Raw genomic sequence first — 72,089 nt, 5'->3', positions numbered from 1 at the left:
GGAAATGGATCTTCTCATTACCAAGCTTATCTTTTCCTAACAAAAGAAACAAGGGTTAGCCAAACGGTATAAATATATATTTTTTGGCTTTTGACTAGAATGCTTCCAGTGCAACAAATGTTATGCAGGTAAAACAAAGCACTGAGACTTAAAACATTAAATCAGATATTAAAATAAAATTCTAATCTCAGTCAGGTTACAACAAAAACAACAGGATTTCTTCCACTTCCACTTGCAAAATCAGGATATATGGTTTCAATGCAGTATCCACTTTATCTACAGTAAAGTACTGGCTACCTCCAAAACAAAATCCTTTGAAGTAGTTCACATTAGCCTTATTTATGAACTTAACAACATTGTGCAAAACAAACACAAACCGCTGTTTAAATTGTACTTGCAGAAGCCCATTATGGGTCAGATTTACTAAAGAGCGAAGTGGCTGGCGCTAGGGAAAATTCGCCAGAAAGCAGCTAGTAAGTTGCAGGTAAAACTTAGTCCCTTTGTAAAATGTATAATGAAGCAATTGAATTCTTAATGAATCAGATGAAAATTGAGCATAGGACTGGCCAGATATGGGATGACTTTGACGTAGTTGGCCAGCTTAAATATATTGCAATATATGGACAAACAATCCCTGTTTTGTTTAAAGGGTAAGGCATTTTTCAGTAGCAGTATGCACAAAATGTCTCTGTCTTAAATATATTGATAATGGGTTGAGTGCAGAGGATCTCTTGAATTTGTCTATATATATATTTATATATATATATATATATATATTTATATATATATATATATATATATATATATATATATATATATATACCCACCCTATTCAAATTAACCTAAGTGTAATCATACTAGCAACGTTTTGCTAGGCAGAAATGAACATTAGAGAAAGCTCGCTATGAAATGCTCGCGCTGACGAATTTACGCTAGCGGAACTTCGCTAGTGTTTGGCTGAAAAAACGCAACTTCTCATTTTAGTGAATTAGTGGTATATGATGCAACTTGCCTACAACCAAGTCTACATAATAAGTAATTGTGGCCTTTCATTAGTTGATGAGCCCAACTGTTTAACTTTGATTTTACTCTGGTATTTCTTTTACTGTTGATTTAGAAGTCATATTCATTCTGTTTCCTATAGGCTGTTGTGCTAATAGATGCAGCAGATTGCAGTAAAAAAATCACATGCAAATATTTTAATGCTGAGTAGAGAAAAGACCTAACTACTGTATAGAAGCATTTCAGTTTCCTTTCGGGTTGTCTTGTTTAGATACTTATATTAGGAAAATAAAAATCCTCACAATAAGAAAATGTACACCTATTTGTAAGAACTGTACCATAAAATGTAGGCTTATAGTAAGTAGAATCATATATATAACTATTCACTAGTGCATTAAATCTCAAAATTGTTGGTAAATTGTCTAAACACAAAGACAGAGTAATGACAATTAAATTTTGTGTGCTTTAGCAACATTATGCAAACACTAATTCTGGGTGGGTAGGAAATCCTGGAGTTTTATCTGCTACTTATTTTCTAACCATAAGCTCTATTCAAATCACATGATTTCCATTGTCCTCCTGAGTCTCTACTTCCTGACATTGGCAAGCTGTCTGCTGGGGATGTGCAAGATGATATCTTTGAAAAAACAATATAACAATAGAAAATGTGCTCTGGCTCTTCATTTACTTTGGAACTATTTTTTGTTTCTTTAAATCTATGTGCTAAAAAAAATTATTAAAATAGCTGCAGTGGTGCCATGTAACCAAGTTTAAAGGTACAAAGTGCATTTTTATGCAATAAGTGGGTAGCTAAAATGTATGCAAATGTTGCATTTATTGACACCATTCATTAAAATGACTTGTGTCCAAATGATCCTCACCTCTTCATGGTTGTGCAAAGCCCTGCTACTGATGCCAAACTGTGTGGCATGCCCAGTTGATACTGAAGCAATTGCCACCCTGAATTATGGCAGTAATTCCAGTTTTCCAACAGCCTGTTGTGCTAATAGATACAGCAGATTGCAGCAAAAAAAGTCACATGCAAACAACAGTGACACAAGTCCAACTTCTGAAAATGTTGCTTCTTCTTGCATCTGTTTAACTACTACTTGTGCACTTTTTTGTTAATTTTGATGCATACAGGCAACTTCCCCTATGGCAGCAAATAAGCTGGAATTATGATTTGAATATGCTGATATTGATATACACCCTTCTGTAAATGTCCTTATTTATATACTGAAAAATTATGCTATATATTTGTAGTGACGGGCCAAATGCAAAATCTTTTAATTTAGGTAATTGCAAAACAAACCCTAATTTGCATGTTGTAATATGGACACATTGTGCATCATCTGCAAACAAATATGCTTCATACTAAATTGTGCACCTCCCTACAGTCCCATGAAATTAAGGGCTTTAATGCTAATGATTCAAGTAGACTCCAGACTTTGCACAACATGCTGGGTTTCAATTTAATTCTAAATCAAAGGCTACATCAGGTGTAATCCTCCTTAACTGTAACTGCACATGATCTGGCAGAGGGCATTATGTCAGCTGGTATCCTAACTCAGCTGAATGGTTACATATACAAAGGATTGTTAACCCTTTCACTACAATACTAACATTTCTATGGTAAAATATAGTCTGCAAACAAATTTAGAAACACAGCTGTAAGTGCATTCCTAAACAACACATAAATATATATATATTGAAAAAGTATGAATTAGTGTTGCTATAATAAAAGCTTGTTGAAATTTGTTCAACAAGCTGAGTTTTTTATTTGGGAAAGAATAAAGTATAATAAAGCTATTTTTTATTTCATTTTTCCATAGAATAACATTGTAAATTATAGCAGGCACAGAGGACATGTCTAATCCTCAAATGACCAGACATATTGCATATTTTAGTTAATCTAGCTCTTGGGGTAAATTTGTCTTAATGTCACTGGAATCTTCTGTCTTTGTATAACAGTTTACCAGATGTTTGCAATCACCTGCAGGTTAAGAGTCATCTCTGATGGATTTTACAGGCTTGGGCCTTTCTCCTGGCATAAAAGCACATGCTCTTTGTTTTCTGTAATGCTTTCCCTGTTTTCTTAGGAGAAACAGAGGCCCATTTAGCTGAAGAAGCTGAAATCCTATCTGAAATGGGAAAAGGGTTGGCTTTTCCACAGACACACACCTTGCACGCTAGCTTTAATCACTGCTGAGTGTAATGTTTCTGATTGTGAGGTTTAAACTGTTCATAAAGACACAGGAGATATAAGGGATCTGTATTTCTATCAGTCCAGCAAAACTTAAGATGGCTGCAGAAACTCCCACATCAACAAGTTACACACTGCTATGTATAAAGCATTATCATGTTATAGCGACACCTAGGGGCCGATTCACTAAGCTCGAGTGAAGGATTCGAATGAAAAAAATTCGAATTTCGAAGTATTTTTTGGGTACTTCGACCATCGAATTGGTTAAATTCATTCGAATTCGAACGAAATCGAACGAATCGAACGAAAAATCGTTCGACTATTCGACCATTCGATAGTCGAAGTACTTTCCCTTTAAAAAAACTTCGACCCCCTACTTCGGCAGATAAAACCTACCGAAGTCAATGTTAGCCTATGGGGAAGGTCCCCATAGGCTTGCTAAACTTTTTTTGATCGAAGGATTTTCCTTCGATCGTTGGATTAAAATCCTTCGAATCGTTCGATTCGAAGGATTTAATCCTTCGATCGATCGAACGAACGTTTAGCGCTAAATCCTTCGACTTCGATATTCGAAGTCGAAGGATTTCAATTCGAGGGTCGAATTTCGAAGTATTTTTAACTTCGAAATTCGACCCTTAGTGAATCTGCCCCCTAGTGTGCGCCACATTATATTACACTGAGGTTGTTAAATGTTTTGTGAAACCCAGTTTAACTGTGATATATTGTTAAAACCATAAGCTTTGATGCATCGCCTGCGTTCTGCACTTACTCACTTACAGTTATTTAAATTGAAAGTGGTTCACCCACCCTGAAACATCTAAGAACTTACCCTTTGACAACCAGTTGGTAATGTTGCAATTAGATTCTCACAGGACCTCTGTAGAGTCTAGCCAAGTTATTACAGTAAGTTTTGCTTGGAAGAAAGTCTCCTTAAATTCATTTTAACTCTGGCAGCATGAAAGTTGTTCTTTTTGTATTCACCACCTGTATAAATACTGTGGGACGGGAAAGGTCAGGATATCTGTGTAATCTTTTCTTCCATTCTACTGCGTAGTTAAATTGAATCAAAATGAAATGAGTCTACCGTTCAGAGCCTTGGGGAATTTACAAAAGTGGAGTAAACTGAAATTGGAGAAAGAAACATTATTGAAGTTATATTAGAGTTAAAAGAATGTACAGCCTTAATCCATTGCATTAAAGTGGTTGTCCACCTTCCAAACACTGTTTTTAGTTCAGTTTTTTTAGAATGTTCACCATTAACAAAGACTTTTTTCAATTGCTTTCCATCTTTTATTTTTTTACCGTTTTCACAAAATTTAAGGTTAAAGTTTTTTGTTCCTGCCTCTGGTGTTTCAGTCTGGCAGCTTCATTCTGAACTGTTATAATTTGCTACATTTAGGGGGCCGATTCACTAAGGGTCGAATATCGAGAGTTAATTAACCCTCGATATTCGACTAGGAATTAAAATCCTTCGACTTCGAATATCGAAGTCGAATGATTTAGCGCAGATGGTTCGATCAAATGATCGAAGGATAATTCCTTCGATCGAACGATAAAATCCTTCGAATCGAATGATTTGAAGGATTTTAATCCAACGATCGAAGGAATATCCTTCGATCAAAAAAAGTTAGCCAAGCCTATGGGGACCTTCCCCATAGGCTAACATTGACTTCGGTAGCTTTTAGATGGCGAACTAGGGGGTCGAAGTTTTTTTTAAAGAGACAGTACTTCGACTATCGAATGGTCGAATAGTCGAACGATTTTAAGTTCGAATCCTTCTATTCAAAGTCGTAGTCGTAGTCGAAGGTCGAAGTAGCCCAATCGATGGTCGAAGTAGCCCAAAAAAACCTTCGAAATTCAAAGTTTTTTACCTTCGAATCCTTCACTCGAAGTTAGTGAATCGGCCCCTTAGTTGATACATTTCTCAGCACATCTGTGGAACATTAGCAACTATTGTATCAATTCTAACAGCTGCCTTTTATGAAACTCAGGGAATTCTGCTCAGCAGGGACAAAGATAACAAATGTATCAACTAAATGTATCAATTTAAAACAGCTAAAGAGTCGGCGACCCCCCTCCCAGAGCTGCTTCAGAAGGTGAAAAATTAAACTTGGAAAAAGTTTATTTCTAGTTAACTATCTGAAACTAACTGAAAACCATGTTTGAAGATGAATCTGGAGTTTGCTGTACTCCAAGTTTTACTCCATTTTAATTAATCTTAACACTTTTGTGTACCGTCCCCACAGGATATGCTGAATATTCTCATGTGGTTATTAACTAATACTTGTTTGACATCCCATAGCAGTCAGCCTATGTGCATGATGCAATATTATGTACATGATAAAATAACATGCAGACAGCTGAAGAAGCTTATTACATTAAACACTTATGAGGTTTTAATAAAAGGCACTAAGTTTGCTCAGGAGCAGTAGCCCATAGCAACCAATCAACAGGTATAATTAACTGGTTATCTTATTGGTTGCTATGGATTACTGCTATTACATATGGGAGATAATAGAGCCCTATGTATAAAGCATTTAAAATGCCTTATTATACTGTGCATGACATGCCTTGAGTAAAATAAGGTACAGCAGTTGATTTACATTGATTTATATCAGTGCAGTAAGTTGCATCTAAAACCACATTCACTAAAGGTACTTATTCTACAGTTGCACTTGGTACTTCTCAGTCCTTCATGCTTTCTGTATCAGGCACTGTTGGAATTATTGATGCAGGAGAACTCAGGAGCTACCGACACCTCCTGACCAGTTGGCAACTCCAGGGTTCCTTCAGATCCCTATGTCAATTGCTGCAGTGCAGTCATGTCTAAGCAATGGGGCACAGATGTCACTGAACACCGGAAATGACGCCAGGCAGACAGGGCCGGATTTACATAGCGGCCACAAATCCGGGCCTGCAGACAAACTACGGAAGAATTTGCCGCAATTGTCTCTGATTTGCAGTGAAGTACATTCATTTTGATGAATCGTACACAGTTGTGCATGATGCAGCGAATTGCATCAAGTTGCGTTCTACCTGCATTACATGCATCTTAAAGAGGTAATTGACCTTTACATTAATGTTTAATATGATGTAGATATTGATATTCTGAGGCAATTTGCAATTGGTCTTCTTTTTATAATGCATTTTGTTCAGCAGCTGTCCATTTGGTATGTTAGTGTCCATCTATTTGCCAGGGTCTTATTTACCCTAGCAACCAGGGAGACGAGAATATGAATAGTAGAGGGGCTGCATAGAGAGACACAGCAAGAAATATAAGGTAACAATAATATTAGAATTATAGGCTCAAAGAGCAATAGTTTTTGACTGCCAGTGTCAGTGACCCCCATTTGAAAGCTGGAAAGAGAAAGTCAAATAATCAAAACCCAGTAAAAAATAATTAAAATCAATTGCAAAGTTGATAAGAAATAATTAATCCTTATTGGAAGCAGAATCAGCTTATTGGGTTTATTTAATGCTTACCTGATTTTCTACTAGACATAAGGTATGGAGATACAAATTATGGAAAGATCCATTATCCAGAAAACCCCAGGTCCCGAGCATTCTGGATAACAGCTCCCATACCTGTACTAAAAGTTAATCTAAAGGGGAACCTCTTTAATTCAGCCCCATCAAGTGCAGCCCCATCAAGAGAAATGGGCTGTGTTTTTACTTTGGAGGAGAACTCCACTTTACTAATAGGAAAAATACTACAGGCTATGTATGTGGCTTTGCTGTACCTCCACCATTGTTGGGCAGGTGTGGGTTCACCAGAGTGAGGAAGCATGGCACCTACCACTCAAAACACGTAGAACTCTTTTATGCACTGCATAAATTGGGTGTTAGTACGTAGCATGGATACTATAATTCTTATACCTAGTTCTTATTCTTTTAACATTTTATTACACTTCGGGGCCTATTTATTAAACCTCAAATTTTTCTGGTCAAGTTTTTAAAGGGGGAAACATTTTTTTTAGAGGAATAAAAAACACATTTTTTTTCGAGATTTATTGTGTTACAAAGCAATTTTTTTTTATGTATAGTGAGAAAAAGTCAAGTTTCAGTAAATACCCCCCTTAGTGTGTGTGATTACATTTGAACACTATCATATTCTTTTGTGTTTCTTTCCATGTAGCTTGTCTACTTATACAGTCACTATGATTTGCTGTCCTAGATAATGAAAACTGTAGTCACAAATGCAGTATCAAGACATAAATCTTGCAATAATATACAGATGTCCTAGAGACACATTTAAAACATGTTTATCTTTTTTTGTATTGTTGCAAAGCAAAAGTGACAATTCTCATATGGTTTGTGTCATGGGGCATGTCAGCATGCATGCTGTGATACTGTGTTTGTCATGTCTACTTCTTCACAACCTATTTTGTAGCATAACACAGTATGTCAACATTTCTCTGACAAAGCTCTGTGAGTTTCCTTCCTACAGGCAGGAGGTTTAAAGGAATTTAAATAGTTCATTTTATATTGTTATTCCAAAAATGCTGTCAGAACATTTTGTTATGATACAAACTGTATGAGGTTATTCTGCAATACAGTAGTAATCTCTTTCATATTTAATTATACCCTTAAGCATAGTAGTAGTCAAACTGGTTGCCCTGACGAGCACATACTGAGATTTTATTTATTTAAGGATTAGAACACATAGTCCTGTACGCCAAAAAGATGTCACCAATGATATCATGCCATACAATAGGAGCGACAGTATAAAGATACATTAAAGGGATTGTCATGATTTTTATGGTGCAGTTTTTATTTCTAAATTACACTGTTTACACTGCAAATAATTCCCTCTACCATGTAAAATGTAATTCCTAACCCAACAAGTTTATTTTTTCAGTTGTAATATTGGTAGGCAGCCATCTCAGGTCATTTTGACTGGTCATGTGCTTTCAGAAAGAGCCAATGCTGCACTATGGAACTGTTTTCTGGCAGGCTATTGTTGCTATTTAAGTATCAGTGGGACATAGATTTTTACTGTTGCGTGCTGTTCTTATATCTACCAGTGAGCTGTTATCTGGTCTGATGGACTGCTGGGGGGGTTGATATCACTCCAGCTTGCAGTACAGCAGTATAGAGTGACTGAAATTTATCAGAGCACAAGTAACATGACTGGGGGCACCTCGGAAACTGTCAATATGTCTGGCCCCATGTCAGATTTTAAAATTAGATATAAAAGAATGTGTTTGTTCTTTTGAAAAATGGATTTCAGTGCGAAAGTCTGCTGCTGGAGCAGGACTATTAACTCATGCATTTTAAAGAAAACATGTTTTGCCATGACAGTATCCCTTTAAGCGATTAATATCTCCATTAGTCTAAATGGTAGGAAAAATAAAAAGTAAAGCTATAGTGGCTCCATATTAATGCCTAATGTATTTACTCTAGCCAAAATTAACTTTATTACTTAAATGTACAGTAAATGTTATCTTTAAGATAAGCATATCTGTCATGGGGGGTATTTAATAAAACTCGACTCACTATAATTAAATTTAAAAAAAAATTTGACCTAACCCAAATCCCCTTAACTTAGCAATAAATCTGTTCAAAAAAGTCCATGCATGAAAAAGTCGATACAAAATCGTGTGTCAATTCAAATCATGCGACATTTTCGAATTGCGGCTCAGAAATCTCAACTTTATATAATTGTCGCCTCAACAGCTCGAATTTATCGGATTATCAAAAGAAAACCATTGTTAAACAGCCTGAAACTATCGTAAATCATCAAGGTACAAAACACGTTCTAATTGTTAAAGGAACCATCTGTCATTGACTTCTACATGATTTCGACAGGTTTAACCTGGAGAGCACAATAAATCTCGAAAAATTCAAGGCTTCTTAAATAGGCCCCCAAGTGTTGTGGGTATTGCAAAATGGATATTGTATGTTAAAAAGAAGGGTTAAAGATGATTATCCTGCAATAATATAATCTGGTTATTGAAAAAAAAATAGTAATAACTTAATGGCGGTTCTGTAACAGATATGAATATATAAAATATACAAGAATATATAGAATTACAAATGACAAATTCTAAATGTTATCTGTCTTTGTAAATTCTGTTAGGAGATTGTACAGAGAGATCTACTTTCATTTTCTGATTGTGTCGATAATGTACAAGTTTAATTTCTTCTCTGTGATTAGGAACTTTGTGTAATCCAGGAAGGGTTAAACAAGTCTTAATGATTCAGCATGACTAACTGTACCATGCCCTGATTTACATCTATTATTTGCTTGCTCATCACCTTTCATACAGTGATTTTGTAATGCCAAATTGCCAGTTAGAGTCCTTATCTGGCAACCCTTGGAAAAATTTAAACGTTTTTTTAAATTTGTGTGGCCTTCTATGAATTTGATTTGAAAATAGCTCACAGGGAAAAAGGAGTTTTGTCACTAGTTCAGATTATTATTATCACATATCTGTAAAGCACCATTATAATACACAAAAACCATGAATATCCTGCAAATTATATCCTTATAAACGGTGAGTAGTGATGTCATCAGTTATAAACGGTGAGTAGTGATGTCATTTCTGTCACATGACTCACTAAAATTTGTGTATTATAATAAATAAAGTACCCCCAGTTGTAAAATATGAGGATATTAGAAGTTACCTCGGAGTTCCATGACCTGTATAAAAACACTCGGTCTTCGGCCTCGTGTTTTTATATGGTCATGAAACTCCTCGGTAACTAATAATATCCTTATATTTTACAAGAGGGGGTACTTTATTCACTATATATTCCACAGTTCTTTATACTAGTTGTGTGTATGCACCAGACATACATATTACATATAAATGCTCATTGATACAGTACATTAGTTAAAGAAGGTATTGTCCATTAGGACTTACAATCTAAAAAGAGAAAAGGGGCAATGAGACACAAGTTAGAGGGGGACATAATCAGGTGTCAGCAAAGTAAGAGATGCGGCATTGAATATACATTTATTAGGTGGCTAGGATTTAATAACTGTCCCTCTTGACAGCATGCAAGCTGAACCTGAAGCACCGAAGTCCCGAGGTGCCGAAGACCTGAAGTGCTGAAGCACCGAAACCCCAAAGTGACATAGACCTGAAGCCAAATTGAAGCCAAAGCTGAAACTTTGTTTTTAACTTGCAGGAGGGGGCCCTGGTCACCAATTATTTTATTTTTAACTTGTAGGGGGGACACTGGCCACCAATGGGTTTTTAGTTTGTATGGCTTTCTGTGGAGTGGGTGGGGTCTAGGGCAAGGCCTGTGGTTGTTGGCAATGCCTAGGGGGCCCAGACATTTTTGTCATACGGGGCCCCCATGATTTCTGATGATGTCCCTGAATGTTATTACCGATGCACAGATAATCCACCTGCATAAAGAGCTCCTACTAACAAAACAGTCACAACACACGGAGTAGGGAGGGTGTTGTATACTTTTAATCTAATCATTAATAAATTATTATTATGATTAAAACGAGAAAAAAAGTATGTTCAGTATTATTAAACTCATGTTGAACAAGGGGGGATGTTCTATTAATGGTTAGTCCTTTAACAGAAATCATATACCCTCCTTTGCCAAACCACACTTCTTGATTCCTAAAGAAAACCGATTGTATGGAGGGGTTGTATAAGAAATGACTGCACAACAATTGATTTAGTAAGCCTCTCCTTCCCAGAAATCATCTCTGCCACGGATGTTCATGACACAGGAATCAAATAAAGGGTTAGTGAAGTGAGAGGAACAATAACTGGGTCCAGTCCTCCCAGTTCCTGTATTTGGTTGCAGAAAGGTTGTATATATCATACCTCCCAACATTGTGGAAATAAAAAGAGGGACAAAGGATACACAGCAGATAACAGATACGCTCTATAATACACAATGGGATTCTTTAGAAGTTACTTGTTATCTACTGTGTAGCCTGTGCTTGAATGGCTGCCCCCACAGCTACACATCATCTTGTTTAAATAAACTATAGCTGTGTTTCTAAATCAAACACACCAGTTTTACCAGACTCCATTTATCCAAATAATTCAAATTTTAAAAAGTGATTTACTTTTTCTCTCTAATAGTAAAACAGTAACTTGTACTTAATCCAAACTAAGATATAACGAATCCTTATTGAAAGCGAAACCAGACTGTTTGTGTTTATTTAATTTTTACATGATTTTCTTGTAGACTTAAGGTCTTTTTTTAATGTTTTGGTGTTACTGTTCCTTTAATAACCGAGCTACTTTAAAACCCCGACATTCAGAAAGCAAGTATAATCTGGAGACATTTACACCTGTTCTTGGTATTAATCTCTGTTAACCAATAAACAATATAAAAATCCCCAAAGCGGAAGATGGATCTACTCAAATCGACCTCTTCTGTTGGAAAGCCAAAACTTACTTACTGTATTTACAGTAGTTTTGATTGTATAACCTACATTTTTTATCTAGTTAGAACTTGTAATTACAAGTAATGTTTTGAGCTGGGGGAGGGTGCAATAAAAGTCTAGATGAAATCAGAACTGTTTTCAGTTGTTTTATGGGGTGGAGTTGCTGTAATACTTTGCTCCTCACCAGTCTGGCTCATAGTCTGGATTTCCTTTACATTGGACAGTGCTCTTTCCCATTGTGCAGGACTCTTGTAGTAGAACAGATAATGAAGGAACCCAGATGTAAGCAAGGCTGACTTACAAAACAATGCCTGATAAAGAATAGGGGTGCTATCAGGGCCACAGCTGCCATGAGAGAAGGTAAGAACCTTGCCCCAGAAGGCAGTGAGCGGTCAGTTACAAGGGGCGGGAAAATGACACCTCTTGTAACTTTAAGAGCTGCTCATTGCACTAGTGATGCCCACTCAAATGCTGATGTTTTAAGAGCTGCCTCAGGTGACAGAAGCACCAGGATTGTCCCTGGGTGCTATACATGTAAAGGTGCATAGAAATCACATATCTTGGCATTTTCTGCCCTTAAATTCCCTTTAATGACAGTTTTATGAGAAGAAAAAAATGCTAAACCCCTGGTTCTCCTTCAAAGTGTCACATAATATTAGGTGACGTAGGCCCATAAAATGTAGAAGACCACCCAGTCCTAATGTGTAAATCAGGAAAACAAAGAAATAACCAAGCAGAACATGATTTTATTTTTCTAACCCCTCTTTTGCTTTTCTGCCAGTGGCACAATGCCCAGAGCTGACTTAGGGCTATTCCACACGGGGAGATAGCCTTGCGTTTGCGGTCGCGGCGACAAAGCGCCGCGCCAGTCGCCGCGACCGGCGCAGGCGACAGTTTTGTATGGGCGCCTATGTAAAAACGCCTGTGCTAACCACACGAGGCGATGCGCTTTTCAACAGTCGCCTGAAAATGCCTCGCCAGGCTTTTTCAGGCGACTGTTGAAAAGCGCATCGCCTCGTGTGGTTAGCACAGGCGTTTTTACATAGGCGCCCATACAAAACTGTCGCCTGCGCCGGTCGCGGCGACTGGCGCGGCGCTTTGTCGCCGCGACCGCAAACGCAGGGCTATCTCCCCGTGTGGACTAGCCCTTAGAAGTTTTATTGAGGCAGTTCTTTGCATAAGCATGAACAGTTCTGAAACAAAGACTCCAAGCTTTGCCTGTACAAACATGCTTTCTTGGAGCATCAATCAAGCATGCCTGCTTGTTCAAGCCATTGGACACTTGAACAAGCAAAGTTATCAAGAGTAAAATTTTATAGAAATTGTTCTTTTTCAAAATTACCCTGATATCATAATAAAAATAAAAGTGAATACTAAAAGTGGTTTTAAATATGCTCTGCTAAGCAAAGAACTACATGAATGAAAATCATATTTCTAGTAAGATTAAAGGGCAAGGATAGTCTGTATCCAATTTAACAATTTGGTGATACAGGATGTTAAATGGATCAAAATTTATGCAAATTTGAATCATACACTTACAACTTAAAACCCTGCTAAGTGATTAGCAAGAAATAAATTCTCTTTGAAGTAACAATGTTGAGCAATCACCTCAACTTAAAATCACTCAAATGTGATACATTAAAGAGAAATGTTATGTATAAAGAAAAGATGTTTGGTTTATTTTGTTTGCTCATGCTCAATGTTCATTCAAAGATAATTTCTAATGTTTGCAACATTGTAGTGAACATATGTAAAATCTTGTTTTTAAAGAAATGTTCACATAATTCATCTGGTAATATTTGTTTTGTATGGATTGTGGGTGGAATGTTCTGATGTCACTTCTCGGGTTGAGGCTGAATGCTGAATGCTGAGTGATTTTTTAGGTATATATAATTGTTATTTAATGGAAGATGGTATCTTGAAAATGTTATAAAAAAATAAATACTTTTAAAAGTTTCTGGTGTGCATCTGCTCTGTGAAAATCATTATAACATTGGTTATGCACTCCATGAACGTTTTATTGTTAAAAACACATAGCCAAAATGTATATATGTATATATGTATATGTATACATACATTAAAGCTAGGTTCTGCAGAATCATTAAGGACGCCATCCTGAAACACTCACATGTCTCTTGCAAATCACTCACCTGTCTCTTACGTCACATAAATCACTGCTGCAAGATTGTGGCCGAACTGATGCGACCCTGCAGGAAAGGCCAGTAACATGTTTGTACTTGGTGGCTACTTTGAAGTTTGTTTTCTCATAGGTTAACCCTCTAATCACTATCTCTTTGAAGTGTCCACATTTATACTATTCATAGGTCAGAACCAGGAACATATGGCCAAAACATATTCAGTGAGACAGTGTGTGGGCTGGGTGAGCATGTACTGTACTACTGGAAGACTTGGCATGTGCAAGCATTTAAGAATTTGGTTAAGGCTATACGGCTAATGCACATTCTTTCTCTGGTGGTGGAGGAATGTCTGATATGTCCTCATATCTCTTGCCATGGATATGGAATGAAAACTGCATGTCACTGCTTGTGACAGGTGATTTTTGACACAAAAATGTGTGTTTTCATGTCAAAAACCTTTTGTGACCTTGTATGGCTGGGGAAGTAATGGGCATTTCTACACTAGCTGAAATACACTGTTGTAGAAATGCAGTGGTATAACTATAGATGAAGCTGGAGGCCCAGGAGCTATAGGAGCAGTGGTGCATTGACTGACAGGGGCAGCACTGCTAGGGGTGAGATTGCATCAGGGCCCACACCCCCTCAGGGCCTGCTGGACGCTAGCGTGCTGGCACAAATCCACTAAGAAAAATGCATCTGGGGGGCCCTGCATCCGGGCTGGGAACTACTTGTTACGTTACTTCTGACTGATATTGTCTTCTTCCTAAAATGATATTGTTTTGGCTAGCAGACAACTATTCTGTGGGCAGCATTTACTTGATACTGACACGTTCCTATGATTTTTATATGAACGTGTCAGTATCGCTTTAACAGCAAGAAATACATTTTTGTTACTATTAGCAAGTATTTGAAAAACACCACTATACAGTAATCTTCAGTGTATTGAATGATACTAGAGGTGAAGAACCTCCATTTCTATTTCATGTCATCATTAGCTTTTGGCCACTTGGGAACTGAAGAGAGAGACAGATCAAGTGGACTAAGTTAAGTTATCATGAATTATCGTGAATTCAAAAGTTGAAAAGGGACAAAGGTCAAAGCTAGGCTTTATACCTAAGCTATCACTTAGGTATAAATGAAATAATAAATAAAATATAAATTAACATAGAGGTTCTAGAAATGGAAAATTAAGTTTTAAATACTATTCCTGTACATATACAGTATTTATAAAGGCATATTTACAAAGGAAATAATTTTACACCTATGGTGCGAGCAATGCTACTTTGTTAGCACAATCAAGACTGAAGTCAAGCAAAAATCATATTTGGAGGGGCATGATTTACATTTTACAGTATAGGTTTACTGCTTCCCTAAGCATTTTATAAATAACAGGAATTTGACCATTCTTTAAAGAGGCCCTGATTTGTGCTAGACCCACAGTAGAATCTTATTACACTACCTTTTAAGATCGCTGCCTGTAACAGACACTTATTCATAGCCCATGGTCTCTTTTTTGTAAGGAGGTACTCTTTTTCTCTCTCTGGACAGATTTTCTAAAGAGTGTAGTGGCTAATGCTAGCAACTTTTCATCAGCATTGCCACCCGCAGGGACATCGCCAATTTACGACCAGGTGCAGACGTCAATTCGATTGCGCTCATTCGCACTCTATTGACAGGCGACTTTACGCTCTGGCGAAAGGATGTTACTCTGCAAATTCACTAAAATGTGGATTTAACTGAACATTACCTCTTTATCCAGAGTTGCCTTCGCCACCTTAGACCAGGCGAAGTGCTATAAAGTAGCTGCATCTTCCTCAATCTTCTGTCACTTTCATCATATCCTGTGAGCCGAAAATGCATCAAGTTCAAAAAACGCTATTGTCTTTTCCTTTTTTCAGCATGATTGCCTGCAAAAGTCCTAACAAACTATTTTTTGGGGAGCCGTTTTTTTCCAGACAATTTCAAACATATGGAACATTAATTTTACAGTGGGCACATGTGTAGGGCATTATAATAACTCTATTGTCTTTATTAAGGTTCGCTGGACATGTGTTTTTAAAAGTGGAATTCGTAAGTATATGCACCAACATTTAACATAAAGACATCCATACAACTTTAAATTTCCCGCGTATGCAAATTGACCTAAGCCAAGATTACTAACGAATTTTCGCTAGGAACAAATGAACACTAGCGCATCTTCACTACCAAATGCTCGCATTACCAAAGTACCGCTAGTGAAAAGTCGCCAGCGCCCAGGATGAAACTTTGCATATTGGTGAATTGAAATGTTTTCGCTGGGTGCAAACCTGATGCTGGTGAAAATTAGCCAGTTAGTAAATCTGCCCCCAAGTCTTTGCCTGCTTTCTACAGCCTTTAAAACCAGTGCCTGCTTCACTTATTCTAAGCTCATGGACCAGTGCAAACAATGCAATCTAGAGCTCTGTATCTTTTGTTGGGCCTTCAACCTTTTGTTTGTATGTATAACACAGTATATAAATATAATAGTATTAGTATATGCAGTGCTGTAATATTTTAGGACATCAAAAAGTATACACAGGGAGGACTAGAGTGCACGCTTTTGGGGCAAGGACCTGTATCTACCTATCTAGCTATATAAATTAATGTAATTTATTTTCAGCTTTAGAATCCCATTTGTAATTTTAAAAGAGTTGTCTGCCCCATGGCATTCTGCTATGTAAAGCACAACCTGTTTTCTCATGCTCCCCCTGTGGCCTTTATTCTATTTTCAGCCATAGTACATTTTAGTAAGACCCTTTTAAGAAGGAAGGAAGGAATATTTCTAGGGTGACTGACCTTGTCACAAATGTTCATGGATACAAGAAGCATTTGTTACCAATAAAAGGCGGCTCAGAATCATGGGATAAAGACTAATTAATACATTTTGGTAAAAGATTGATATTAGCATATACTCCTTAATTCCACCCTTTAAAATGTTGGAAGAAGAAAAATCCCTGAAATGTTGTTCCCTGCCTCTTCTCACATGAATAACATCTCGCATGTTAACTTGGCTTTATGAGTTTGGTGGTGCCCTATTGCCCTGCCAAGCAGCCTTCTGGCTTGTCATACTTTTATGGGGTAATGTAATAAAAGATTTAAACTGACCAGACCTAGTCACCCACAGCAACCAATCAGATACTTTCTACCAATTGATTGTGTGCTATAGTTTTTTAGACCTGGAGACCTTATATTAGCCCTTTAGAGTGGTGGCAGACGAGGCTACTGGGGGAGATTAGTCGCCCAGCAACAAACCGGCTCTTCTTCAGGCAACTTATCTCCCCTAAACATAGGATTAGAATCATAAACACCAATGGGTAGAGGCAGTAAATATTTCCAGGTCTCAAAAGTGAAAAACACTCAGCAGTTTAGGGAAGAGGTCCAGGTGCACCGCCCTGAACCTTCAGCTGAGGGAGCGGATAACCGTTTGTAGAAAATGAGCAGGCACTTCTAGGAACCAATCTTCCAAGTAGACTTTTTCAGTTAAAAAGTATTTATTTATTGAGGATCACTAGGACACAGCCAACGCATTTCGTAACAACAGGATACTTAATCATAGGCTACATATTCTTCTTCCCACAACATATTTAAAACAAGAGAGGACCAATTTGCTTTGTGAATACTAGAGTTACACATGTGGTGCAATAAAGCACATAATCATTGGAAACCTTCAGTGTGACTCTAGTTACACCAACCCTTAAGGGGGTGGTTAACCACCATCTTGGTACTCTCTTAGAAGTCAAATCAAAACAAGAGAAACTTTATACAAAAAACACACACTGATGATAAAACAATGTAACAGCAAAATATATACATAGATAGCCAGAGAACTAATAGACACACTATTGGCTATATTTAGAACATACAATATACACTTTTTTAGGGACCCAATTTAAGTGTTTATTGTATATAGAGAAGCACAGTGACCAGAGCATATGTATCATATAATAATATTCTTTTTCATTAACCTATAGATATCCACTGTGTATGTCTCTAGAACAATGAACAGATTTATTAAAAATAACACGTCACGTCATGTTCATTATTCATGCCCAAAGGGAATCTAGTACCTAATGTGAAAATCCACTTTGTTTCTAAGTGTAGAAGTTTTTTAGTAATATCTCCCCCTCTCTGATTCAGCAAAACCTTTTCTATACCTCTAATGGAAAAATACTGAAGATTATTTTCACAGAAGAATTGAAAATGTTTAGCCACATTAGTTTCATTCTTATGCTTTATATTGTTTATATGTTCACGGGCTCTTTCCTTTAAAGTTCTGCCTGTTTGCCCCACATATTGCTTCCCACAGAATAGGCACAAAATAAATACTTTTTAACTGAAAAAGTCTGCTTCGAAGATTGTTTCCTAGAAGTGCCTGCTCATTTTCTACAAACGGTAATCTCCCCTAAATGCCTTCCCGCCGGCTAGAATGTAAATCGCCAGCGGGATGGCTCTCGGAACGCTTCATTTTGCGAAGTCGTCTGAAGTGGCTTCACCAGGAAACTTCGGGCTACTTCGGAAAGCCGAAGCAATCCGGATGCCATCATGTCAGCGATTTACATTCTAGTCAGCAGGAAGGCATTTAGGGGAGATTAGTCACATGAAGAAGAGGTGATTTGTAAGTGGGCGACTAATCTCCCCCAGTAGCCTCGTCTGCCACCACCCTAAGTTTTCCACATCTGCTTCCCACACATTCCCATATCAGTTAGTCATAAGTTATAACCTACACCCTACAGTTGTGCTTTTCTATCATGTGATGCTTAATTTATTTCCAATATACTTATATTTATGAAGCTGATAAATATATATATAAATATATATATATATATATATATATATAATACACAAAAGCCGTGAATATCTTGTAAATTATATCCTTATAAACGGTGAGTAGTGATGTCATCAGTTATAAACGGTGAGTTCTGATGTAATTTCTGTCACATGACTCACTAAAATTTGTGTATTATAATTAATAAAGTACCCCCAGTTGTAAAATATGAGGATATTATAAGTTACCTCGGAGTTCCATGACCTGTATAAAAACACTCGGCCTTCGGCCTCGTGTTTTTATATGGTCATGAAACTCCTCGGTAACTTATAATATCCTTATATTTTACAAGAGGGGGTACTTTATTCACTATATGATCTACAGTCTGGTCATTTCCCTAGGGGACCAGACTGTAAATGATATCCTTATAAACGGACGTCAGAACGCGTCGTTTATAACAGGGGCCCCCGGGCCACCGAATTTGACGCAGGGCCACGGAATTTGACACCGCGCGTCTGGAACTGACGCCGGCGTGCCCAAAATGTAACGCAGCGACCAAAATTTTGACTCCGACCCCCCCCACAAACTGTAGATTATAATGCATAATGTACCCCCTACTAGAAATTTATAAAGATATCAAAAGTCACCTCGGAGTTATGTGACCTGTATAAAAGCACTCAGCCTGCGGCCTCTTGCTTTTTTATGGTCACATAACTCCTCGGTGACTTATAATATCTTAATAAATTACAGTAGGGGGTACATTATCCACTATGTATATATCTATATATATACTGCCAGTCTGCTTAGGAAGACTGGATGTGTGTGGAGATAGAGTGATGCTGGCCAAAAACTGTTTGCCAAATAAAAGGATCACACAAGTGGGCATGTATTACATGTAGGGCAAGGAACAAAATACAAGGGCCCATTCCACTATATTTTTTTGTACATAGGATTTGCCACATATCTGGGCTCTCTAAAATGGAGAACAAAGATCTGTGTTGCGTCTGATGAATACAGTGCTGCCTGCATCTGGCAGCACTGTATTCATCAGATGGAACACAGATCTTTGTGGCATCCCCCTCCTGTCCCCTATTTTGTGCCTTCTTCAGTGCCAATGATGCACTCTGTGCCTTGCACCATTATTCTCATCTGGGGCAGGGTGCAGCGTGCAGTGCAGCCAGATAGAAATGCTCTTTGAACAAGCACTACAGGGGGCACTTTTTCACTCCTACCCTGTAGTATTTTACAGGGGCCTTTGGCAGAGGATATTGACATCAACATGCAGCAGGACAGTCTAGTCTGCGCTTTTGCAGTAAAATTTTTACATACATTTAGGGGCAGATTTATTAAGCTTAAAATTGTAAATTGAATTGAAGTCAAATTTTCAAGTTGGATTTTTGGTCAAAACTCACAAATTCAAGTTGGGAATAATCCAAACTCAAATTTGAATTCAAGATTTATTATACTGTACCTTGACCCTGGGAACAACTCAAATTTGACTATTCACCACCTAAAACTGTAGAAGTCAATGGCAGAGGTCAAGTGACCCTTTTGAAGATGTTAATACCCTTTCTGTCATTCTAGTTTTAGATGTTCGAGTTTTTTCTTAAATAAGATACGATTCGAGTTTCGAGGTCATTCAAGTTCATTCTAGGTAAAAAAAAAACACCTCGAGACCTTTGATAAATCAGCCCCTATGAATTCTTGGAATAAAACACTTACAGAAATAAGAATATAGTTCACTGATTGTAAATGTAAAGCTCTTATGTATTATACACATGTGTACTATTAGTTATATAATGAATAAACTACACCCTCTTGTAAAATATAAGGATATTATAAGTTCCAAGGAGTTCCATGACCATATAAAAACACAAACAGAAGGCTGAGTGTTTTTATACAGGTCATGGATCTCTGAGGTGACTTATATCCTCATATTTTGCAACAGGGGGTACTTTATTTATTATAATACATAAGTTTCAGTGAGTCATGTGACAGAAATGGCATCACTAAGCACTAAGGATATAATTTACAGGATATGCATTGCTCTTGTGTATTATGAATGTATTTATTATACTTTCAGTTTCCCACTTAGGATAATAATCTTTATTGGGAGTTTTCCTAACTATAGTTATTTTAGCTCTTGCTCATCAGGTTCTGTTTCCTTTTAATGCAAAATCAGCTATAATAATGAAAGTTAAATAGCTCAATCTACTCCTCTAACTTTTTTTTTTTTACCTTTTTTAGAATATCAATGACTTCATCCTTCAGTGATGCCATAATTGACATGTTTAAACAGATATTTGACTGGTCTTTCTATGCAGTAAGCGAGGGTACTCTCCAATATCTCCCTGACCAAGCACTGTTTTCTCTGTCCATATAGTATTACACACATAGACTGGGGAGAATGTAGAATGATTATGATGTAATGGAGTTATTAATAGTTTCCAATTGTTTGGTGCCTGGTATGGAGAAATTCTGACCCAGCCAACACACTGAGGAGGTTAAGCTTTACATAATGCAGTCAAGTTTATGAGGCAGTTTAAGGAATCTCTGTGACTCAAGCACTTTTGTAACCACAATCTTAAAATTGAACCTTATGTCTGGCCAGAGCTTAGAATAGTTTAAAGGAACAGTAACACCAAAAAATGAAAGTGTTTTAAAGTAATGAAAATATCATGTAGTGTTGCCCTGCACTGGTAAAACTGATGTGTTTGCTTCAGAAACACTACTATAGTTCATATAAACAAGCTGCTGTGTAGCAATGGCGGAAATTGAAAAACGGCTAAATGGCACAGGCTAGAAAATGGCTAACAGATAACACCATTAGACAGACAGAGCTTATCTGCTGTCTGCTGTGTAACTTGAGCCTTTTCTCCTTTGAATGGCTGCCCCCATGGCTACACAGCAGCTTATTTATATAAACAATAGTAATGTTTCTGAAGCAAACACAGCAGTTTTACTAGTGCAGGGCAACACTGCATTATATTTATTACTTTAAAACAATTAAATTTTTTGATGTTACTGGTCCTTTAATATTACCAGCATTGTTTTAAATATCCCCTAATTGCCATGTCCATTTTGCAAAATTTGGCAGGTTTGAAAATAAGAAAACATTTTTGGGAGTATTAGGGCCTTGTTTTATGTGTTATAACAGTTTTGCTAATGAAGCTGAAATTGAAATTGAGCAGCAAGTTTCAGATCTCCCAAGAGACCTGCTTATTTTAAATAATTACAGTGGTATCTTTGCTTATCTCAAATTGTTACAAATGTATCTATGTGCAGGTCCTGGGTGTTCTGGGCTCTTTTTTTAATAAAGTTTCAGAAACGTTGTTTCTTATTCTGGCATCAGTGCAGGAGATCATATATATATATATGTTCTAAATTGCATATCAGTGCACCTATTAATGAAGAGGAACCCTCATGCTAACACCATCAAGATGCTGATTTGTGGCTAAAGACATCATTATGATAAACACAATCCCAATTCTGAAAATTTTCAGCATAATGGCATCTAATTCATCAAAAAGAAAACACAACAGCGTTTGTTTTGCTGCTTCAGACTAAGCTCCCACTCATGGTCTCATTTACACTGGAATTGTGGGGAAAAACACTACATTGTGAGTAAAACATAGCAAATTGTTTTCAAAATGTCACTTTGCAGATTGTACTTGTGGTTGTAAATGACCCCTATTGTCAGGGCCGGATTTGAGTAACCCGCGCCCTGAGGCCCGCATGGTCCCAGTGCTGGACACTACCGCTCACCTCCGCCCCCTGCTGCCGCCGGGTCCTAGTGCCGGCCTTGACACAGAAGCACTGGGGAGCTTTGTGACCCCAGTGCATATAAGGAATGCGGCTGGGCGGCACGCCGCCCCTAAAATTTCACCGCCCTAGGCCTGAGCATATGTGGCCTCACCACAAATCCGGGCCTGACTATTGTGTTTATGGATATATGGATTTTTGTGCTAAAATTAATGTTTTAGCAAACTCAACCATGAACAGTGTGCATGCAATGACATGCCATAAGCAAAGAAGAACTTTACAAAATTGCTTTTAATTATTAGCATTCAGAATGAGACCCTGTAAGAAATAATCCTTACTAATGTCAAGACTGCTTCATTTGTTCTTCATGTTGTATCCTGCTTAGCTTTGTTGCTGTGCAACTTTTTCTGCCTCTATTCACACTGCTTGGATGTTGGCCTGCAGTAATTCATATGCACAATATTCTGTGCTAGTTCAACATTTACCTTACTATTTTACCTGTGGTGGGTAATGTGAATGAAGGGTGACAGATCATAGGCACTTATGAGAAAATCTAAAAGTCTTATTACTTTCAGTGCAAAATAGAATAACAGATATTTTATAGTTTTGTCTTCCATGCTTCTTCTGCTAGTGAAAAGATATCAGTGTTGCTATACCTTATCTTATGTCAACAGTACCCTTGCTTAGTCTGTTACAGGACAATACTCAATGACAAAATCACAGTAGAAAATTCAAGTAATTTAAAAACAGACAGCTTTCCATTTTCAGGAACACTATATGCTACTGTGCGCAGAAATGTGAATGTTATATTGGAAACTAAAAAACAAAGGGTCTTTTTAATTCAACAGTTATGCTCTTTCTATAAAATTATTTAGCAGGCAATCAAGGATGTCCCTCAAGAAGATGCTTCTTTTAGTCTGTCTTTACTCCTTCCTGTTCATGAATGAGTTCATTGAGGTTTAAGCTAAGAGACTTATAAATAAAATTACAGAATGACAGTTTAACTGTTAACTTCTGAATATATCGCCATTAAGAGATGAAGCATTAAAAATATGTCTCAGTTAGGAGCAATATTGTAACTTCATATTAAACACTGACACGGAAACGGATGTTTAAGTTTATTAGTTTAATTTTTGTTAATATGCAATTTCCAATGCTAAAATGTTTCGATTTATGCTATATAACTGTGAGACATGATGGATACAAGAGTTTTTCTTGACCCTCAGGGTAATTGAATATGGTGACAATGTCCTCCTCTGCGTAGGAGAGTATACATTTTCTGAAAGTAAAAACGTATGAAAATTAGCTATGACGAAAGTAAATGCTGTAATGTTTTCTAATAAAAAAAGTTTTGAAGTAAAAATATGTCTCAGAATCTATTTATACTTCTGTGCCTATTGTAGACTTGGCTTGGCTAGTATGTCTCTATGCACCTGCCACTGCTTCCCATAGCAATCACTATAAGGGCTGGGACACACTGGGCGATTTGGGGAGATTTAGTCGCCTGGCGACTAATCGCCGCGACTTTCCACGACCAATCTTCCCTGAATGCCTCCCCTCGCTCTGCGCCTGGCTAAAATGAAAAATCGCCTGCGCTAATCACACGCGGCGATTCGTTTTCTCAAGTCGCCCGAAGTTTCCTCATGAGGAAGAGTTGTACAACAGCAGCAAGTAGAGCTTTAGGTCCATTAGTTGACGAGTAGGTCTTTTGCAACTATATGTTAAATTAAACATAAGAAATTCCAGGAAAGCGAAACCTGTCTCACAAGTAAATGCCAAAAATGGCACAGCAAATTAAAAGAAAGAAAGTGGAACTCTTATAGTCACGCACTTCATGCTGGTAGTAATCTTTACAAGAGGAAATGCATTGCTTACAATACAGTATTTTGACTCACTAGTAACAGTTATATGAATTAGGTACAGTATCTTGGAAAATGTTTAATAATATAGAAAAGCACAATTTGTGGAAACACATTGGACAAAAATAAATAAAAAAATGGCTTCATCATTGGAATGAAAAGTTTTACTTCTCTGATTGGCTCTGTCCCTAAGTGCTGCTTCTAGCAAAGGTATAAGTGACAGTATAAACGGAAATGTTTTTTAAGACTTTATTATAAAATCAGTTTAGGGAGCAGCAGAAAATGTGTTGAAGCAGAAGAATAAAGCTAATATTTTGTACAGTAGTCTCTGGCCTTTCTATGAACTGGCCCTTTTAATATCACTAGAAACTGGCTCAATAGAGTCAACAGAACTGCATCCCAATAGACAAAACACCACTGAAGGCTGATGACCAGGGCAGCGTTAAGGCCGCCGTCTTACCTGTATCCCATTTGACCACTCCCACACCCCCCTTTATCATAAAGATCCCAATAAAGACACTTGAGGCTCAGGATGGAATTCATAGTCCGCAGCTTTTATTAAACTTTAATATATATGTATGTATTAATCACACATAACTGTAACATAACAGTAATTCCCACGGGAATGCTTGCCTAACTGGTTACTCCATAGAGTGACCGGGCCACTGCCATGCCGGCCACCCGGGCGCTGCCCTGGATGGGCAAGTAGTAGCAGATGGCCTCACTCGACTTTACCTCCCGGGGCCCTTACCCGGAGAGGCACCAACACACGCCACAAATAGGGGACTACAGCCCCATTACCCACACTGGCAAGCATTACCCCGCTTGCCATAACTAAATACATGCAAATACAATTCCTTCTAAACATAAGGGATGGGAGGGCGGGATGCTGCTTACACCTCACTGCTAGCTGTAAGATGGATGCCACTGCTTTCCTGCTGGATTCTACTCTGCCTGGTAACCCCACCTTTACTCTCTCCCACCAATCATAACCTTTCTAAGACTAAGGCCTGCCTAACCCGGTCAAAGCTTCCCTCCTTCCACTGTGTTTATCTGGGAAGCCCTATGACCAGGGCAGCGTTAAGGCCGCCGTCTTACCTGTATCCCATTTGACCACTCCCACACCCCCCTTTATCATAAAGATCCCAATAAAGACACTTGAGGCTCAGGATGGAATTCATAGGCCGCAGCTTTTATTAAACTTTAATATATATGTATGTATTAATCACACATAACTGTAACATAACAGTAATTCCCACGGGAATGCTTGCCTAACTGGTTACTCCATAGAGTGACCGGGCCACTGCCATGCCGGCCACCCGGGCGCTGCCCTGGATGGGCAAGTAGTAGCAGATGGCCTCACTCGACTTTACCTCCCGGGGCCCTTACCCGGAGAGGCACCAACACACGCCACAAATAGGGGACTACAGCCCCATTACCCACACTGGCAAGCATTCCCCCGCCACGGCTCGGGCCGCTTGACCCCTTAAGCTGGCCGGGCTCCACCCACACACTCGCCCAGCGCCCTTTCAATTCCATCCTGCAACCCCAGCACAAAAATGTCCAAACCCACCTGGCTTAAGTGCACCCCATCCTTCAAGTAATACCCCGGGTCCCCCGTTACCACGTACTTGTGTCGTACAAGAAAGCCGCCCATCTTCCTAACAATACCGGCCGACTGTTTATTAATCACCTTGCGACTCCTCTCAATAGCTTCCCATGTGTTGACAAACCTCCAGTGGATCCTACTCACCATTTCTGAAAAAACTATCTTTACATTGGGCGCTAACTGCATGATCCTCTCTAAATCACACCGCATGACCCGTATAAGTTCCCTTTGGGATACCCTGCCCAGGTCATTACCCCCACAGTGCACCACCAGTATGTCTGGTGGCATAGCAATTCTCATTTGTGCTGCAAACTTTAGCAATACCTGCTCCCATCGCATGCCCCCAACTCCAAACCATTGAATCACTACTTGAGTTGGAAGGAAGCTTAAAAGTGTTCCTGGTGGATATATTTGCAACCGCTGATGTGCCCGGGCAATGTATGAGTCACCCACAATCCAAATCACCGATCTGGATGAACCTGAAAGAAATAATAACAAGAAAGAACCACACGAAAGGGAGGGAGGGGTGGTAGTTAAAGGTACACACTCACAGCTTATTCAACCGAACATAGGATCGAAAACTAGCTGACTCCCATCTACCTATGCGCTTGATGGAACTACTGGACAAGCCTAATCGCGCCGCTTCCGTGGCTGCCCCTATACGAAAGGAGTGAGTGCCAAATTCTTCAGGGTTGACCCCCAACTCTCTTAGGGCTTTGCGCAACACAAAGGCAAACTAATAGCGTGTAAGCAGGGTGCCGTTCCCATGCTGGAAAAAGGGGCCAGGAGACACCCCCAGTATCCTTATGAATTGTCGTGTGAGCTGCACTGGGCAGAGCTCCCCCCCCCCACTGCCTCCAAGGGCACCAGCACCCCTTTTCCCTCCTGATCCGTTTTTGATCTCCTCAACCAGATCTCAACCCTATTCTCAAACGTATGTACATCACTTAACATGAGGCCCCCCTGGCGTGCCTTGCTGGCACTAACCAGTTCCCCAACCCGAAAGGCCCCAAAAAAAGCCAGCGCAAATGCAACTCTAAATAGGAGTACCTCGTCCCCTGATGAACAAACCTTGTCAAGTCTTTTCGAAACCTGACTTAATAACTCGAAGGACAATGGCCTGCGCCCGTCTTTTTCACCTTTTTTTTTTTCTGCGAATGCCCCTGTTAACCAACTGAACCACAAAGTGTTTAGTCACATCACGAACACCCTGAAATTTAAACAGGAATGATAAAGCAGATAGGTCCCTGCCTATTGTCGCCCCAGAACATCCCTGGTGAGCCCTCCTGCAAAGGAACCACAACAGCACCTCCAATCGCGACTCGTCGTGGACCAATGGGCCTGAGTTCCCGCACAACTGCTCCCAGTCTTTCCACACCTTACGGTAAGCCACCCAAGTTGTCGGGGCAAGGGACCTGGAAATCACCGCCCCCAGTATTTCTGGCCAATGGTCCAGAGCCAACCCGGGCAAGGGCTGCCGACATCCTCTGCTGTGGGGGCCACTGTTCGAAACCGGTCCCACTGAAAACGAGACAAAGAGTCCGCTATCACATTCCTGCAACCCTCTACGTGTGCCGCTCTAAAGCATATGTTAAGTTCTAAGCAGCGCCGTACCAGCCAGCGCAGCAGCGCCAAGACTGGCAACGAGGAGGCAGACAGATTGTTGATAGTGGACACCACTGCCATGTTGTCTGAATTAAAACGAACTTTCCGATTGGCAAATTCTTTACCCCACAACTCCACCGACACCAATATTGGGAACAATTCCAGGAATGCCACATTCCTTACCAGCCCGGATTCCACCCAGCTGTAGGGCCACTCCTCCGCGCACCACTTTCCAGCCCAATATGCGCCGAAGCCTGTACTGCCCGCCGCGTCCGTGAACAATTGTAAGGAGTCCGCCGGTACCTCCTTCTCCTGAATAAATTGGCGCCCATTAAATGAGTCCAGGAACTGGCCCCACACTTTCAAATCCTCCCGCATCCCGCCAGTTACCCGTATGTGGTGATAAGGCTTTGTCACCCCCGACGAGCTCAGGGAAAGGCGCCTGCTGAAGGCCCTTCCCATCGGGAGAATCCTACATGCGAAATTTAATTTCCCCAAAAGTGACTGCAACTCCTTTGGGGATATACGAAGGTTCTGCAAGGGCAACGCCTCAAAGGGCCCCAGTGACACCTCTTTGCCAATTTTTTCCCTGACCACAACGGGGTATTTATTCACCGACCGCAAGTTTTTGCCACAATCCACCCCAGGTGCATCCTGAAAAGGAATCCAGAATCCACGTGTAAAACCTTCCCTTAACAGGATGGCATCCCTTTGACAACTATAACTGCTTAGCCACCGCTCCATCCCTTCTATCCTCACGGGGGGATTTCCCCTTTTCCCCCCGCATCCCCAGGCTTGTTGCCTTGTTTGCCTTTCTTCAAGCATTTTGAGAAAGGGTGCCCCCCACCGCAACCGGAGCATTCATGCCAGAATCTGCAGGTATTACACTGTCCCTCATTGAACTGAAAGAAAACTGGCTTCCCGCTGCTTGCCAGCGAGCCAGACTGTTGCTGCCCGCTGGCGCCCCCCTGAAAGGGCGACCCTTTTTGAGGACTCATCAATTTTAGCCATAAATTGATATCCTTATAATCCCAGCGCATATTGGGGTGCGCTGCTTTGCTCGTCATATTTCCACCACGCTTAAACCCCCAAAGTCTCTGCTTGCCGACCAAATTTCATCAACATAACAAAAGAGGGATGAACATAGCTGTGGTTGTTTTTCCCCCAACACACTAGCATATATGCAAAAGGCCCTCAGCCACGTGCCAAATGTTTTAGGAATTTTCCTATATCGCCTTTTTTCCTCCTCCTCACGCTTTTTTGCTTTTTCCTTATCTTTTTCCACATCTACAAAGTCCTCTCTGGGAAGTAGCGAGAACAGCTCCAAAAATTCCCCCTTCCATATCTTTTCCTTTATTTCAGGTTTCAGATGCACCCCCAAGGGGCCAGCACAACAAAAGTATGACCCCCCTAAGGCCGTGTCTGCCACCTGTACTCCAACACCCGCAGTGCCCCCAGCCACCACCAAAGTGGCCTGCTGAGCTGGAGGCTCCGCCGTCTAAACCCCCGTGCTGGGCTGACTAGTCCCCGCGACAGGAGGAGGAGTGGGGTTCGCTACCGGGCTATGCCTCTCTGCCCCCAATGACCCCAATGCCCCTTGTACCGGTGCCGGCGTGGGGGGGGGCCCCCATCCCCCCCATCCCCTGTTTCCCAGGATGATACCATATCCCTAAGCCCCGTCAGCAAGCCTAACAGTGACCCATGTACCCCCCCAGGTCTCGCCTGCGCCAAAACCACCTGCTGCGACTGCATTATTGGTAAAGCATGCTGCGACTGCATTATTGGTAAAGCATGGTACTCACCACCCATAACGACTTGAGGAGCCTCAAGCCGTTGTCCTGAATTTCCTGGCACCGCCGTGCGTTCGGCCTCCCCTGATACACCACCGCTTCTGACCTCGCCTTGGTCCGCATTAGTGGTAGGTCGTGAGTGACGCCAGCTGCGGCGAGTGGTCCGGTCCTGAGATCCATCTGACTCCGAGCCATGGGGGCTGTAAGACCGGTCCCTGTTCTGATTGCGCAGGGGGGGTATCCCCCCCGGGCTGTCTGGTCCTGCCTCTGGTCTGGAAGCCCTGGTAGGGGCTGTGCCTCTCCTGTGCTGCCCTTCTCCATCTGAAGAACTGCCCTGCTCCCTTTCAGAAGCCCTGTCCTGGGCTGTTACAGTCCCGCGACTCCAAGCTGCAGCTGCTGGACTGTTGTAAGCAGCCTCCCCTGGGCTGTGAGACGAAGTTGCTGTACCCCTACTCTGCCTGTGTAGGCTTGGAGGGGTATTACTGCTGCTGACAGGTACAGTGGGAGTGTCTCTGGTGCCTCTCTGCTTGGCTGCGCCTCCGCGTGCACCCTTTCTACTCCCCTGTGTGTCTGGCGTGTGCAGGGGGGAAGACGCGCCATTCTGCCTGTCTCCCCGCGCTGAGCTGCGGCTCGCGCGTAAGCTCCGCCCACTTCTTTGCCCTGATGTCGGCTGCAGCGCCAAGCATCCTCCGGATCTCCCATGCTCATTATTCCCTCCTCAAGGCACTGCGGGAGTGTTGGTCCTGCTACTCCTGGGACCCCTAGTAACCCCCGGACTCGGGCTGACCGCCCGCCTTCTCTTTCCCCCAAGTTCTGGGCTGAGGCGCGCTGGGGGCCTGCTCCTCCATTGGGGCCTACTGGGGGGGTACTATCGCCACCTGGGGGGGCCATTAATCCTATCCAGCTGGTCCTGTAACCATGAAGGACCGTGGCTCTGAGCCTGCTGTCTCAAAGATTCCAGCATAGCTGTGATATCCCGACTCACCATGACACTGATGCTGCTAATGCTGCTTACACCTCACTGCTAGCTGTAAGATGGATGCCACTGCTTTCCTGCTGGATTCTACTCTGCCTGGTAACCCCACCTTTACTCTCTCCCACCAATCATAACCTTTCTAAGACTAAGGCCTGCCTAACCCGGTCAAAGCTTCCCTCCTTCCACTGTGTTTATCTGGGAAGCCCTATTCTGACCCTTGCACCAGATTATATAATCCAGCACAAAGCACAGGGATCAGTTTGCACCAGCACACATATACTATATCTAAAGTTTTATTATATGTTGTATTATGTGTGGAATAGTGTAATAAGAAAGAACATTTTGATGCCATTATTTAGCAAACAACTGTTTTATATATGTACAAATGTATCTTTACGGGAAGACAACACATGTGCATGTTTTCCTCAGTACAAGCAGTTACTTCTTATTTGGATGACTTTACTGGGAAGGCTCTTGTTACATTTATAGCAGACAGTGGCCACGTAATATCTGGAAGTGATCATAACTTTGGAAGAAACTACAGGCAAATGCTAGACAATAGGGGAAATTCAGTTTGACAAGCATGAAACCAACCCTTATGTGTTCATAACCCAGACATACCATGCAGTTACAGCACCACTCTATTGAATTTACAATTCCGCTCTCATTTCCTGAACAAAAGCTGTGCCAATTAGTTTCCTAGACTTAAAAGTGACAAGTGAAAAAGGACTGTATTTTTTCATTGCTGACTTGAACTTAATAGCAGATTGCCTGTCAGAGCTCTCCTTAATTTACTCACCGTGGTCAGTATAGGGTATTGGATATCATAGTACAGAGCTTTCTGGCTGGTGAGATCTCTTTTGGTAATTTTAACCTGATACACCCCCCTCCCTCCTGATCCCATGCAGGCTGGTTCTTTTGAAAAGTATATTTATTTAGCAGAAAGGAAATTATTGTGGATAGTTAAAAGGCTGTAACCTTCTAAAACCCAAGAACAGGTGTGGTAGTTGTTTAGCTACATCCATCCAAAAAGTAATCCCTTTGTCTGATTTATTAGAGCACAGATTTCAGATATATTAAAATAAAGTACTAAAGTACTTAAAGATGTGCAACACAGATGTTTCTGTTATTATGGGTACATAACGACATTACAAAGGGAGGGCAAACTCTGTCTTCATCTTAATTTCAGTGGTTTGAATAAAAGGTGTTAGGCATCACTTGAACTGGGTCAAATTTAATTGATCATTAGTGATGGGCAAATAAATTCACCTGTCACGAAGTTGCAGCTAATTTCCACATTTTGCGGCCGGCGAACAAATTTGCTTTAAAAAAATCCAACCACATCAACGAACAAATGCAGCCCACGATTCGACAGGATTTTTAACACTGCCGATCAACATCTGACCGACTTTCGGGCAGATATCGTTCAAGGAAACCCGTCGGAGGGCCCCACACATGAGTGAATTACCTGCTGACCAGTGTATGACCAGCTTTTGGCAAACGTCTTCTCACTCACTGAAATATCTAAACCAATTCTAAATGCTGGAGAACAGCCACATGAAGATGCCTTATAAGATAAGTATGCTAAAAGTGTATGCACGCGGGTAAGTAACACTGATTTACAATTGTAACCTCTCAAAGAAAGTGAGACAAGGGTATGTGAACATTCTTCTGACAGGCAAAGGCAGTCTATGCACATTTATAAGGGGAGGAATTGTGCTGGAAACAATGAGTCCAAAAAAAATCTGACAAGAAAATGGAATGGTTTGACAACTGTTGATTTCACAATCCGTGAGGTTGCCCAGCAATGTGCAAGATTGGCACCTAGACCTGTTAAGATAATGGTACAAAGTAGCTTGACTACACCCAGCTGCAGTTAGAAGTGCAAATGACTTTGGTAGATCTAAAGAATAAAGTATTTTCCAGTATGAAGATACATATCACACAATAGAGAATTCACAATTTAGACTAATGGCCAAAGGGACCCGCATTCAGCCAGTTTTTCCAGTCTAACTATGCAGATTTAATTAGTGTTGACAGAACTTTGGATTCCACCAGTGTGTTAGTGAAAAGATTATTGTAGAGATTAGTAATGATGCCACATAGCTTCTGTTACCATAACCAAAGGGAGAAATAACAGATTTCTGTTAACTGGAAGAGTTATTGCAGAATCTGGTCACTTGCGAGGTCATAGAGATTGTCAGAGCTGACACAATATGCATAGAGCAGCTGTTGCAGGGCTGCCAGAATTGTGATTAAATAGATCAGTTGCAAGTATATTAACAACATTGAAAAATAACATTTCAGCACCGTTTTACAGTCTTTCTCAGAGTGCCTAAATAAAACACACAACCCTATTGTTGAATGTGGGTTTTGTTACATTTGTGCTTTTTTAACTGCACCAGACAAGATGTGAATGACATTTGTGAGTTCCTACACATATTTTGTATATATATATGTATTGGGTGGAACTCCATTTCAAATTTCACCCAGCTGAATGGTAAACAATACATCCATGTACAGTAAGTACTTACTCACAATTTTTGATCATAAATGCCCAGTGTATATATAGTGTATGTGTACATCTGCCTTGTGGCAAGGTATCTATTCCTGCACACTCATATTCTGCCCTCTATTTGTATTTCCCACTCAGATTTTTTTATGATGTCTTTGTCAGTGTTTTATAAGCACATTTGTACTGTTAAAATTTATATATTTTGATGTGAGATTTTGGTATCTTAAAGTATGATTTACATTGTATTATTTGCAACAATGTTTAGTTGCTATCTTTTTTTGGTTTCCCTTTGAACTACTACTTTAGTAGTTTATTACTTTATTTTATTTTTCCCCATATCACCTTGTTTTTTTAATTGTTGTTTCACTAGTCTCAATTATGTGATGTCATCCACTACCCTTTTCCTGCTCCCTACACCTGTAAATAAAGTGTTTTACACAAGGCTTTGGTACTAGCCAAAACGTCAGTCTCCTGTTATTAAAATGCACAGCATTTATAAGACCTGCGAGTGTGACTCTTCATCTGTATATATATATATATATATATATATATATATATATATATATATATATATATATCTTCCAGATGAGGATCCGCACTCCGAAATCAATCTTAATGAAGGCAGGGGTGAGCGGTAAATCTTGTATACACCAATGTTTCATAGACCAGCACTCCCTTTGATGTGAAAATAAATAATCTTTTATTGCATCTTTATCCAACGTTTCGGTCCCTGTTCGGTCCCTGTTTCATCCTTGAAAAAGTTCCCAACAGGGACCGAAACATTGGATAAAGATGCAATAAAAGATAATTTCTTTTCACATCAAAGGGAGTGCTGGTCTATGAAACATTGGTGTATATATATATATATATATATATATATATATATATATATATATATATATATATATATACTGTGAAAGGCTTTAGCACACACTTCAAAAGTTACATACCTGGGTGCAGTTCAGAAATCAAATATCCAAAGGCAGAAAAAGCTGAAGCACACCAGGATTTTCTTCAAAAAGATAAAGCTTTTATTACATCAACGTTTCAGCCCTCGCATGAAGCCTTTATCAAGGTGATAAGATGACCATCTTGATAAAGGCTCCATGCGAGGTCCGAAACGTTGATGTAATAAAAGCTTTATCTTTTTGAAGAAAATCCTGGTGTGATTCAGCTTTTTCTGCCTATATATATATATATATATATATATATATATATATATATATATATAGCGTCTGGGTGCCAGTAAAAGCAGCAATGTAACCTAACAAACAGGTCGGACTGGAGCACTGGGGGCCCACCAGGGCTGCAACACAAAAAGCCCTCCTCGTAGTCCCTGGGGGCCCCCTCCCAACACCCTTTTATGCACATGCGTGAACATCGAAATCCAGTCTGCTGCATGCATCATATTTTACTTTAGGGGGGGTGGCTGATCAGGGGAGTGGGTCTGGGCCGGCAGGGGCCCATGAGGGCCGGGGTCCACCAAGTTTTTTCACTGTGTCCAGTTGGCCCGGTCTGACCCTGCTAACAAAGCGACAAATGCAACATGCATTGAAGAGACCCAAAGACTACATGAAGATCTGCAAGATTTCGACAGGAAGCTCTGCTTCTCTGCATTTAAGGGTGAGAATTTGTTAAAGGGGATTTTTACACTTAAAGGACAAGGAAAGTCTAAAATAGAATAAGGCTTGAAATGCTATATTTTGTATACTAAACATAAGCACCACAAAGCCTAATCAAACAAATGATTTATGCTTTCAAAGTTGGCCACAGGGGGCTGTCAACTTATAACTTTGTTAAACATCTTTGCCTGACCCTGACCCTGACCCTGCACATGCTCAGTGTGGTCTGGGCTGCTTAGGGATCGTCATAAACAAAGCTGCTTGAGTTCTGCATGGCTGGTAAGTAAGGCGGGGGCTCTCCCTGCTGTTCATAAGTATGATAGTTTCCATGCAGAGCAGTTAGGGACTGTCTGACAATTCCTATCCACAGCAGTAAAAGAAGGGAGAATTTCACTGCATACAGTCAGGTTTCTTATAAAAACGGTACACATTTTTTAATTAAAGTATATTGGAGATAGGTTTCTTTTTCATTAAAGAAAGTCAAAATGGGTATTTTTGCCCTTGATTACAATATAAGTATATGGTAAGAAGCACTGCAGTGGGGTGGTGAAACTGTTTTGGATTTTTGACCAATTTATATTACCTACTAAGTTATGCTAACACATATTTATGAAATTCCATTGTAAGGCTATATGGAGTTTTCGCAAAGCCAGATCATTATTCTGTTTCTTCTGGGGAAGGTTTAGGTTTAAGGAGCATTATAGCATATATATATATATATATATATATATATATATATATATATATATATATATATATATATATATATATATATATAGTTCTAGTACTCTGCATTGAATATTGCAAAGTAACAAGAAGAGTCCACACACACAGGACTTAGGTGAGAAAAAAAATTGTCGTTTATTCAACGTTTCGGCTCAGTCACATGAGTCCTGTGTGTGCGGACTCTTTTTGTTACTTTATCATTATTGTTTTTGAAGTCCCAGCACCTAGGCATCCATTTTGTGTGCACCGACCAAACGCTGTATATATATATATATATATGCTGCATTTACCAAACAAGCGCTAATTCGATTAAATATATTTAGAATAAATTAAAGGAGTTATTTACCTTTAAGTTAACTTGTGATATGATATAGAGAGTGATATTCTGTGACATTTTGCAATTGGTTTTCATTTTTTATTATTTGTGTTTTTTGAGTTATTTGTCTTTTAGTTCAGCAGCTTACAATTTCTGCAATCTAGTTGCTAGGGTCCAAATTATCCTAGCAACCATGCACACATTTGAATAAGATTCTGGAATATGAATAGGAGAAGGCCAGAATAGAAAGATGATTAATACAAAGTAGCAACATAGTAGTAACATTAAATTTGTATCCAATTGTATACTACAGTGCTTATCTGTTATCTAGCTATCCTGTGCCATTTCTCCTTTTCTCCTGTGCCATTTCTCCCAATTGCTAAACAGCTGCTTGTTTATATAAACTATTGCAGAGTCTCTGAAGCAAACACATCATTTTTACAAATGCAGCTTAAAGGAAAACTATACCCCCCAAACAATGTAGGTCTCTATTAAAAGATACTGAGTAAAACAGCTCATGTGTAAAACCCTGCTTCATGTAAATGAACCATTATCATAATAATATACTTTTCTAGTAGTATGTGCCATTGGGTAATCATAAATAGAAAATTGCCATTTTAAAAAATAAGGGCCACCCCCTGGGATCATAGGATTCACTGTACTCACAAACATACCAACAAACCATATATGTTAGGTCACATGAGCCAATTAACAGACAGAGTTCTGCCTTTTGCTTCCTCACTTCTTCCTGTTACAGTTAGAGTTGTAGTATTTCTGGTCAGGTGATCTCTGAGGCAGCACAGATAGAGTCACGAAATGGTGGTTCAAGGCAAGAGATGTAAAAGGGCAATATTTATGTAAATATATATTCCAGTTTGGTAAGATTCCTTAATATGTCATTCAATTTGATATAAACTATCTGTTGCTTAAGTATTCATTTTGGGGGTATAGTTTTCCTTTAACAGTACATTTTATTTTTTGGTGTTACTGTTCCTTTAAGCAACAGATAGTTAAGATAGATATTAAGCAGCTTATTTAAGAATCTTACCAAACTGGAATATATATTTAAGTAGATGTTGCCCTTTAACATCTTTTCCTTTGAGCCCCAATTTTATAATATTCTCTGTGCTGCTTCAGAGATCACCTGACCAGAAATACTTCAGATCTAACTGTAACAGGAAGAAGTGTGGAAGAAAAAGACAGAACTTTGTTCGTTAATGGGCTCATGTGACCTAACATGTATGACTTGTTTGTGTGCACCGTGAATCATAGGATCCCCGGAGGAGGCCCTTATTTCTTAAAATGGCAATTTTCTATTTATGATTTCACAAAGGCACATACTACCAAAAAGGTATATTATTATGAAAATGATTTATTTACATGAAGCAGAGTTTTACATATGAGCTGTTTTATGCAATATATTAAATAGAGATCTACATTGTTTGAGGCTATAGTTTTCCTTTAATATGTCTCTAGTGCCATCTCTGTTGAAGTGCCAAGTACATTTGTTAGCTTTTATTTTTCAAGTAAAGTTGTTTGGGGTTGTTAAATGTAACCTGCATTGATTTTGCTTGTATGGCCATCCATTGGGAGATTTCTAGTTCCACAAAATAAGTTCACTGCATCACATTCAGAACCACAGTTCATCATGGAAAAGTTTAGGTTTGTCTAACAGCAGAAGATGAATGCCAGTGCCAAAATTACACATAAAAGCATGAGTTTGAATGAAGTTTAGCTATCCCCTCTAAGCAATGTCATTACATTGGTTTTGTGATTTAGAAATGATGAAGAAGCGGTCATGTTTTTATTGCTATGTATACCTGGGTACATAAAAGACATGTGCTAGCAGGCGTGATATAGAATACAAAGAAATAGTGAATACATGTGCCCTGGATATGCCACCTAAAGCTGGCGTCAAAGATCCTAATAAGGCAGATTCCCAGCTTTAGATGCTGTTTCAAGTGAAAATGTGAACATGTCCCTAGGGCACCCAGTATCTTATTCCAAAGAATGTGTTTTCCAAAAGAATATTTCCTTCCAAAGAATATTTATTACTAAAGTTAAGGGACAGCAAAGTGCCAGTTTCTCTAAGCCAGTAAAAACAAACTGTGCCCTGGGGATTTTTTATGTATTCTTGAAGGCATAGGACTAGGACAGAAGCCATCTGTATGTAAAATATGCTGTGCGTTTAGCATACAGTTTTAAAATGTTTTTAAGTTTAAATACCTATCAGATACAGTATGCCCCTTGTTAATCTCTACAGATGTGATGATGGGGAGTGACATTTCCATTTCACTCTACAGGTTATCCAGAAACCAGTTATCCAGAAAGCTCTGAATTATGAAAAGGCTGCCTCCCATAGACTCCATTATAATCAAATAATCTATATTTTTAAAAATGATTTCCTTTTTCTCTGTAATAATAAAACAGTACCTTGTACTTGATCCAAACTAAGATATATTTAATCATTACTGAGGTCAGAAAGTTTACATAATTTTCTAGTAGACTTAAGGTATGAAAATCCACATGATGGAAAGATCCATTATCCAGAATACCCCAGGTCCCGACCCAGCATTCTGGATAACAGGTTCCACACCTGTATAACATTGTTTACTAAAGAGTTATGACATTGCAATTTTAATTGGGCATAGCACATTTTTAAGGCCTGCTTAAAAGCGGTGTATTATTTTGATGCAAAAATAACTTCTTTAGTAAGTTGTTTTATTACATACAGTGAAACCTCAATTTTACATCCCCTGATTATAAGTTTTCCCACAATTTAAATTAGTTTTTGTTTGTGGTCCCACCAATACATAATGCATAATTCATTTCCCTGATTTTACATTTTCCCCAATTTTATATCATTTTTTCTTACATGATTTTCCAGTTTGGAGAATCCAGCCCATGCTGACACAGGGAGAACATACAGTAAAAATCTTTCCAGGATTGGCCTCAGGACCCCAATATTGGAAGAAAGTGCCACACAGCATGACGAATTGTTAGTTTAAAATGAACATAAAGGGAAGAGGATATATTTTTACTGATCACAAACAAACTCATCTTTTTGTGTAGTGCTGTCGCTGTGTATGTGTGTAGTCAGACAGCATTTAATTTGGCCATCCCAGTCCCTCTGATTGTGCTGCTGATAGCATTTCCTGTTCCTCTTCCAATTTAGTTGCTTTAAGACAGGCCTACTTTAAGACACAATCACACTGCAACTGTACTCTACCTACGCATACAGTTATTATGTGTCTTTGCTACTAATCCAGTAGAAAGCATATTCGGCTATTTTTTTTTGTCACCACTAGTTCTTTCCCATGACTTTTAATGGACCTACTAAAAAGATAGTTGTCGGGCAAAAAAAAAAAAAACTTTTCAGTGGTTAGATAACAAATATATAACTTGGAATCTCAAGAATCTTCTCAAAATCTCTTTTAGAATTTCACTATTCTCTCAGGTTTTTGTGCTGGTTATGCCCTAGAAACCACACAAACCACAGTAACAATGAGCCTCGTATTGCTAAACCTTTATGTCTCTGTCTACAGTTTGTGTTCTTGTGCTTTCTGAAGCCTGTGACACCGCAAACGTCAGCTTTTTCTTTCATACACTTTCTTTAGATTAGCTGTAATGACGCCGTTCCCTGCATTATGTTCCGCACCTGAGGAAGGAAGTTTCTCAAATTTTTCTCTTCAATTACAGACCTTTTAGAGCTTCCGATGACTAATCTTGTATCTTGTGTTTTTTGTTTAGGTATCATTACAGAATTATTTCTGTATTTGTTTCCATTTATTTCCCCATAGACTTCTATTGAGTTTTCAGGAGATAAACCATAAGATCTCATCAAATTGAATCTGGCCCAACATAATTTGAACTTAAGCTAAATAGAAAATCATATACTGTATGGATAATAGTTATGCCATTTTTTTTATATGAAAAACCTATATTTTGTTTGTTTAATTTATGCACGTCTCTGAAAATATTTTAATGTACCTGCCCAATTATCAATGTTTCTCCCCACTTCTTCAATTGGGTTTTTAACGAAAATTATTTGCCAGCTTTGAAAAAAAACCTTTTATCCTATGGCATTTCTTTCTAAAATAGGAATCCATAACAACCAATTTGCAGGTAGTATTTACTGGTATTTACTACTATACAGGCATGGGATCCATTATCCAGAAACCCATTATCCAAAAAGCTCCGAATTACATAAAGGCCATCTCCCATAGACTACATTTTATCCAAATCATTTTTTTTAAATGATTTCATTTTTCTCTGTAATAGGCAAACATTACCTTGTACTTGATCCAAACCAAGATATAATTAATCCTTATTGGAAGCAAAAACAACCTATTGTTTATGCCTATGTTTTCATGATTTTCTAGTAGACTTAAAAGAAAACTATAACCCAAAATGAACACTTAAGCAACAGATTATTAAATGGCATATTAAAGACTCTTACCAAACTGGTATATATATATTTTAGTAAATCTTGCCCTTTTACATCTCTTACCTTGAAGCACCATTTCGTGATGGTCTGTGTGCTGCCTCAGAGATCACCTGACCAGAAATGCTACAACTCTAAGGGGCACATTTACTAAGGGTCGAATATCGAGGGTTAATAAACCCTCAAATTCGACCCTCGAAGTAAAATCCTACGAATTCGAATATCGAAGGATTTACCGCAAATCCTACGATTGTTCGATCGAAGTAAAAAGGATTTCAATCGATCGATCGAAGGATTTTTCTTCAATCAAAAAAACCTTAGAAAACTGATGGGGAAGGTCCCCATAGGCTAAAATTGTACCTCGGTAGGTTTAAACTGCCGAAGTATGTAGTCGAAGTTTTTTTTAAAGAGACAGTACTTCTACTATGGAATTTTCGAATAGTCTAAATATTTTTACTTCGAATCGAAGTCGAACTCGTAGTCAAAGGTCGTAGTAGCCTATTCGGGTCGAAGTACCCAAAAAAATACTTCGAAATTCAAAGTTTTTTTACTTCGAATCCTTCACTCGAGCTTAGTAAATGTGCCCCCACCTGTAACAGGAAGAAGTGTGGACGCAAAAGACAGAACTCTGTCTGTTAATTGGCTCATGTGACCTAACGTATGGTTTGTTTGTGTGCACCGTGAATCGTATGATCCCAGGAGGCGGCCCTTATTTTTTAAAATGGAAGTTTTCTATTCTATTTATGATTACCCAATGGCACATACTACTAGAAAAGTATATTATTATGAAAATGGTTTATTTGCATGAAACAGGGTTTTACATCTGAGCTGTATTATGCATTATATTTTTATAGAGGCCTACATTGTTTGGTGGATATCGTTTCCTAAGGTATGAAGATCCAAATTACGGAAAGGTCAATTATCCAGAAAGCTCCAGATCCCTAGCATTCTGGATAACAGATCCCATACCTGTACTGTGAAATTAAACATCTGATTAGGTGTGTGAGTAACAAGACCTGAATCAAAGTTTGCACCTAGTATTACATTGCCCTCCTTGACTTTCCAATGCTGGAAATCACAAAAGAAAATAAAGATAACTAACAAGGTAATAAAGTAAGGAAGCCCTGTTCTTTTCTGTGGTTATGAAATGGTAAGGGCACAGATGACAATATTTTCATGTATAATCAGGATTTGAAATGCTGAAGCCAGGTTTATATTGGGCTATATACATTATTTAGTGAGTCAAACATTTGCATATTTTAGGAAATTTGTAAGTAACATTTATATGTACTGTAAACAACGAAATGGTGGCTGTCTTTTATCCATGAAGTGCTGTTGATGTGCCTCACTCTGAGAATGGAAAATATGGGGATCCAGATTTAGCCTCATCAATCATTTTCTTTATAAACAAAGTACACAGATCCTGCAGGCCTTAGAGTCCACAAATCTTAATCAAACTTTTTCAGTGATTGGACAAATTAGGCTTTGAATGTGAATAGTGCTGCTGCTGCCTAACTCTAATCGGTAAGCATAGCTTGGGTATATGTGAGCATGTTTATTCTTATGGCAGTTCACCTGCCACCTCCACCTTTTTTCAGTATCTGTACAATAACCCTTTAAATTTGCATGTCCATGTCCCTTATCATATTAACAGAAACATGAGACATTTGTTTTTACATAAATCAAAGCGTATTCCATTATTTTCCTGATACATTCTGCATTGTGATGTAAAATGTATAAACAGTAGGAACAGTAAGGCCAAAACAATTTGTATTTTAAAATAATGAAAATATAAAGACGCCCCAGAGAGAAGCCTAACAATAGGAGATGAAGTTCAAAGAACTGGTCAAACTAATCACTGAAAGATCAGTAACACCATAAATGAAACTGTTTTAAAGCAATAAAAATATAATGCAGTGTTGCCCTGCACTGGTAAAACTGATGTGTTTGCTTCAGAAACACTAATTTTGTTTATATAAACAAGCTTATTGCCCTTCATGGATATGAGAGTTGTAGTCCAATAAAAGCTGGATAGGAGCAGTTTGCAAATTATTCTTATCATATAACAACAGCAGTGCCAAATTGCTGCTAATTTGTTTTTGTGTCAAAGTTAAAGGTCTGATACAAATAGTGCCAGAATTATGCTGAAACATAATGTAGGAAGAGAGTGTAATTATTAGACCAACTGTAATATGAATAATTTCTTATAACCCAGTACTGCTGCTTTCAGCCAGTTTGTATCACAAGCCATGGGAAGCAGCAAGGGTATTGTTTTCCCTTTTTCTGATGGCTACAAAGTAGGGAAACCACCCACTTGAGCCTTCAAGCTAAAGCAGAATTTATTGTGTCCCCCTTCTCCTAGAACAGGTGTTGCTAAAACTCCCAACCTTCAAGCTTACGTCCACTGTGTCCCGTGTGACCACAGAAAATAAATTATATAAACAGCTTCAGAGAAAAGTCTGTGTCTACAGGAAGTCCAAATGTTAGAAATAACTGACTTCTTTAACTTCCAATTATGAGGTAAATGACTTGTTATTCAAAGGGAAGGGACGCAATAGAGGCCAGTGTTGCAGGCAATTAAAAGGTCTTCTGCTTAATTTAATCTAATCTAAATCTAAATCTCATCTATGTCATAAAGAGTTATATTCTTCTTTAATTCTCAGGGAAGTACGTCTTGGCATTTTTCTATCTCATCTGTTTCCCATACTGCTATTATGTATTCAGATACCAACGTTAAATTTTCCCCTAGGACTTTATTTTAATCCTCTAATGATACATGGAGAAGTTACAGAAATAAACTTGAATTAAGACACATTTTGCTTTCTTGGATGAGAAATGTTTAGGAAAAGTCCAACGCAGTTAATGCTATGGCAATAAATGCTTAAAAGTAAGGAATTTCTTATTTGGACAACATTTTGATATAAGGAGTACATACATAGTCACAAGGTACAATAACACTTTAACACTTTATATTAGTACTGGGCTAGACTTCTTGTCACTGGAATATAGCCCAATTCAGTCAAGCACAAAACTGCTAACATAGCAGTTATGTATTTTTCCACCTAACTGCTGTTGTGAAGCTGGGAGGCTATGCTCATGTGAACTTGGGTGCGTGTTTTAAAATAGTTTGTATAGGTAACTTCTTTCTGAAGGATGGGTGGGGACATTATGATTTAAGTACACCTTAGATTGTTTTCGTTCCATGCTTAGCTAATTGCCGTTATGCATCACTTCATGCTTCTCAACAATTGTTCACCCACTGTAAACACGCTGAACACAGTGCTTTCATTTGAATTTATCTGCTGTAGGGGAAAGAAAAAAAAGGGGTAAAATGAAATGGTTTCCACACCAATGAATCTTGTGAAGCACATATCAATCTCTCGGGTATTGCAAATGAATAGTATTGTGTAGGACTGGGAATGTATTGAATGTAAACTTATTTTTTTTTTCTCTTCCGCTTTAGAACAAATTCCTTTATTTATCTTGAAATATTCACTTGCCCTCTATATATTAGAAATGTAAATGAAAAACCAAAATATGGACAAAATACTGAGACTGTGATGCTTGCTATTTGAAGGAATATGAATTTCCTTGCTTTGCCATTGGTTAATGAAAATAGATTTTTTAAAATACATTACAAATACCAAGTACTATGCAATAATGTTTCCTATTACCTGCTGCGATCAGTTCCTTTGCTATAACTGCCAGTACTAAGTCTGCCCCCATCTATTGTTAATTCCAAATGCTCTACCACTAAAAACTGATATATATATGCCAAATGTCAAATCCCAATGAAAGGATTGCCTGCTCTGTGCTCCTTTTATGCTTCCTGCTTGGAATCCTCCTGTCTACACTAGACACAATTTCTGGCCAATTCCCAGAACTCCTGTTCCACACGCCTCCCTCATGAAGTACCACACCCAGAAGACATGACCTGACCAGCCAGGATAAAAACTGTGACTATTTCCCATTGTTTATCGTTCTAAAGGCTTAAAGTGATTCTGTCACGGGAAAACATGTTTTTTTCAAAATAAATCAGCTACAGTAACAGTGCTGCTCCAGCAGACTTCTGCACTAAAATCCATTTATTAAAAGAGCAAACAGATGTTTTTATATTTAATTTTAATCTGACATGCTCAGCAACAGAAACCTGCACTGGTCCGGGTTCTTCCATTAAGCGATCTACTTCCTGCTTCTTCTTGCCTGCTATTTCATAGTTACATACTGTAGTTACATAGTTAGATCAGGTAGAAACAAGACCAAAGACCATCAAGTTCAACCCCTCCAAATGAAACCCAGCATCCATACATGCACACAACCCTCCATACACTCATATATATATATATATATATATATATATATATATATATATATATATATATATATATATATATATATATATATATATATAAATATATATTTTAGTATCACAATAGCTTTGATATTATGCTTGTACAGTGCAGAAGATAATCACTCCGTGGTGCTCGCTGACAGAACCTCAGACCGGTGCAAGTTTCTGCTGATAAGAGCAGTGGCCCCAGGGTGTCAGGTAAGTAAATACAATCACTAACTTTTGGCACCCCAAGTGTAAAAAGCATTCCTTCTCCTTTAAAGCCTTTAAAAAAAGATGTATGCACCCCTGTGACTATATATAATGAATCTACTGTATGTACTGATCAATGAATAAATACAAAACATGATCTGGGGTTGTGGATTCAATAACTTTCTGCTTCTAAAGTATTATTCTTAAGTTTCTAATTAGCATATATAAAACAACTAACAAAATACCCATAAAGGAATTTCCAATCCCACTCTGATATAGTTTAATGTCTGCTTTTAGATCCCACCAAATTAAATCCCACTGTAATTATCAGCACCAGACTATACATTTACTCATAATATTCTCCATTTATAGGTTAGCATATTATACAGGGGAGGGGATGGAGGGGAGTAACCAGGGATTTTCTTTCTCCTGGAAATGTGTGTGGGTTGGTGATTGATCAGTTGCAAACTAAGTCAGCAACTTATGAGCTCATAAATGGGGCCAAAACAATTATGTTACATGTGAATCAGTCTCTATGATTTCACCCTAAGCTTTAAAGGAATAAGGAATTTAGCTAGACAAGAAGTCAGAGCATTTCCTGAAAATGAGGAGCATTTTGTGTGTTCTCATGAAATGCTTGATCAACAGAAAACATAACTGTGCTGCCTATAACCAAAAAATTTAAAGATTGCATTTATTCCAGTACTAATGACTAGGCTATAAAAGTTGCTAACGCATTCGGCTACATTAGACATTTCTTTCAAGCAAATTTGCCCATGTTGCAAATGTGTACAGTCACATTTTCAGAAAAATGTAGAACTGAATAATGATTATGAAAAGTCTTTAGGCAAGGACCATCTTTATAACATTTTAATCTATGCTAGTTATGTAAGATGTCAGAAAAGATAAGACAACCGGAAGATGAGTAATGGCACATGGCCATGCAAGATTGCAGCCACTGAAGGAGGGTAATGTAATAATAGGTGCAAAGTTTCTAGTAACCCATAGCAACACATCTGAAGCAAACATTTACTGATTTGCCATTTGATGGCAAATATGACTTTAGATTAGTAGATGTGGAGTAAATATTGTTCCTATTGGTACACTACCCCCAAAGACTCACCTACACAATTTACTGCGACATACCTTCAAATGACAATTATTTTAATTTTGTTCACACTGTTGTTAAAAGAAACTTTACAGAGGAAGAAGGCTTGCTGAATTTGGCATCTACCTGGAACTAAAACGTTCAGTCTATAATAGTTCTAGTCCTATTATCAATCTACTAAAACATATTTGTAGTCTATGATAAACCTAGGAGTGTTTGCCCTAAGAGGAATGTTAATAGTAAAACTTTCTATAGTTAATGAGCCTGGCCGCCTATGCGGATAAGGGTAAGACTTGCCCATCTTATAAACTATTACGGTTTATAAGATTACATCTTATAACTATTATAAAGTTGACTGATTAAAAATGCCTTATATAGGGGTGATTAAGTGCTACCAGTGCCTTTGCATGTTTTTTCTCCATAGGCAAACATTGATGCTCTGTAGGTTTTAGGTGGCGAAGTAGGTGGTCAAAGTTTTTTTTAAAGAGACAGTACTTCGACTATCGAATGGTCGAATAGTCGTACGTTTTTTAGTTTGAATCTTTCGATTCAAAGTCAAAGTCGTAGTCGAAGGTCGAATAAGCCAAAAAAATACTTCGAAATTCGAAGTATTTTTTATTCTTTTCCTTCACTCCAGCTAAGTAAATGTGCCCCATAGGGCAGATTTATCAAAGGTTGAAGTAAAAATTCTAATTAAAAAAAAATTTAAATTTGAGATTATTTTTGTGTACTTCGACTAGGGAATAGTCAAAATTCGATTTGAATTTGAAAAATTTGAAAAAATTTGAAAAAATGTTAAAATTTGAATGTTCGAAATTTATCATGTACTGTCTCTTTAAAAATTCAACGTCAACCATTCGCCATCTAAAACCTGCCAAATTGCTGTTTTAGCCTATAGGGGACCTCCTAGAACCTATTTGGAGTTATTTTTTGGAAAAACTTCAAATCGAATTCGATCGAATGCGCTATTACTTCGAATCGTATGATTCAAATTCGATCAAAAACTGATCTATTCGGCCAAAAAACCCTTTGATTTAATTTCGGTTGGTCTTTTTGAATTAGAATTATGAAGTTTTTCAAATTCGGGATTCACCCCTTGATAAATCTGCCCCTTCACCTATGGATTGCTCTCATAACAACATTGACACTGGTTATAGACTTCAAATATAACAGCAGGGTCTACCCCAGCAAGTAGAATAATACTATATACAGTTAAAATCGAAAGTTATTTGCCAAGTTTAATGCTGCAAGTGCTACAGTGCTAAGGGGCATAAGTATGCACTTAATAAGCACTTGTGCATTGGGGTAAGTGCATTCAGCTCCTTGCACCGGATTCTTTAACTACACCACACAATACATTGCTTAAGGCCTTTTTTGTACTTTGAATGGTGCATGATTTAAAGTAAATCGTCATTTTGTCTCATATAACTAATTTATTTACTTTTTAAGGGACTGTTTAGCACTCTTTAGAATATCAGTAGAATTAGACTGTTAAAAGCACACAAATGTGGTGATGACTTTTACAAAGAACATAACTAAGCTATGAATCGCCTTCTTTGTTATCTAACAGACTGCAAATTAAAGGGGGAGGAGGTCTCCCATGAGCTGTCTCAGTCTATGTGGTGTTCAAAGTAATTTGTCTGAGATCAGGTATCTCACAAAGCCAAACAGCTGGCTACTCCTCAAGCACTGGCTGCTTTTCTGCCTGTGGATAAACAAAGAATGTGAATCAGTCACTCTGCTGACATCAGCCTCCTCCACTGCTAAGGCCCAGGTTCAGACACTGGAGTGGATTAGGGTTGCCAACCGGTCGGTTTTGACCTGGACAGCCTGGTTTTCAGAAGTGCTGCTCAGGTCTGAACTGCTTGCCCCATTTTCCAAATTAGGAAAACTGGCCAAGATTGTCCTAGATTGTCATGGGCACGTTATCACTACGCCCCGTGATGTAATCTCCCCACCCCAATGTCATTACTCCGCACCGCTACATTACATACATGCCCCCAGTGATGTCAGCTCCCGTCCCTTCTGGAAAAGGTGACAACCCTAGAGTGGATATTAGTGCCAAAATGTATACTTGTGCATTTGGGCAGCAAAATCCCCTCTGTGTCTGTGCACCCGGGCTGACGCAGTGACTCTTGTTACAGTCACAGGGAAAGGCTGATGCCAGAAGAGGAGCTGATTCTTGGCCTGCATTTATTCGCAGTCTGAGAATCATCGGCAGTAGCCTTAGCAACACCCATTAAAGAGATAAAGCAAGTGCTATACACAGGGCAGCCATCAGGGGGGACAGGGGGGAGAGTTGTAGGGGGCCCGAGGGTATGGGGGGCCCGGCCCTGCCACGCCACACTTACTTGATTAGCCGGGGCCCCCCATCTTTCTGAGAGCTGCTGAATTCGGGAAGGCATGGACGTTTAAGGGGCCCTGGCCACCAATTTTCTTATAATGTGGGGGGGGGCCCTGGCCACCAATTTTGACCACCAATTTTTTTTTTCTCATGTGGGGTCCTAGCCACCAATATTTTTTAATGGGGGGGGCCCTGGCGGACCTGTAGGTGGGGCTTGCGGTGGCGCAGCCCAGGGGGCCCAGGACATTTTGTCGTATGGGGCCCTGCGATTTCTGATGGCGGTCCTGGCTATACAGAGCCATGCACTTGATCACTGCTATGACTAGTGGTAGTGTATATAGTGAATAAAGTACCCCCTTTTGTAAAATATAAGGATATTATAAGTTACCGAGGAGTTTCATGACCATATAAAAACACGAGGCCGAAGGCCGAGTGTTTTTATACAGGTCATGGAACTCCGAGGTAACTTCTAATATCCTCATATTTTACAACTGGGGGTACTTTATTTATTATAATACACAAATTTCAATGAGTCATGTGACAGAAATGACATCAGAACTCACCGTTTATAACTGATGACATCAGAACTCACCGTTTATAAGGATATAATTTACAGGATATTCTTGGCTTTTGTGTATTATACTTGAATAAACAGTCACAAAGCTGGGGCTACTCATAGTACTTCCCACTGGTTCCAAATGGAATGGAAGAGACTTGCAACACTGTGTGACCTAGATCTAAGAACTGCTTGATTTTCATCATTCACCAGTTGGTCTGTATCTGGTCTGTTGAAAACCACACCTGTGCTGTTCTTCAGCAGATGACTGTATTTCTGTCATTTACCACTTGCAAAAGATGCACAGAGAAGTATTCTCTAATCCTTAAGTCTATTACTTAGTTTATGGTATGTTAGGAATTTAAGGTGAAATCTTCAAAACAGTTTATACTTTCCCTTAATAGCTTTTTATTTTTGGTGAGTAGGGAAATATTCGCTTTTGAATAAGATAAATAATAACTTTCAAGGCTGCATATGATAAAAGCACATGCGATGTGGGGTGCAAAAGGCAGCACTAGCTTTTTTGATCTGTTACCAGTGATTATTCTTCAAAAAAAAGCTGCATTTCCTGCTGTGTGGCTGCAATGCATACAACATATATTAGAGTTGCTTTTGTAAATTCAATATGGCAGGCGATCTTTTTTTTTTTCTTATATCCCAGTAATGATCTCTCTCCCTTAGTCTGCACAAAATTTCTCTGCTGCCCATACAGGAAATGGAAGTAACAGGTTTGTTTCAGGAAGCCACAAAACAAATCTGTTACACAGTGGAGTGTGTTATGTTTCTTTCATTAGTCCACAGAGACAATGTACGATAATCTGCTGTCTCCTTCTACAAATTGATGTGTTTTGTCTGGAACAGCAGTTGTGGAACCTGGTTTTCCTTTCCATGCTAAACATACACGAGCAACACACACAAAAAGTTTTAAAATACATTATTAAAATACAGTTGCATAGAATGTACACATAATATACTCTTACTGTTTCTTTTTTGTTACATTTGTGTTGAATAAACTCATGAAATATAAATACTGGTATAAAAAAATCTTTATTGGTACAAACTGTACTGGTACAAAAAAACTTTATATTTAAGCTGTAACCCATATCAGGTTGAAACCTTCAGGTTGAGTAAAGCCTGCACTGGACTGTGGACGTAGTTCTGTCCTGATGGAGGTTTTGTTTTCCAAGCAAAATGCACCTATTTTCTGTTCAGCAATCTTAAAGGCGAACTCCACAAAAAGATAACTTAAGCTTTTTGAAAAGTAAACATAATTTTCAAGAAACTTTGAAATATACATCTATTAAAAAATATGCAGATTTTTCATGATTTTTAATGGTTTGGAACAATTCCCTAAGCCTAGCCCCCTGCTCTGCTGTTGATCTGTCTGACTACTTTGCTGAGCTGGCTGATTACTGTTACTTTGTATCAGCAGCAATATGTCCTTAGCCTGCATCCTCCAAACCCCACAATTCCCTGCAGATGTGATTTCAGTAAGGAAAGGAACATCACAGTGCAATGCATTGTGGGTTATGTAGTTCCTACATGCTGTCTGTAAGCTGTGGAGAAGTTGTTACAATTTGTAACATCAGTGTTTAGTCCCTCCTTCCCTGCCAGGATTTCAAATGATGCAGAAAGAGAAGAACTGTTAAACAGCTGGATTTCAGCATAGAAAATGGCATTTATTCATACTTTTTGAAGAAACCGATAACTGTGGTGGATATATTAGGGGTTTCTGTGTTATGTGAGCCTCTTTATCAAATTTTGGTTTGGAAGTTCCCCTTTAATTTAAGCCACCAATGTAAAATCTGTTCTCTTTAATCTCTGTATCTGTAACCTTACTCACTGATCATTATGTTAAAAACCTTAGGAAAGTGCTGTTAATAAACACCACTGAAGCCTATTCTCTGCTAATAAAATGGCCATTTGGTCATACAAATGAAAACTGAAGCAGCTGCCACATGTAGCACACATTACTAAGTGGATTCCCTTTAGGGCTGTTGTGTATATTGAATATAATCCCGCTTTCATATTCTTCAGAATGGTAAATGAATAAAGTAAAACAATGAAGTCTTTGTATGAAATGAGCCAATTCTTTGGGTGGGGCGAGTCAGCTATGTAAGATTTGACCCTTCAAGGCCCGAATTTCAAACCTTTGCTAGTTTGTGCAATAGGTTTCCATTGAGGTATAGATTTATAAAGTTTTTTAAGCAGCTTATAAAATGAATATAGAGAAAAAAAAATCAATGAAGTAAGATTTACAGGATCAATAATGTAGCGTGTATGAGAACTTGTTTGGATTACAGATACTCAAATCCAGTCATTGTATTTATGTGCACTCACATGCAAAGGCTTCCCAGGGATTTGCTGAAGGAGCCAGAAACTTGTTGTTCAGTGGCAAAGCAGAAGCATTGTGTTTGTGTTTTTTTGATAATCATTTACTGGTGAAAAGACATTATGCACAACTAACAACTACTGTAAATGGTTAAACTAGATTATAGCAGGGATACATCAAACCCTCAATGTGTTCAATTTTATTGAACATTCCAGTACTTTTTGGAACTTGTGTCACAGTGATGCTTTATTGATATAAAATAGCAGGTATGAGCAGCAATGAGCAACAAGGAAGGCAGTCAGTATAGATTGATGTGCAAGATAAAATAAAGCTGAATGGCAAGCACACAGAAATAAGATACAAAACATAGCATTTGAAACGTGGGGATTGGTAGCTGTCCCTTGTAATAAGAGGCGTCATTGTTTCCCATGGAGAAAGCAATGAGGTCTGTTTGGCTTGGCACACTGTAAACTATGAAGATTGTACACATCGAAAGTAGAATCTACATATCCCCATGTCAGGGGCGTTTCTGATGGTGTATCGGGTGTAGGGTGTCCTCACTGCTAGAGAGCATCATAGCGCTCTCTACACTATCAGAGCTGAAATTCCAATTTAAAAATCAGAATTTCGTCTCTTAAAGTTACCAGGAGCGGCTTTTTTGCCACCCTGGTAACTTGCAGGCTGCTGATGCCTCATGACAGCAGCACATCTGCCCCATATTAACCTGCAAAGTACCAAAGAACTGAATTTGTATTTGCTCAGCCATTTGAACTTGCTGACATACATATGCATGTATGTCTCACATTACAGTTAAGCTTGCCCACACAGCAGTAGTGAAAGCAATAGACCTGCCCTTTACCTTTATGATGGCTACTGGATGTATTCCAAGAAAAAGAATGGAATCTATTCCAAAGCAACTTACTCTTTTAAAATGAGCACATATTCTAACATTACACACCCCGCTAATCCGACTCTTCCTAATCAAACAGGGTTTGCATTACAATTACAGTGACTACATGACTTTTTAAGTTCCCCTTCTCTGACGTATAGTACACCAATTTGGATAGCAATAACTGAAAAAGTTCCATTGAATTTAGGGATCTCATTTCAGTACCATTTATGGTGTATAAACAATGCCTCCTGATACTCGTTTGACATTACCTATAACCTGTGTATTTATTACTTGTTCTCAATATTTGTTAGTACAATTACACCATATTTGGCAGAGATCTATGAACTTCAAGGTCTCATTAGCAAACACACTACAATGTACAAAGTGCAGAATTTGGATGCAAATCAGCATGTTGTTTTTTTCCCCACAATGCAGATTTTTTCTCCCAGAGTAATTGGAGTTGTGTCCACTGCAACATGTGCACAATTAAATATTCTTGTACTGAACACAATTTAACAGGAAATTTTAAATTGCATTTAGACGCAAGCATGGACTTCCAGATTGCACTTAAACTGTCTGAGTTTTTAGACCAACATTATCACTAAGCCTCTAGTCTGGTCAAGTACAAGGGAAATCCACACTGGCATAGTTGTCAGTATTTTCATTATAGATTGTAAGCTCTTGCTAGAGGGGCCCTTTGACCCTTTTTTACTTTATAACACTTGTTTCTAAAATGTGTGTATGATCCCTGTTCATTTTAAATTAATGTAAAGAGCTGCATAACTTGCTGATGATACATAAATAAATTATGATGATGAAGTGATAAAACTGATCTTCAAAAATGAACTTTTTACTAAAGAACTAATGCCACTGTTCTGCCTACTATTCAAGGTGGCAAATACAGGGGACACATAAACAAGGGAGTTTTAGAATTCATATTTGACCTTAGGAAGTGCTACTACCAGGATTCCCTATGTATGTGCACTCTACAAATTGTATGCTAGTGCCATATCTGGTGACATATATTTGCACGCCACCGTTCATGTACACACTGAATAAGAAAACCCAGTGCTGCCACTTGAGAGTACATTGACCCATTCATATACTAATTATTATCTGCACTGTTAATTCATACTCATGTTGTGATATACGCTACTTACAAGCCAAAATGCTTTGTGGGTAAAAGACATTTGCACTTAGCATGTAGTTCATGACATACCTGGTCTCACTTGCTTTTCCCATATTTATAGAAAAAGATTGCTACAGGCATAATTTTGAATGGAAACAAGGGACAAATGCTTCCCAGTTCAAAAATGACTGCCTGCAGGAGTTAAGGACACTAATTTGCAATGCAGAACACAGTGACCCCCATTCATTCCTCTAAAACAGGATCTGATTCATTCACATCTGCATTAGGTACTTAAGGAAGTAATTATATTATTAAAAGTGAACATATGATTTTTCATGCTAAGAATTGCTGCTTGTCTTTGCGGGCTTTCAAAGATTTCCTGTTCAGGGGAACTGCTTACTAGTTTTACTATCATTCATTTAGCTGTGTCTAGGGGAACGGTCTTTGTTAATTAAATTCATTCTAACACTTGCCCCAGATTAATGATTTTGTTCGGTGACATTGACTGATTTTATATTGAATATTGTCTGGAGTATCAGACCCAAAGAAAACCATTTATTTAAGGTTTGTGCCAAAAGAAAAGTATAAATGAGCCAAAATACACTTCACAAATCTGTCAGGAGAAATATCCAATACTCCTAGGCACCAAAGGGCATCAATACATTTCACTTGATTTATTAAGAGATACAGGGTCGGATGGGCCAGCCAGTGGGACCCAGCTTTGGTGGTTACATTGGTCGAAGATGAAGGAAGGGTGAAGGAGGTCAGGCAGCCGGCCAGCAGCTCCATCCGCTCCCTGCCAGACTGTAATTACTGAGCAAGTGGATTGGTGTCACTTCCATTTCATACTTATGGCTAGCCTGCTGAGTGGCTCTGTCTAAGCCACCCCTCAAGCGCACATGCACAAGTATAGGTGAGCAGGGTTAGATTGGGCCTTGGCTCTCAGGGACCCTGCAAGCCCACACCTGCTCCCCACAGTGCCTGAGGTACTCATTGACCTCTAGGGTTGCCAACGTTTCTGGAAAAAAACGACCATCCTATATTTCTATGGTTTTTCTCTATTAATAACATTGTCACCAAGCAGCATATTTACTGGGCCAGGCTGGTAAAATATTGGCCAGATGGCAACCCTACTGACCTCCCTAAGGTCCCTTGGTACGCACTGGCACGGGGGAGTAAAGGGCTGGAGGGGGGTAAAGGGGGATATGTACAGGCCCCTGATGTGACAAATCCGGTGGGCCTGCCCCCGCTGTAGAGATATATTTTTGACAAGAGGATGTGCGTTTTACAAAGAACAATATTGTGTTTGCACTTTCTGTAGAACAACTGTTATTGCTAACAAAGTTTCAAGGCTTCTGTGCTTTTAGATGAAAATAAATAATATCCATGGAAATGCTTAAAGGAACAGTTCAGTGTGAAAATAAAAACTGGGTAAATAGATAGGCTGTGCAAAATAAAAAATGTTTCTAATATAGTTAGTTAGCCAAAAGTGTAATATATAAAGGCTGGAGTGACTGGATGTGTAATAAAACAGCCAGAATCCAACTTCCTGCTTTTCAGCTCTATAACTCTGAGTTAGTCAGCGACTTGAAGGGGGGCCACATGGTACATTTCTGTTCAGTGAGTTTGCAATTGATCCTCAGCATTCAGCTCAGATTCAAAAGCAACAGAAATGACCCATGTGGCCCCCCCTCAAGTCTCTGATTGGTTACTACCTGGTAGCCGGGGCAACCAGTCAGTGTAAACCAAGAGAGTTGAAAAGCAGGAAGTAGTGATCTGACTGACTTGTTATACATGAAATCACTCCAGCCTTTATACATTACATTTTTGGCTAACTAACTATATTAGAAACATTTTTTATATTGCACAGCCTATCTATTTACCCAGTTTTTATTTTTACACTGAACAATTCCTTTAAGCAGCAGATCTTTCTAGTCAGTAAATAAAACAGACCATAAAGATGCAATTTATTCCTGCAGTGGGTACATCTTCTATTATTATTACTTTAGAAGTGAAGTTTGGGGATCACAGTACAATTGTAGCTAGTACAGGTTCACACTTAGGGGCACATTTATCAAGGGTCGAATATTGAGGGTTAATAAATAGACCCTCAAATTTAAATCCTTCGAATTCGAATATCGAATTCGAAGGATTTAGCGCAAATCCTTCGATCGATCGATCGAAGTAAAAATCGTTTGATCGAACAATAAAATCCTTCGAAGCAAACGATTTGAACGATTTTGAGCGATCGATCGAAGGATTTTTCTTCGATCAAAAAATGGTTAGGAAAGTGCTGGGGAAGGTCCCCATAGGCTAACATTGTACCTCGGTAGGTTTAAACTGCCTAAGTAGGTAGTCAAAGTATTTTTTAAAGAGACAGTTCTTCGACTATCGAATGGTCGAATAGTCAAACGATTTTTACTTCGAAACGTTCGAGTCGAAGGTCATAGTAGCCTATTCGATGGTCGAAGTACCCAAAAAAATACTTCGAAATTTGAAGTATTTTTCATTCGAATTCTTCACTCAAGCTTAGTAAATGTGCCCCTTACAGTATACTTGCACTACTTTTATAAGGACTTGTTTCATGCAGTTCATGCAGTGGTCAAGCAAAGATGGCCTCAGTTATTGTGTGAATAGGCACCATTATATCTGAAGCAATTCCTTGCACTTGTGTATTTTGGTGCAAAATGCCAGTGAGCCTGGCCAGTCTGTTTTGATGAATCATGAGGAGCCTCAGGCTGCACCAGTAGATACAGCACATTTGTGTCAAATGAGTCATGTGCCAGTGTAATTTTGAACCCAAGTGATTGGAATGATGACATGCCAAGACCAAAGATTTTCAGTGCAATTGCATTTGATTCAAGATGAAGCACATGTTTGTGTGTTTTACTGAGTCAGCCGCAATAGCATCAGGCATGTTGTCCACTATTATTAAGGAATTGGGGGGGGGGGGACACTGCATTGTAGGGAAATAACCTGGAGACTTTTGCCTGCCCTTGCACTTGTAAATTGGTAAATAGTATCACTTTGTCCAGGAATTGTGAAAAATAGTTCCAGTCGTTGTCAGCTAGTTAAGCCCCAATGACTTATTGCCATGTACTTTGGACAATATTAAAGCATACCCTCTTCTGTCTCGTTACTGGATTATATCAAAATCCAAGGCTGCCTGAAACAATAGCATCTTAAACAAAATTAGTAAAATGTGTTTGTACTGACCCTTTAAAAACAAAAAACAAAAGTGCTTCACAAGAATTCAAGTGATAGCACACAATAACCAATGTATGTTCTCCAATTGCTATTCAGGTGCATTCCAACGTACAAACAATGCAAAAATGACTAACATCCCAAAAGTAAGAAGGGAATGCCATCCCGTGTAGTCAGGTGAAGTGGAAAAATAATATAATTAGTGGCACTCTTTTTTATTGTTGCTTGGTGTTCGGCAGGGTCTGGTTTATGTATGAATATGTCTTCAGGGAACTGCTTCAATATTTTATTTCTCAGCAGCATACTAAGAATAGGGCTTTGCTAAACATACTTTTTGGCAAAAATCTGAAATTTTCCATGTTGTAAGGCAGAGAGTTAGATTACCAGTGCACAGATAATCCCCCATCATAATGGACTCCTGCTAACAAAACAGTCACAAAAAAGGGTGAAAGGGAAGCTGTATACCAGTAATCTAGTCATTTACCACACAAGGCACATGGCATCGCTTTCATTTCCCTGTTCCCCATTTAGTTGAACAAATAGTTTCAGTTTGGTGCTTTTTAAATATCAACAGTCTGGCAAAGAAGTTAATATTTTCATTCTTTGTGTCTGTGTCTCCCATTTAGAACATTTTTATACACTTATTAAAGGGATACTGTCATTTTTTCAAAATGAATCAGTTAATAGTGCTGCTCCAGCAGAATTATACACTGAAATCCATTTCTCAAAAGAGCAAACAGATTTTTTTATATTCAATTTTGAAATCTGACATGGGGCTAGACATTTTGTCAATTTCCCAGCTGCCCCTGGTCATGTGACTTGTGCCTGCACTTTAGGAGAGAAATGCTTTCTGGCAGGCTGCTGTTTTTCCTTCTCAATGTAACTGAATGTGTCTCAGTGAGACATGGGTTTTTACTATTGAGTGCTGTTCTTAGACCTACCAGGCAGCTGTTATCTTGTGTTAGGGAGCTGATGTCTGGTTACCTTCCCATTGTTCTTTTGTTTGGCTGCTGGGGGGGGGGAGGGAGAGGGGTGATATCACTCCAACTTGCAGTACAACAATAAAGAGTGATTGAAGTTTATCAGAGCACAAGTCACATGACTTGGGGCAGCTGGGAAATTGACAATATGTCTAGCCCCATGTCAGATTTCAAAATTCAATATAAAAAAAATCTGTTTGCTCTTTTGAGAAATGGATTTCAGTGCAGAATTCTGCTGGAGCAGCACTATTAACTGATTCATTTTGAAAAAAATGTTTTTTTTCCCATGACAGTATCCCTTTAAGCTCAAAAGAATTGGTTGGACAAACCATATTTTTAATATGTATAGCCATGTCCATGGATGGAAACTATGTATTATTTTAGTAAATGCTTTATGTATTGTCGTATAGGAGCAGTTTGTAATAACAATACATGATTGGGTTTGACAGAGGAAATAATACATCCTAACAATGTGCTCTATGGTGTCATTATAAAACAAGCTCGCTCCAAATATGATCTTTTCTGTACACTGCCTTCTGCTCACTTGTTACTGCTGAAATATGACTTTCATATGATAGGAGATGACAGCACATTCTGTTTTGTGTCTAGTGCCCAGGAATATGCTTTGCCTTTTTAAGCAATTGCACATAACAGCTGCAACAGTTTACTTCACTTGTTGGTTGGGTTTTGAATAGACTTCACAGATCTTCTGACCCAAGTGAAGCAAATAAAAATGTTTGCACCGTGTTCCCTATAAATCCTCAAACACTTCTAAGCCTGTCAAAGCTTATTTACAGGACAAATGATTTATCACTTTATTGTACTGCATATGCTCCCAGTCTGAAAGCTTAGCTGGGTAAAAGTCATTTTGTTTATGCTTCACATTCTTTGTTAATTGTTTAGAAAGTCACCCAAAAGGTGATAAGTAGTCTTCAGTGGGGTATGAGTATTGCTAATGATATTCTATGGTGCCTTTTTCTGTAGCTCAGCTTATGATATTAGTTAGCAACTGGATTTCAAAAGCAGTAAAATCATGCCAGTCTGGGATCTCTGGTCAGTTGTGCCATTGTGGCTGTCAGAACTGTCATTTTATGTCAAATTGATGAAACAATGTCATTAAATATGATGTTTGGGCATTAACATTATGAGCTATGCATTTTAGTTGTTGAGTTTAAAACATGGGACTAAAGAATAGTCCATTGGCAACAGAAAAAGATTTAAACATGAACACTTTGGTCAGGTTGGGCAATGTATTGGATAAACTGTAAATTGACCAAGGTTAAGTCACCAAGTTGGTTTAAAGACATCAATATAAATATATTAAGCGGCATTAAGACATTTTGTATGAGAGGTGTCTCCCATGTAAAAATTCCACCCCATTAAATCAAAACAGGGATTGTTTGTCCATATATTGCAATCTATTCAAATTGGATCAGCTGAGCCAAAGTCATCCTAGTCTGTCAAGGCCTACAATTCATTAAGAATTCTACTGTTTTATTAAACATTTTACACAGGGAATAAGTTTAACTTGCAACTTTGCTTTCCAAGGTTAAATGTCCCCCCCCTCCCATTTTTATTGGATACCATAGAGATCACGGACAGAATTGGCACCCATGAGACAATGCTTGCTTGAAAGTTCCAGTGCAAAATGAACAGTCACAGATATACTTCAGACATTTTTAACAGTTCTCACACAGCAGGGATGACCCACAAGAGACAAACACAGGAATGTACTCTAATGTCAGTGTAAACAGAAGGAAACAACTCAACTATCCTTTTGTAGGTAGGTAAGAAGTGAACTCACCTCACTGTTCCCCACTTGCACAATGTGAAGTTGTAGGCAATCAGTAGAAATATGGATAGAAGTGCAAGCAAACAGTTTCTCTGGGAAGCAGTGACTATAGTGCTTTCTTTCCTTGCAAGGCAACTTTGGGCGACTTTGGTGCCAATAACCTAACGATTGACTAAGAGCAGCAATTAACCCTAAGGGCATGGGCCATTTCTTGATAACAAGTGGAAGAAGCATAGTCCACAGTGTGCAAGCAGCAGATGTGGCAGCATGCCTAGCTTTATTAGACCTGTTGTAGAGGTGCCTCGATGATCAGAATCAGTTGCTCCTACAGCTTTTCACAACCCAGTAGAAGAGATAATATGGATGCAGGGTCTTGTGATGAAACAAAGAGGTTAGAAAAACTCGAAGAAAAGGGCAGTGCAGATTTAGGATTTGCAGTGAAGGTGAAACAAAGCAGGAAACACAACAGCAAACCAAGACTGATGTAGATCTCACACATACAGTATGCAAGCAAAGAGCCAGGTCCCATGGAGAGATACCAAAACAAACAAACCAGAAGTCTATAGGAAGGTTGAGGCAGGTCAGAGGCAATATAATGCATAGCACTGACTTCAGGTTCTTACAAAATAAATAAGCAGTATTTATACATGGGCACATTAACCATTTAGACAAGTATAAGGTCATGTACTGCAAACACACTGGAACTGGTATAACATGCATGTATCTGAAGGCTGAAATTGCACATAATAGAATATAAAGCGCACCAACAACTGCATGTCTCAGAAATTCAACTAGGGTAACATCTTGCATCAAGTAAATGATGATCCAGAAAAACATATGTTTTTTTTTTTAAACTATAAACAAGCAGTACTGGTTAAAGGAATCCCTTGGCTTTTTAACTTTCCAGATGCAGTACAAAAACAAACACATCAGAGTTATTTTTTAAGAGTAATTGCAACTGGAAAATTTTTAGACCCATAGTTTTAGAAGCTCTGCTTTATAGGGAAGGTCTCCTTGGATACAGGCCCGGATTTGTGGTGAGGCCACAAAGGCTTGGGCCTAGGATGGCAAAATATAGGGGAGTCAAGGCGCCCAGCAGCATAGGAAGGTGCACTGGGGATGAACCGGGCGCTAGGACAGAGTGGCCGCAGGACGCTGCTTAAGGAAATCCAGCCCTGCTTGGATAATATTGGAAATATCTCTTTCAATAGGTATGCAGTGATGGGACAAGAACCTGATTTTGCTGCCCCAACCCACAATAGTTTGCTGGGGGGGGGGGGTGGGTTATAGAATTTCCTACCCTTCCCCCATTATCCCTACCCTTCTCCCCATACACACAGTTTATTACAATGAAGCAATGAGTCATTCTTGTCAATTTATTTTTAATTCCATCTTTTGAAACACTGAACTAATGCTGACCTGGACCGAGAAGCAACTTTACATGAGATTCTATAGTAATGAATGGGTTAATATGCCTTGGTCGAATACTAGAATTATAAAAATGCTGTATTTCTGGAGCACACCCTGTAGTGAATCACCAGCTTCAGATTAATTTACAGGATCTCTTGGCACACTTTGAATTTAAAGAGTCCTCCAATAACAGATCAATACTTCAGTGGTCACCTGTAAATTGCATGCCCTGTTTCTGCCACATAAAGGTCTGCTTTCATATGAACAATCACACCATTGTCTTTTTGCATGTTGTTCCTACATTGATAAACTGTATCTGGTAAGGTAACTCATTCGTACAGTTATTTTTGGAGGTCACATTACCCTAACAAAGATTTACTGTAAAACTATTTGCAAAAATTGGAAAGGCAATGAGTTGAGAGTAACCGATGGACAAAAGAGTGTGTTGTTAGAGGGAAAATAGAAGTGTTGAAAAATAAACTATTCAAGTAGTTACTGTGATATACAGAGCAAAAAGTGCTCTTATTACTGAAGGCAGTCTTGCTGGAGATTACCGTGTATAGTCTATTGAATGAAATGAGTCTCCAGAGAGCTCCCACAGCTCAGCTGAGATTGTTTTACTTGGCCTTATGCAAAATGTTGGATAAAGACTTTTAGATCATATACTGAAACAAGATATGGTGAAAAATCTGCCCAATAAGTTGCTATTATTTAAACAAATCAAATTACCTTTAATGTGTCTATATTATACCCTGGACACACAACTGTGTGATTACAAAATATATTGTCAAAGTGGGTTATTCATCAAAATCTGAAATTTTCTCACTGTTTTCTGAAAACCATTTGGACCATATATGCACAAACTTTTCCCCCCATTTGTCAATACATTTACATAGACATTTATTGTGTGGGAAAAGACTCGATAAAATTGTGAAAAAATCTGAATCGTATGATTTTTTCAGATTTGTTGCCGAAAACTGCAATTTTTTTGGATTATCGCCTGAAAACCACACATATCTTCAGATTATTGAACGAAACCCAGCGCAGATCAGGCTATCTTACAATTGTACTGGAATTTTAACACTATTGGGTTTAATAAATCATGAAAAATTTGAGTGTTTTTTTCTACGATAAAATGGTGTTTTCCACTTTAAAATCCGACCAGAAAAAAAGTGTTGAGAAATATGATTGAACAATATATTGAACAATACGATTTATTGTTTTATTACAAGTTATTGGCTTGGGATGTGCATAGTTTGGTTGTTAGTCAGGGTGAGCAGAGGCTGTACCAGTTTGGCATGAGGGCATCTCTTAGGGCAGGGGTCAGCAACCTTTACTATCAAAAGAGCCATTTTGCCACCGATTCCACTAAAGAAATATGAGTCTGGAGCCGCAAAACATAACACAGTTTATAAACTTTTAAAAGTTTTAGCCTTTTTTTTTATTTTAATTTTTTTAAAAATTTATTTTGATACACAGCATTTTAGGCCAGATTGTATTACAATAGTGATTAGTGATAATTGATAAGTCATAAAGTAAAATGAAATATAGGTCTGTAGAACTCTTGGCAAGCCCAGAGGTGATACAAATGACTTGGATGGTCACATCAAGCCATAGTTCATATTGCTATTAATTTAAATAATGATCAGTAAAAATCAAGCGTTTGAATCTGATAGTTGTTACCCTATTATGAAATTGAGCAGCTTCCTCAGTGATAAGGCTTGCTGCTCAGACACCCCTGTTCTAGAAATTGAATAATGGATTATTAGACAGTGACTGCACCGAGGATTTTGAAGGAAACAAGGAATGTGAATTATTTCATTGATGTATTATTTTGATTAGATCACTTTCTTCTGCATTGCAACCCCTGACGTATCCTCCCTTTGGAGAAGTGGGGAGTATCCATTTATCATCGACATTAAAGAGTTGTCAAAAAATGAAATACTTGGTCTGGTGTGAAATAATGAGAATCTGTGCCACCAGAGTTAATCTGTATGTACAGACTTTCCTAAGCATTCTGTAGACAAAATGGATGGACCACACAGGTTTACTGAACCTGGTATGCATTATAATTCTAGCACACAATAATAGGAATACCATTCTGTTGTATACATATAGTCTACAGACCCATTATCAGTTCAGAGGAAAATCTGGAAATTATTTGGACTTTCATGTATGACATAATGTTTAGAATTTCTTTCAACCGCAAACAGTCTGGACAGAGGGAAACACAACAGCTGGTTTTCCCATATAATTTATTTCTCCTGAATTCTTAACTCACTTTGAAATCCAGTTTGCTTCTACGTGGGTTTCAGAAGTGATTCCTTCCCAGTATCAGTGGTTAAGGCACTGATTTATCAAAGGTAGTTTTTTGTCTTGTACAAACAGCATGGCATTTTTTGCTAAGTGTACATATTCCCAGAAATTGAGTTGTATGACAGTTTTTTCTTTTATTATTTTTACCATACAAATTTGTTGTCTCATGCCCATCTGCTTGGTATTTTAGAACTGTTTAAATTTAAATAGGTGCTGTATAGTGTCTATACTAATGACTGTACCAGCTTGTGTTTGAGTGTTCTGGCATAAGTGACAGTTTATAACCTGGGTGCTAAAAATGCCAGTTCTGTGTAATTATCAACATTCCCAGCCAGCAACCCAGACAAGTCACAGAAGTGTTATGAGATGCTATGCTGTGTCTTCATTGGAAGTATTTGGGAGTTTGTTTCCCTTACACGAAGGGGACAATGGCATATACATTCAAATTTGTTAAAAAGACGGAGGCTGAAATGCTTATGATTTCGAAAAACCAGAATTTGTGTGTGTTCAGTTAATTAAGCACACTGGAGAAGACAACCAATCACAATCAGTTAATTAAGCGCATTGGAGAAGACAACCAATCACAATCTTCCTTATTTCTGGTTAAACTCAAATATAGTGTTGGATTGCCCAACATTACCTTTCATGGGGTAAATAATTATAGACAAATTTGATAACAGATATATGAAAATGTTATTATTTGAAAGGTTATATTTAGAATGTATATGCTGCCAGGCATTCATTGCAGAACTTTCTGAGGGCCTATTTCTCATACCAGTTGTTAGGAACAAACGCCTTTTAGCTCTAGGAAAGGATTTGCTGAGTAACAAAGGGCACAGCCATGTGTTGTGCCAGACTTCTGCAGAGTGAAGTAATTATAAGTTACATTTCCAAGGAAACATTTTCTAAACAGCTTTGCTCATATGGCTTTGTATTATATAAATGTTTATTGTAAAATTAAACAACCTTCTTGCTTGGTGTGAGCATGCAGAAATCCAAAGTGCTGAGAATTAAATCTTCAACCATCACTCGAATTCAGCAGGAGCACTAATCTCATATTAATCTCACACTAATCTCACATACTTATGAAATTCCGTCCAAGTTGTATAAATTCTGCCAACTTTAATTAGTGGAACTAAAGTCCATTGTTTATTATAAAGGCTGTCTTGATAATTTTGGTCAGATTTTCATGACTGTTTAATAAAAAAATGTTTCCTTTAAGGAAGCAAATTACATACTTGTCTAAATTTACTTAGGGTAAGGGACACTCTTCTTTAGAAACTTTTGTAACTTGTTTTAATTTATCCTACAAGGAAATAAGGTTCGGTCAGAGCATTCCAACCCTGGCTAAAGTTGCATTGGACCACAGCATTATATACCTTCCCACATTAACAACAGGGTGGGGCTGGGGGGAATTCAAATGACTGTTAATACATCTAGTAATCTAGAAAGACTGATAATATGTGATGGATATAGCCTGACTCACATACAATCCATTCTAATTCTGCATGGTTGTTGAGCAGAGGATAATAATTTGAAAGGGATGGAAAGGCAGTTTGTGAGTGTGGGAGCCATCTTTGTCCTTTTTTATTTCTGTAATGTTCAGGTAGATTTGGTGTAAGTATCAACATTTAGAACCTGTCTTTTTTATACAAGGCCTTGTTTATCATAGTATGCAATTGTCTGCAAATATTATTCATTTAAAACCCAAAACCCAATCCTTAGCACTGCCGATCATAATATTAAAATGTGTGTTGGGAGTTCTTCCAGAACAGAAGTAGGCGAGATAGTAATTTAAGGTGGAGGACAATATTCATCAAAAGATAAAAAGAGAGTTCACCACAGTTCAACACAGTCACCCTCTGAGTGTATGAAGAAACAATAGCAATTACAGTAATGTGTAGGAAGGAAAGATTTCTTACCAGAATTCAACTTCTCCCTTCACAAATTTCCTAAGGGTGCTACAGCAATGTTATATATTCACATATGAGAAAATAGATACATGCAAAGATACATGCAAAGGATTGCTTATTTAATAAGAACTATGATTTAGTAATGCCTCTTATATATTTTAAAGTCATTGTAAAAGTGTCATGAAATTGCTTCCCAGAGTCTATTACACTTTTCATGTTTCATTAAATAGCTACCCACGATGTTTACTCTCCATGAGATAATCTAGCTGCAGACCTCTTCACAAAAAGGAATAAAAAGACTTACTATGTGATGGCACAAAATGCAGAACTTATTTTACTACCAAGACCAAGTTCAATACCAAGGGACAGGGGCAGAATGATAATGAACACAAACTGCATTATAAAAAAGATAACAAAAAACAAAACATATTTGAAATAAAAGGAAGACCTATAAAGTTTAAAGATAATTGTGTAACAATAGCACCAGGAGAACATACAGTAGGTCTGAGTGCCAAGTATCTACAATTTTGGTCTTCACCCTAATTCAAAGGTTGCACTGCCAGATGAAAAGTGTCTTTACTTGACAGACTTCTTTACTGCTTCTCTTTCAGACCCTGTTCAATTCAGTGTAGGATAAGTATGTCATTGTTTTACATTGTATTACTTAGGCCTTTAGGCAATGCAGTTTTAGATATCTGTTTACAAAAATGAGGCACTGCAGCTCTTGACTGCTATAGGTCACCCCAGTTACACTATCTACACGCAGTACCAAAGTAGCTGATAGATCTGGTCAGTGCCTACAAGCAACATGATTACCTGTTTGAAGACAGCAAGTTTACAAACTGCTAAACTAAAATTTCTGGAGAGGAACAGATTTTCTCCATAGAAAGATGTCAAATTATTTTGGATTGTTTTCCCTTCTTCTGAATATTAGTATGTTGTTATTCAAGAAGCTGGGCTTTTGGACCTTCATCTTTGGTATTTCCTAAGGACTTTTAGATTGCTTCTGTTCTAAATACACAAGGAGTCATTTATGAGCATAGCCTCAAAATGCTTAGTGCAAATGTAGGCACAAATTCTATCTATAAATCCAGCTTAATTGCAGGCATGAGATGGCGGCATAAATCAGACACATTTGCATGAATATTTTTGGTGTTGGGATGTTGTCACTTCTGGTTCTCATTGTCAAAATGAGAACCAGAATGCCTGACACTCATGCTTTAGGCACCAGTTTGCTTGTGTCAATTAAAGCAGACCACTGCAAGTACCCTGGGCTTCCCTGGAACTTACTGCGGTAGTGAAACAAATGTTGCAAACATGCAAAACTCTGGTTGCTTCCATATCACTGATGATTGTAAACCCTGATAACAGAAACAAGTTCTGTTCAAGAATGAAAAAAGATTAATTGTACATTCACATTTGTTAGATCAATAATTCTAATGGGCTGAAGACTTCTTTGCTATAGCAAGAACGTTGACTAAATGACTTACCAGTCTGTTGGCTTACATGGAAGAAATGATGTAATTGTATATCTGGTCTATAGTACATGAGGCAAGCACTTCTAATTAACCTGGTTTCTTTTCCTGAACGATATGGTTTCTCTGTATCTGCTCTCCTTGCATTCTCTTCATAGTTTACTGATTAAAAGGTTTCATGTTCCATTTCAGCAAAAACCCCTAAGATATGGTTTGCAGCTGATACTGTATGCACACCTGGAAACCACTGAGGACTTTTGCAAGTCAAATGACCAACAACAGAAATCAATGTGCTTTTATATTGTATTTGTAACATCATTATATTGTTTGAAATATGATAAAGAAACTGGAATAAATGAATTTTTAGAGGATTAACAAATCAACTCTGGCAGACTTTGAAGAAGGGACAGATATGCTCCAAACAGTGTGCATAAGACAACATAAGGTAGAATAATTAAAGAGTTAGCAGAGCTTTCAATTATTGAACTTTTAGTTCTGAGCTTCACCAGACTCATTAACTGCTTGTACCCTAAAACAGTTAATTTATATTCAGATGTCTTTCATTGGAAATGAGCCTATAAATGATTCAATTTGGCCAGGTGGCAAGGATATTTAACTTTCAGAAAATGGAAGTCAGGCTAAGAAATTTCTTACATAGGTGGTAACAGTGACTCATTAATTTGTATAAAAAATGAAAACAACAACAGTTGTGGTTATTAGGTTATTATAAAGCTGGGAACTTGTGGACTTTTACTTATCTTCCTCTGGATCAACTTGTTGAGACACATAAAAGAGTTTTCATCTAACGGTGTCATCGTAACATACAGATGGATGTGGCATCACCTCTGAATCTTCAGATTGTATTAATTAATTGTATTAATCTGAGTTTTCTCAAGTCCATCATGTCCTTCAGACCATATATATGCTTTTTAAATGTAAGGTATTTTATTGTGTAATCACATAATGGAGCAAGGCAGCACTGGAAAGAGGCATACTGATCTTCTAATGAATATTTTTCATTTATTTTATGTATCTCTACCGATGGTGTTGATTACAGTATGCCTTTGTCTATAATACAATACCCATTTATGTATTCTTGTGATTTTACGACAAAAAGTCCCACCATAAAAATTCGACCTTTAATAAATGTTATAAATATTTATTTCTCATGGAACTGAATCAGGCCCAATATCTTCTGTGGTTAGGTTTTTGGAAAATATATTTTTTTAAATTAAAAAAGGCAGGACTTCCACTTTGCAAAATGTGTTTTGCTTTCAAATCATAAGAGTGAACTCAAGTCCAGCCTAAAGTTTATTCCCCACTAAATGCTCGTGAAATGATCATTCTCATTACACTTAGACAAAATTAAACCAGACTTGTTGACAATGCAGAAATACAGTATGTACTCATTATAAGAAGTAATTTTGACCCTCTAATGCTGTCTAGACAAAGGCTTTCATTCTGAATAACACATATTAGAAATGAGCATTATTAGTTGTTAAGCATAAATAGCTATTCATGTTTATGTATAGAGTGTCTACGCTAATAGGGTTTCAACATGCATCAGTAACCAGAGGAAACACAGTTATTTGTGCCTTGTGCTTTGAGTTACAATTATATATACAAACCTGCAACAACAAAAAAAACACAGGTGTGAATTCACTATATCTGAAAAAGTTAATATTTACATTTAAAATTTCTTTTAAATGAATTTCTTTTTTCCTAGGGGCTGTGTCAGTTTGGCTTTACCACTAAGTTGTTTCTTTATTTGTGCATTCTTTTAAGAGCAGTCTTTGATTACTGTAACCTTTAAAACACTTAGGGGGTTATTTATTAAAGTCCGATTTTTAAAGGGGAAAAAAATTTGTAGAAAAAAAGAAACTCAAATTTTTCGTAATTATAGTGAGAAAATTTCAGATTTTTCATAAATAATTGTTAAGGTGTTAAGATACGACATAAAGCAGAAAAAACGACAGTAATAAAAAATTAAATGTTATAAAATGAATGCTCTGAGTTACCTGCTGCTGCTAGCCTCCCGAAAAGTTGCGGAGTCTGCATACTTATCTAGTGAAATAACATGAAGTATGGAATGGATTACTAATCAGCCCTTTACCATGCACATTTGTCTGGTGTTAAAGGGATATGTAACTAAAACCATATGTTGTTTGTTCTTAATTAAAACATCTACAAAATGCACTGTTCTCCAACTGTTTCTGTGCTCTCATCATCCATGAGTGGAGTGTTAGGTTAACAAGCATCTGTGAAAATGTATCTCAGATCTATCAGCAATAGAGGGAAATGGTCCTAATATGGATTCCTAGAGCTGTGTGTTCAGTATTCCCCACTGACTCCACTTATACCCACTTTTTCTGAGATTGGCTACTCTTCTTTGAAATGTAAGTACTGTATAAGATGAATAGTACCTTAACTGCTAGATGTCCTGATGGGAAATTCTGAATGGATTAACAAAGAAATGCTATCAGTTTGTTTTCATTTTATTCCTTTGACAGCCGAAGGTAGCAGACTTATGCTGCTGCTGTCACCTAGCATCATGGCAGCATATACATAAAGTGGTTGCACTACATATACATAAAGTGTATATACAGAAATAAACTGCTCATTTCATACATCATAATTATATCATCCTAAGAGGAAATGTATATAGTGAGTAGTAGGAAAACTCTTCAGCAAATACCTTACTAAACAGATCTAGCCCATGTTTTTAGAGTCAACTACAGCTTCTATAAATGAGGCTTATCAGCAATCTCTAAATACAGGATTCCAGCATACAGTGGGGCTCATTTATCAACACTGGGCAAATTTGCCCATGGGCAGTTACCTATAGCAACCAATCAGTGATTAGCTTTTTGAAACCAGCTGCAAGTAGAACAATGAATGCAGCAATTTGATTGGTTGTCACAGGTTACTGCCCATGGGCAAATTTGCCCAGTGTTGATAAATGATCCCCACTCTCCAAACACACTGTATTTTTCCTGTGTCCCTCATAACCATTCTCTTTAAAAGGCCTGAACTGAGACCTCTTTCCATCTGCACAATTTGTCTGTGTGTCTGTAATTTAATTTAGTTGGACCTGATATTTTTCTAAAAAAAACTATTGCTTTTTGAGCATTTCAATTTGAGTAATTAGTTGCTAGGAACTTGTATCAAATGTTTATGCAACTCAATAGAAATGAATGGAAATGGACCTGCAGTGTGATTTCTTTCCTTTTATTCTTCTCAATTTATCTTGCTGATCTTGTGTTCCACTACCTGGTGTTTTTTTTTTTTTTGCTACCAGTTTTTCCTTTTTACTGATTGGCCATGCATTTCAGAGTTAATAAAGGCAATAAAACCAATACTGCAGTTACAAATAAAACTTCTATGAGGCTGGTTCAGATGTCTGCATTGTATATACTGCAAACCATAATGCAATTGACATCCAGCTGCCACGAAAGTGGGCCCAATTGAATAAAATGGGGAAACTGAAAGTAATTGGTACAATTTGTCATGTTTCTTCCCCCACAATGCATAATTGCACCTATTGGAAGATGGTTCAATGTTTTGTACCTAACAATCTAGGTGTACATAGTGGCATAATAAGATGATACAGGGCCCCACAGCAAATTTATTTTAGGGCCCCCAACATATGCAGAGATGGCCCTGTTTTACCAATAACCACTCGTGGCCCCCAGTACCTCCTAGGCCCCTCTACAGCCACAGGGTCTGCTTCCCCTATAGTTACGCCCCTGAGTGTACAATTATTATAGTTAGTTAATAGTATGCAAATGCAAGCAACTTGTACACAATGAGTATCATATGGGTGAGCTTTGTAATATATTTTGACACCCCTTAATTGCATGTAATTTCAGGCACACAAGAAAATGCAAAGCTTAGGCACTTAATGACTGTTCAATGGCAGGTATAAAGTACAGGGCTCCCTTGCACCTTGGGTGCATCTTTTACCTCATTCATATTTACTGGTACAATGAACATATTGGTGAATCTGCTTACCCATTGTTTTGTGCTTAGTGTTGTGCTCCCAAAAAGTAAATGTGACATGTTGATAATTGGTCCAACAGACCTGTAGCTGGCTATTTGTAGCAGTTAGGTTGTTTACTAACTCTCAAACTGAAGGACTCATATTCAGCACTGTTAATTTGTTTTAGTCTCCTCTGGCGTCCAATAGAAAGACCCTGCCTTGAGTGCAACCCATGCTCTTGAAAACGAGGAATAGCAAATGTTTTAACCTTTTACCATGTGTACCAGCTCTAGATGTGCTTTGTGTATATACTCTATATATATTCGCCTGTTTGCGTCCGCAATAATGTCAGAATTTTGTGAAAAACTACTGTAGGGAAAAAACATGGAGATTGCATTTGAAATTTCACTTTGATCACTGCACCTTGATATGTGAATGCTCTCTATGGTAAGTTAGTATAATGCATGGCTGTGGGAAAACTAATAGAGCATGTGCTTATATTGGGGAGGGAGGTGTACAGTATATTGGGCTACTAAAACAATGAAAATATCCATCAATGAAACAATTTTCGGTGGTAGAAAATTGAAATCTCACTCCATAATAAGGCCTTCTACATCTATATCACAACATTCATTTATTTACTTATGGATGTTACTAGAGGACACAAGGCTATAAGCTTAGAAAAAAGGATGTTTCAACTGCAGCTGCAAACTTTTTTTGCAATAAGAACAGTAAAGTTGTGGAATGCACTCCCTGAATGTCATGCTATCACACACAAGAGATAATTCCTGGAAAAGGAGAAAGAGAAAACAGAAAATGCAAATGTACCAGTAGTCAGAGTCCGAGTAATGGAATTGGGCCTTGGCAATGCAGGAAAACTGTGGCCCTCAAGCAAACATTTTATAAATCACGAATATCAAACTTGACACCATCAACAGCTCATTTCTGGCTCTATCACACCCCACTGCAAGCCACAGACCACATCTCAGAGTCCCCAGCAAACTTTTGAGCCTCCCAGGACCATGGAGCAAATTACTGAAATAGCCTTTGCTACATTTCACACCTGGCATTGCAATACATGCCACACTTTGCATACAACCCTTTGCATTCCCACAGGCAATTATTCGGCATTCTGCTATCTTTGTTGATGTTGGATGCTATGTGTTGGGCTGCCAAATATCATTTCATTCCCTATTATTGCCAAAACACAATCAGGTTATTGCAAAATTCACTTCCCAAGCATGGCAGTATCATTTTCAATTTCTTAGAACAAATTCATGTAGCAGGACAAGGCAGCTCTAAGCAATATGGGGGAAAACAGAAATCTCCTGCAGACATTCATGAGACAGTAATGAACATGCATGCACATGTGACACCATCCCACCCCAGAGGTCCACTATCAGTGAATAACCACAAAACTTTCCATATCATTATTCCAAAAGGCCATAGCACTTATACTTGGGGACATACTGTACCTGTGATCGTTGTTGAGATCTGCAGTACCAGCCTTTCCGATGCAGCCTGTACTGCTGGAAGGTCTAGTCATGTTTATGATATATATAGCCAAATATGTACCAAACATCTACACTGCACATACCTAGTATAGGCTGTATATACAAGTAGATGCCTGAATGATGGATATCCATAAAGGTTCTTTAGTAACAAAGGTGCTAATCTGCATGAACAAACAATGGCAACCAACTGTCAGTCCAGTTATTAGACAATGAAAAATAATTCCCGGTCAGTTGGTGTATATTCAATGTTGGACTGGCCCACTGGGATATGAGGAAAACTCCTGTTGGGCCCAGGTGTCAGTGGGCCTCTTGCGTCTAACCATTTGGCCTATTTCATGTCCATTCCCTATTTGTTTTAAGAGGCTTGATAATGGAAGAATAGAGTATAGTATGTAGAGAAAGGCGACTAGAAGAATAAAGAGGTTGAATGAGGAGGAGGTATAATAGTTTGGAAAGTGGGCCCTCAGCCTAAGGTTTTCTGGTATCTTCTCAGTCTGATACTGAGTATATTATTATACTAGAAGTTTCTACCTATATATTAGTAAAGGAGTTCTACTGGTAAACTTTGCTTCTGGTACTATACTGTGTTAAATGTGCTGTGGGATGGGAGAGGGATGCTGCATATTGTGGTGTGACTTAACATAATAGGAAGGGGTGGACTGCAAAATCACTACAATATGGCTTTTCAAGGCTTGTGGTATATTAAAGGGAACCCTGTGATGTGAGAGTGTTTTGCCCAAGGGCATGGCTTCTCTAGGTGAATGGAAGGAGTGTTGTTTGGTAATCTTAATATAGGTTTGTGTAGGTATTTCATATATTGTGTGCATGTGAAAATAGAAACATTCTTGCAGGCATTATTATTATTATTAACATGTATTTATATAGCG

The sequence above is a fragment of the Xenopus laevis genome, chromosome 3S, assembly GCF_017654675.1.
Source record: "Xenopus laevis strain J_2021 chromosome 3S, Xenopus_laevis_v10.1, whole genome shotgun sequence".
Taxonomy (NCBI): Eukaryota; Metazoa; Chordata; class Amphibia; order Anura; family Pipidae; genus Xenopus; species Xenopus laevis.
Note: the sequence above shows the minus strand (reverse complement) of the source record.